Source organism: Gossypium arboreum, chromosome 10 (assembly GCF_025698485.1).
Source record: "Gossypium arboreum isolate Shixiya-1 chromosome 10, ASM2569848v2, whole genome shotgun sequence".
NCBI lineage: Eukaryota > Viridiplantae > Streptophyta > Magnoliopsida > Malvales > Malvaceae > Gossypium > Gossypium arboreum.
Genome location: NC_069079.1, coordinates 123327051 through 123399139, shown reverse-complemented (window position 1 = coordinate 123399139; position 72089 = coordinate 123327051). Strand labels below are relative to the sequence as shown.

The 72089-nt window shown below is 31.3% G+C and overlaps 7 protein-coding genes across 14 annotated transcripts in view; 4 read left to right on the top strand and 3 right to left on the bottom strand.

The window, feature by feature from the left end:
• Window positions 1-1938, top strand: part of LOC108481732 (uncharacterized) — a 2016-nt gene extending 78 nt beyond the window's left edge. The window contains exon 1 of the mRNA XM_017784822.1: window positions 1-1938. This exon is cut by the window's left edge and continues 78 nt beyond it. Within this exon, the coding sequence (XP_017640311.1) occupies window positions 1-1938 (1938 nt within the window).
• Window positions 1939-4875: 2937 nt separating this feature from the next.
• On the bottom strand, window positions 4876-15024 carry LOC108483003 (SAC3 family protein A). The gene is made up of 14 exons (XM_017786163.2): window positions 14662-15024; window positions 14411-14483; window positions 12604-13473; window positions 10879-11316; window positions 9753-9854; window positions 8990-9087; window positions 8666-8843; window positions 8009-8500; window positions 7755-7895; window positions 7567-7626; window positions 6286-6416; window positions 6036-6169; window positions 5705-5940; window positions 4876-5389 (listed from the first exon to the last, which is right to left on the bottom strand). The coding sequence occupies exons 2-14, from the start codon at window positions 14468-14470 to the stop codon at window positions 5288-5290; spliced, it is 3042 nt and encodes a 1013-aa protein (XP_017641652.1). The 5' UTR covers window positions 14471-14483; window positions 14662-15024; the 3' UTR covers window positions 4876-5287.
• Window positions 15025-32336: 17312 nt separating this feature from the next.
• LOC108480103 (serine/arginine-rich splicing factor RS2Z33-like) lies at window positions 32337-36141 on the top strand. 3 transcript variants are annotated; one of them, XM_017782964.2, is made up of 7 exons: window positions 32337-32481; window positions 33157-33285; window positions 33833-33872; window positions 34016-34111; window positions 34782-34978; window positions 35094-35168; window positions 35453-36141. In XM_017782964.2, exons 2-7 carry the CDS (start codon window positions 33176-33178, stop codon window positions 35847-35849), a joined length of 915 nt encoding a protein of 304 aa, XP_017638453.1. In that variant the 5' UTR covers window positions 32337-32481; window positions 33157-33175; the 3' UTR covers window positions 35850-36141. The 3 variants fall into 3 exon arrangements, with proteins under 3 accessions (XP_017638453.1, XP_017638454.1, XP_052875973.1); XM_017782965.2 differs by having other exon boundaries at window positions 32360-32481; window positions 33153-33285; XM_053020013.1 differs by having other exon boundaries at window positions 32380-32481; window positions 33166-33285.
• Window positions 36142-37605: 1464 nt separating this feature from the next.
• LOC108480598 (protein MAEA homolog) lies at window positions 37606-42315 on the bottom strand. The gene is made up of 7 exons (XM_017783648.2): window positions 41841-42315; window positions 40671-40865; window positions 39994-40116; window positions 39522-39707; window positions 38948-39081; window positions 38565-38751; window positions 37606-37997 (listed from the first exon to the last, which is right to left on the bottom strand). Exons 1-7 carry the CDS (start codon window positions 42180-42182, stop codon window positions 37896-37898), a joined length of 1269 nt encoding a protein of 422 aa, XP_017639137.1. The 5' UTR covers window positions 42183-42315; the 3' UTR covers window positions 37606-37895.
• Window positions 42316-49298: 6983 nt separating this feature from the next.
• LOC108483710 (MAR-binding filament-like protein 1-1) lies at window positions 49299-55571 on the top strand. 5 transcript variants are annotated; one of them, XM_017787264.2, is made up of 5 exons: window positions 49299-49691; window positions 51155-51624; window positions 51742-53665; window positions 53835-54041; window positions 54960-55571. In XM_017787264.2, exons 2-5 carry the CDS (start codon window positions 51263-51265, stop codon window positions 55278-55280), a joined length of 2814 nt encoding a protein of 937 aa, XP_017642753.1. In that variant the 5' UTR covers window positions 49299-49691; window positions 51155-51262; the 3' UTR covers window positions 55281-55571. The 5 variants fall into 5 exon arrangements, with proteins under 5 accessions (XP_017642753.1, XP_017642756.1, XP_052876098.1 ...); XM_017787267.2 differs by having other exon boundaries at window positions 49325-49691; window positions 51261-51624; XM_053020138.1 differs by having other exon boundaries at window positions 49691-49746.
• A 1750-nt stretch (window positions 55572-57321) lies between these two features.
• Window positions 57322-61173, bottom strand: LOC108480836 (deaminated glutathione amidase, chloroplastic/cytosolic). The gene is made up of 9 exons (XM_017783958.2): window positions 60923-61173; window positions 60421-60557; window positions 59707-59832; window positions 59276-59334; window positions 58885-58997; window positions 58708-58800; window positions 58498-58600; window positions 58089-58171; window positions 57322-57645 (listed from the first exon to the last, which is right to left on the bottom strand). The coding sequence occupies exons 1-9, from the start codon at window positions 61136-61138 to the stop codon at window positions 57604-57606; spliced, it is 972 nt and encodes a 323-aa protein (XP_017639447.1). The 5' UTR covers window positions 61139-61173; the 3' UTR covers window positions 57322-57603.
• Window positions 61174-68450: 7277 nt separating this feature from the next.
• LOC108480476 (probable protein phosphatase 2C 38) overlaps window positions 68451-72089 on the top strand; it is a 4249-nt gene continuing 610 nt past the window's right edge. Inside the window, exons 1-4 of one of the 2 annotated variants that reach the window (XM_017783493.2) lie at window positions 68451-68924; window positions 69459-69952; window positions 70523-70890; window positions 71518-71754. In XM_017783493.2, the coding sequence (XP_017638982.1) occupies window positions 69628-69952; window positions 70523-70890; window positions 71518-71754 (930 nt within the window). In that variant the 5' untranslated portion in view covers window positions 68451-68924; window positions 69459-69627. Of the gene's footprint in view, window positions 68925-69458; window positions 69953-70508; window positions 70891-71517; window positions 71755-72089 lie in introns of those variants that run through there. The other variant, XM_053020663.1, reaches the window with a different exon arrangement.

Below are 72089 nucleotides of genomic sequence, written 5' to 3'. Positions count from 1 at the left end.
TGCAGTGCCTGTGGAGAGCTAGTGTTAGGTCCAAGGTTTAGCTGCATGGAATGTGGGTTTCATCTCGACAAGAATTGCGCCGAGGCACCTGATGTGATGAATCATCCCTTTCATCGCAACCATAACCTTGAGCTTAAGGCAAGCTCTCCGTATGATGAAGGTAGCCCTCTCTGTGGTTTCTGCAATAATATATGTTGGAATTTTCTTTATCATTGTTCTTGTAATTTCGACTTTCACATCAAATGTGCTTTTCTTTCATACAAAGTTCTTAAAAATGACTTTAGAGAGCTTCAACACCTCGTCCCAATAATCTCTTCTGAAGGCCATTCACGAGAACTTGAAAAAGCTCAGTGTTTTGCATGTCAAAAGTCCTTACTAGATTCTGTTTACATCTCTCCTGATTATGGATTTCACCTACATAAGAAATGCCTTGAGTTACCCCGTGAAATCAATCACCCTTGCCACCGCCACCATTCTTTATTCTTACAATTTAACAGTGACCATCTCCCTTGCCAAATATGCCAAGAAACCCAACATGAAGGGCTGGTTTATTGCTGTTCAATTTGCAAGTTCGTCCTTCACACTGGATGTGTTTCACCACCATCCATTACTGAGGATCCAAGTACTCATGAACATCCATTCACAAGGTGTTTAAAAAACCAGTCATTCAACTGTGATGCATGTGGCACTTTAGGAAACTATGTTTCTTATAATTGCTTGACATGTAGTTTAATGGTCCATAAGAAATGCATTACATTGCCACGCTTCATCAAAAGCATATGGCATGACCATCCCATTTCTCATAATTTCTTTGTGGTAGACAATGAGTGTACAACACGTGATTGTGGATTTTGTCACGAGGATGTGAACATGGAGAGCGGGAGTTACTATTGTTCTAAGTGCAAGTTCATTATCCATGTGAACTGTGCACTACAGGATGCTCGATGGTACTACAAAATTGAGTCAAAAGATACGGTTAATGCAATGTCGGCCGTCGGTGCTTTAGATCCAAGCTTTTTCGTTACTAAAATGACTAAAATTGGAGAAGAAATTATAAATGCAGAGATAAAACATTTCAGTCATCAACATAATTTAGTACTTACTGATGAAGTTAAGGATCGTATGTATTGCGATGGCTGCAGTCAACTCATCCTGACTTCCTTTTATGGTTGTTTGGAATGTGACTTCTTTCTCCACAAATATTGTGCCAAGTTACCTAAAAAGAAGCAAGTTATTTCTCTCTACCACCAAGATCCCCTTAGCCTTATTCCACATTGCATTTTCAAATGTGCACTTTGTCGTTTCATGCGTAGTGGTTTTGCCTACAAATGTGAGGTTTATATGTGTAATGACCTTATATGTGTTAGGTGTGCTGAAATTCATTTGCCCTACAAAAGTCAAGGACATAAGCACCCTATTCACTTTTACCCCCAACTTAATGGGCTATCCTGTAATGCTTGTGGCGGTAGTACTGATGGTGTTTCAATTTATGGATGCAAGACTTGCAGTTTTGCGGTGCATTATCAATGTATTTTGGCACCACAAATAGCTTGGCACAAATGGGACAAACATTTTCTTACTCTTAGATACCATGAAAATAATGATTATTCAAAATATCATTATTGTGATACTTGTGAAGAAAAAAGAAGCCCCAATACTTGGTTTTATCATTGTGCAATTTGTGACAACTCGGCACACCTCCATTGTGTTCTTGGGGATTACCCATTTATCAAGCGTGGGAGAACCTTCATAACAAACGACCACCAGCACACTCTCATATCTGTGCAGAAGGCTCATCATCCTAAATGTTGCAAATGTGGTGAACCCTGCTTTGATTTAGCTCTTGAATGTTTGAAGGAAGAATGCAAATACATTAGCCATTGGATGTGCAACTCAAACTACAAGATCCTTTGGAAAGATTCGAAAAATCTTGTTTGACAGCCATTGGATAAAGAGATTGATGTTAGCAAACACAATTACAAATGTGGCTTGTTTAGAGTTCTTCTTTTCTTTTATTTTCATTGTAAATATATGTGCTTCTTGTATTGTCTATCATTTGTTAATGTCCAAAATGTTTGCATAAGAAAAGTCACTTTATAAAGCTTTGATGTAATCTTAATTATGTGATTAATAGGAATATATTTTATTTCTTTGAAAATGGAAGTAATTAATATGTTTTAGATTTGTTTCATCTAGACCTGTTAATGGGTCGAGTCACTTGAAAAGTGGAAGGATTTAGGTAAAAATATAGACCCAAAAAAATGAACTTAGATAAAAATAAGGTCTATTTTCTAAACAAACGGACCTCGAGTAAGCTTTTTTGCCCAGGCATGACCTGGCCCGAATTTGCCCAAAAAAAACTGTTGTTGTTTTGCCATTTCTCTATTATATTGCTATCAATTTGTTATTATTATTTGGATATTATATAACTCTTATTTTATTATTAATTTTGTTATTATTTTAAAGGTATTTGTTTGCTAAGTTACACACATATCTTTGTATTATTCAAGTATAAATATTTTTAAATTTATTTTTAATTTGTTGGGTTTAGTGTATTCGATGTATTATATTTATAAAATTTATTTTTATATAAAAATAATAATATATAAAATTTTAATACAAGCGAGTTGGGCTCGAATTTTAGCATTTTTCTCTTGTCAAGTTTAGACAAAATTTTAGGCCCATTTTTTGGGCAGGGTTCGAATCTAAAAGATGGGCCTAAAATTTTTACCTCGACCCGACTTATGAACAAAGCTAATTACATTTACGCAAAAGTGAATATAATCTTTTATTTTTTATACCAGAACACTAAGATAAATAAAACAATGACAGCTGTGATTTGATAACAAATTGATTAAGTTTTATCAACTAATTGAAATAAGCATAATTTTCTTTCTTGACAATCAAATAATTAAAAACTTAAGGGAAAAGAAAGGAAAAATTATATGCATAAAAATAAATGTGGATAGATAACTTAGTAATGGGGAAAATGATTAAATCATAAAAAAATAGAAAAATTAAAAATATAGATAAAAAAATTAAAGTAGAATAAGGAGAGGAATAAGAAAAGAATTTTTACTTTTTCCTCCTATAAATAAACTATTTAGATCTAACAATTAATTCCAAAGATTTCAAGAATATTAATCTTTCTTATGCTAATCATTATGAGTAAACTTGGGTAGGTCAGAAGGTCCACTCGAAAAGTGGAAGGGTTAGGAAAAAAATATAGACTCGAAAAATGAGCTTGGGCAAAAAAATAAGATCAGTTTAAAAAATGGATCGGGCATCAAGTAAGGCTTTTTTTGCCCGAATTCGGCCCGGGCTTGAATTAGCAAAAAGACAAAATAATATGTTGTTTTCTCTTGTTTTTCACTATTTTGCTAATATTTCACTATTATGTTACTTTTATTTTGTTGTTATTGTTTTGATATTATATAACTCTTGTTTTATTTTTTTGTTATTATTTTAGAGGCATTTGTTTATTAAGTTACACCTATCTCAGTGTTATTTAAGTATAAATATTTTTACTTATTTTCAATTTATTGGAAAATATTTCTTTTAATATTTTTAGTATTTTTGTATATTATATTTTAAAAATTTTATATAAAAATTAATTCAAATGGTCCGGCTTGAATCGTAACATTTTATTTGCATTAGACTTGAGCACAAATTTAAACCCATTTTTCAAGCCAAACTAAGTTCGAACTAAGAAACGAACCTAAAATTTTAGTAAAATCCAACTAGAAGAAAAAGTAAAAGAATATTTTTGTAGAAAATCTTAACTAAATTTTATATCGGAAAAGTTGTTTTTTTTTTAGATAATTTTCATAATGTTAGTAAGAAATTGAAAGTTTTTGTAGTTGACATGCTAATAGTGTGATTGATGGTATAATTTATCTTAAATATTTATATATATATATATATATATATATATATATATATTTCATATTATTATCTTTCATCTCAATTTTTTCACATTTTTAAATTTAAATTTTTATTTTCATGTAAAACGATTATTTCTTCACTTACCTCTATGCTTCTATCCAACTTAGAATAAAGAAGAAAAAGTATTTATACCTTCCAAAAATAATGGGTAGGAAAGATTAAATATCAAATTTACGTATGAAATTTAGTCTAATGCATAGTTTGATACATAATCATTAATTTAGGGCATATATATATATATATAAAACTTGAATTGTAATTCATACGTATATATGAAACTTTAATTTTAATTTAATTATACACATTTAAAGAAATGAATACATACATATTTGTGTATGCAATATACCAACATAAAATGGTACTAATTTGATAGTGTTGTTAGTAATTTATGAAAATTAAATCAAATTAAAAGGTTATGTATAAAATCACACAAAATCAAAACTTATATATAATAATACACATAATTTAGTTCAATTGGTTTATGTCATATTGATTTGCGGATCAATTTGTTGATTTTGATCTAATTGATAGGCAATTTTTATGAGCACACTCTCATTCTCAAAGTTTTCATGCCATTTTTTCCAGTAAAATTATTAGAAATGTGATTGTTAAAAATGTGATTATTAGGATGTAATATTATAGTACTTGGTATATTAAGAAAATACTAAAATTTAGAGAAATTATATTTTTGTTTAGTAAGAATTTTATTAGAAATGTGATGAGAAATTGTCCCCTCAAATAAAACTTTGATTTGACCATTTTTATCAAATTTCAATAATTTTATTATTAACAAGCAAGAAAACTATCTATTTATTTTAATAAGAACCAATCCAGTTTTTTTAAAAACTTTGAAAACAAATTTTACTATTTAAAATAAATATAAAATTTTCAGGCAAACCTGAACTTAACCCAATGTCCAAAGCATTCAAATATCAAACAGGGAGACTAATTTTCCTTATTATCATCTTCCTGAAATACATCTATGTTCGGTCTTTTCACCAACAAAGAATGAATCTATATATGTTTTCAGAAAACAAACCTCAATAAAAAGAAACTACATTGCTACTTGCCTAACTCAACCGACTCTCTCTCAATCTGCCACCTTACAACCCATTTCTGAGAGGATTTTGAGTTCTTTTAGAATTAGTTTTTCATGGTATACAAATGGGATCTTACTCTTTCTTAGGGTACAGGAAACGTCGTCAGATGTTGAGTCTTTCGGATTTTGCCACGCCTTCTACGAAATGTTCCCACTCTTTCTTTGATAGTGATTTGGCAAATGCTTAACACTTCATCGTCTTACTAATGCTTTCAAATACACTTTTAAAAAAGGAGAACAAGGCTACGATGATGTCCGTGTCAGAAAATCGTTAACTGCCAGACTGGAATCGCCATGGGCTACAGCATCTTCAGGGTCCGGCATGTAGAGAGTTGAAGATGATGCCTGCACATTAAGAACACTAGTCAGAGCAATGCATAACCAAACTTCCGGTATCTTGAGGAGACAGGGAAAAGGGGGAAACAAACGGGCAATGCAAATGGTGAACGCCCAAAGTTTGAAATTAGGAACAGTCGGACTGCTCCTGTGAAGATATTCTCTCATGACATCAAACTTTTGATGGCTTTATTTAGAGCTCAGATCATCAGGCTAATTAAACAACACAAGGATCTAATGAATGTACCAAGATAGGAATATTGCTAATTATCAAAAGCTTAATATGATTAGATATGTTTGTTATCCGGATGAGATTAACGATACCTTAGCATCAAGCTGCATCTCTCCATTACTATCCACAACAAGGCATGCACCGTGTGTCTTTAACCAGTCAACACAGTCCTCCAATCCATCCGACTCTTTCTCGTCACTTCCTTCATTTGTAAGCACACCACTGCTGAAGCCCAGCACCTGAGCAATGTACGAAACAGGTACTTGAGGACGATAAGAACGAGACATACAGCTTACAGCCTTATATCTCATTTTCTCAACATAAAGATCTGCGAAAGGAACAAATGCAAGAAAGACCTTAGCACTCCTTTGATATATGTAATTAGTTATTAGCATTGAGATAACCCAGTAGAATACACTTTACCCATAAGGCAGGAGTTCAAGTTAGGTGCCGTTTTGTATAATCTAAAGAACAAGACATAATTTCCTGAAGTCACTGCTGCGCGAACTGCAAGTGCATGCTGAACAGCTTGATCCTTCTTTGCTTCAGCAGATAACCTGGAAATCAGATATAATTGGATATTCTGCGTCAAAATTCATTGCCTGAATAATAACATAAATGATTCAAGCAATTAAGGAAAAATTAATGTACATCAAAAAGCAACAGAACTAACCGTGACATTGATGATAAAAGATCTCTGTTGTTATTTGAGTGCATTATAACACAAAGTAAATTATAAGCAGCAAACTCCATATGGCAACCCTCGATTCCTTCAGCATAAAGGATTTTCAGCTGTGATTGGCACTGGACCACATGGGAGGAAAAGGAAAGAAAAGCGAATATGATTACAAATGTAAGATAGTAACACAAGATCTTTATACATTTACATTTATTATCTCCAACTCAGTATCAAATATCAGTTGCCAAATCTTTCAAGATGGTGAATGCTAAGCACCAGCTGACTTAAAATGGCATTACGCCCCAAAAAGAGGAAAAAAAGAAAGATACTACTCAAATCCTTTGGCAACTCGTTCACAAATTTCTGAAAATAAGGATGAACGTATGGTGAACTAGCAATATTAAACATTACCTGACAATAATCTCACTGAAATAGAGAATATGACCGACTAGAAGAGTGTTGGCTACATAAAACATTACTCAACAATAATGCCACCAAAAGGGAAAAAACCTAGCAATATGGTACTGTTTCAAACAATAGTTATACACACTACTAACTAGTGTCCATATGTGTGTTTTAGGCTAAAATTCGTGAAAAGCCCTTGCACTTTTCAAAATTTTCTAGATAACCATACTCAATAACAACATATTATTTTTGTCTAATTGAGCCCTCAAAGTACAATTTTTATCTAATAAAGCTCTTAAATTATTATTTTTGTTAGTTAAACCCCTATGTGTAACAGCTTTTTAGTTTTTAGTTTTCATGCAAAAAGGGCTTGCTTAAACAAAAGTAATGGTTTTGGCCGGAAAAAAAAAAAGAACAAAAGTAACAGTTAAAGGGTGTAATTGGGCATATAGAAGGATAAGAGTTCTTTTAGTACTTTAGCCATGTGTTTTATCAGCATTTTTGTAAAAGCACAGTATGTTCATTTAACTTGGCAGACAAGGATAACTATAGTTTGGGGGCAAGCATTCGGCCACATCTGATAAACAAAAGGCTGAAAACATAACAATTATGAAAAGACAGAATTTAGTCCCATTAACAAACCACTATTATACATTACACATTTCAACAAAAGCTACTCCAAAAAAGAAATTATAATAAAATGAATTGAAGTCCAAACCTGATTATACTCTGATAAACAAAAGGCTGAAAACATAACAATTATGTAAAGACAGAATTTAGTCCCATTAACAAACCACTATTATACATTACACATTTCAACAAAAGCTACTCCAAAAAAGAAATTATAATAAAATGAATTGAAGTCCAAACCTGATTATACTCTGGCAGGTCCCCAACTTCCAAAGCAAATCGAGCATGAGCTTCATAAACCTGATTAGTAGTGAAATTATGCTTGAAAATCAGCACAATATCCAGGATTTATCAGTTTTAAAAAAGAAACCCTCATCAACATAAACACGTCTTATTCTCCCAAAGACGGGGTTATGCATCAGATATACCTTTACTGTTAGATGGTTACGAATTCTTTGGACAGTTAAGTCTTGGCGAATAGACTTCAACTGATCACACTTATAAAAGTAGTTCTTTTGGGAATTTTGAACCATAAGCAGAGCTTTTTCCAGAACTTCTTCTGGTCTTACCTGTAAATCAATAAGGAAGCTCAAATATGCAAATATCGCATCATTCTTTCTAAATAATTCAAAAGATGGAATGCAAAGATTACGACAACAAAACTATAAATATCGATGATTACAGTGGAGGGATCTGGAGCAGAAGTAAGACGCAAGTATCGTTTCTCTATTTCCTGGCATGTTCCTCTCACAGTTAGTGCATCCCAGTCAATGTCTTCAACAGCCCTGTTGCCACCATCTTCAAAACTCTTGCTAAGCACCAAAGCAGAAGTCCTTCTAGCATATAGATTTCCAGTGCCCGCATTTTTGGCCTTAAAGTGATTACTTTCTGCTCGATTTCCTTGCACTTTCTCAAAACGCTTAGAACGATTTTCACGTCTCTTTCTTTCCTCTGGGGTATTAGCTAGTGCAATAGCACCAGAATAATATGCTGTTAAATTTTGTTCCTTGTCACTATCACTAGATGCATCACCATTATCAGCAGCACTAGCATCAGCAAGACGCTGCCTCTTTGCTTGTCTTTGAACAGTTTTACTAGCAGATTTCTGCTCCATCTGTGGAAACCTAATCTTTTTCATAACATCAGTCTTCCCCTCAGAACTTGCTCCTATGGGCTGCACAATAATTCAACAAAGAGCTCGTTAAATTATTTGTAGCAGAAGTGCAATGCCTTAAGAACCAATGATAGCACTAAACACCTACCACCAAAAAACAAAAAAACCATCAACCCTAGCATAGAATTCCTACAAAAGAACAAATGCAATGGAATTAAATTTTACCTTTCTGTCCTTTTCATCAAGAGGAACTCGGCTACTATATTTTGCAGCATAATTGTTGAGAGAACCCAATTTGTCAACTGATTTCTCCTCTAAAGGCTCCCACCTGCTCTTGGTCCGTCTAGTTGGACTCTTCTTGTACTTTGAAAATAAAGAAACAGGGGTTGAATTCTGTGAATTGCTGTGAGAAGATAAAAAGAGAAAGGAAGAGAGGCATAAGGCTTGAGGCAGAACAAGTTATTTACTAGAACCTAAATGAATGCCATATATTTCCAAATAAAAGCAAAGACAAAAAATCAAGCTTAGATAGGGAACAAGAATAGATACTTCTTATCAGTCATATCTGTATTTGGTATTGGAAAGAGAGGCTCGGCATCCCAGTCTCTTGTATGAATTGTTCCATCACTAGTTGCCTTGGTAATTATCTGAAAGAGGACAGGAGGAGGTGAAGGACAAAGTTAAAACATAACATGCATCCAGCGTAAAATAAAGAAGTACAGATTTATGGCAAGTAGAACAATAAAAAGACAAAAATGAAGTCAAGTACACCAAAATATCCCAAAATATATAACATTTAACATGTAGGTATCAGCACCAATTAATCTCGATAACTTTAAAGCTAAATCCTACCACAGAAAAACCTTTTCCATAGCATCCCTTATAAAGAAAAATAATAGCATACACATAGGAAGTCAAAAAGTTGTCAAAAATCAGTCCATAAAGTTAGGAACATGAATCATTGTTTTCAATCTTCCTTTCTAGTGGACCCAGTACCCTCTTTTAAATGCAGACAATCAACATGACAAGGTCAGCTCAGTGGCTAAAGGCTATCCTAAGTTTCGAGCTAGCCTCCTTGCTCTGTCAATTTGTAAAGATGAAATTTCTGTAGTGAAACACTTATATTCTTCATTTAAACAACTTTTAGTTACAAGCATATTAAGAATTCATTAACCCAAACTCTTAATGAATGTTTGATGAACATGGCATGAATAGAACTTTTAAAAAAACAGAGAAATTAAAGAAAACAATTCATTATGCACATAATCCAGAATAACAGCTGCCAAAATTTTATTTAAAAGAAAGCCCGCACCTCCTTCATGATTTCCTGGCAAGCTGCCGATTGCTTTTCATCCTTACATAGAGCCAATGCCCTTTGAACATAACTCTTTAATGATTTTGGGAACACACCAGCCTGAAAGCAATAAAGCAGCCATCAATCGTTGTTCAAAAATCTGAAATATGTAAACCATGATAAATCTTTTTTTTTTTTTTTTTTCATAGGGAGGCAGGGGGCAGTTGAGGGCGCTTGTAACTAAACTATACAATCTAAATCTAAGAGAATAAAGGACTTAAGAACAATTTCCAAGAGTGATTTATGTCTAAATCATCATCTGCCACATTGCAAAGATGCATTTTAATTCAGCACTGAATAACCAAGCAAGTTTAGCCATCTGGTATTAGGAGCCAAAAATATAAAAAGGAAGATTGCCTCTCAAATGAATAAAAGGACTACCACAAAATAGGGGATGAGCAATTAACACACCAAGTGCAGCCGAACACTGACAAATATGCATGCATATAAACATTTTGAAACAACATTAATTCAACAAAGTTAGTTACGACTTGCAAACTACAAATTTAAGTTTGAATCTAATAATGCCCTTTCTATGAAGCAAGTATCTGGATTCTCATATCAGATGCTAGCATCTCAGATATATCTATAGACACAGCAAAGCTAAATAATCCTTATTATTCAAACAAACATATTAATCATGACAAAACAAATTCAGAACTCAGGAAAAAGTTTCTAGGCATCTATCACCAAATTTAGCATGTAGAACAGCCAGGCTGGCACATCATCATTGATTTGCAGACCAATGGTGTTCAAGTTTTTTCAATGTACATGGAAATACTTCTACCATGCTGTCTAAATCCTGTAACATTATAGCACTCAAGCACTTTCTAAGAGAGCAATAAATCATTACTCTCATAACGAACTATGCCAACAATGAGTGATCTAGTTCCATAGCTTCAGGCGACAAAGAAATTAAGATTAGACAAAGTATGTTTCAGGTACTACTATTCAGATGCTCAACTTGGGTGGCAGAAGGCAGCTTTCTTACTCACCTCATTTCCGTATAGAAAATCTTAGTAGGATAATTATATGGTGTTTATTTTGAAGAAAAAAAACTATCCAATTACATCAGAAAGCTTACCTTAAGTACAGTATCAGCTGCATCATTGGACAACACTTTTTCACTGGATTTTGGCAGGGAAACGCTTATATAAGCAGGTTTTGCTATTGCACTGTTGTTGGGGCCTTCTTTGTCCAATTTTGATAAACCTAATGGCAAATTAGAGGCAATTCTGGGATTTGTTTGAATCTGTAGTTTGCTTACCCTTTGTGTCTCTAATGATTGAACGGTTTGCATAGGTGGTTGGTAATTTTGAGGTGCCTGCTGAGCCACAGGATACTGTAAATTGGGAAGTTGAGGGCAAGCAGTTTTTTGTTGTTCCTGAAAGTTACCATATGAAGATTTGGATTCCAAAGGCTTCACAAAATGTGGCTGTACAGGACTAGGATGCTGATTTTGAAAACTTGGAGCCCCATGTGTGCGGTAACTATCATAAGCACCAGTGACAGTTGCACCAGGCTGACCAAAAAGTGCACAAAAAGATGAAAAAGAGATTAAGTAATAGGCATCCACAAAGATACTATTAACATAATATAGCAACAAGAAGCACATAATAAAATTCCTGATGCACTATAATATAATTACATAAATTTATCATTTTCCTTGTCCAACCATACTATGAAACCCACCTTACAATCTGGATGTACCATATAAGACACTCAAGGCTTCTGAATATAAATGCATTCTTATTCAGGAGTATTTCATGAAAAATAAAAAATAATTAAAATATTATAAAAAGAGAAGATATCAAAGGGAAGCATGCAATAGAATCAGGACTATTATCACAGCACGAACAACAAGCATTACTTTGATAACAGTTTATATACAAATCCATTCCTATCCCTCTACCCGCTTAAGCAAATCCTTTAGAAATGTTGTTATCAGTACATATATCACTCCATTCTTTGGTTAGAGAATGCAGCAGAAGTGGGATTCCACCAGTAGAGTATTGAAAAGAATGAGCAACGATTCTCCTTGCAAAAAAAAAAACTACCTTCCCATGGGCAGCGAGAACTGAAGAATTTGAACTAATCATACTCACATCATAACAACATGGCTAAACATATTGTGGTTCGATAGAACTCTAGGCCATAAAAACATCATCCAACTAAAAAATAAAATGTATATAAATAATAATTATGCCAATAGTGTATTGTTTTAAAGTCACAACAAAGGGTTAATTCCACAGGAAATTTTAGTTTCAAAAATAACAATGGTCTCGATTTTACCACAGATAGAGGAACGTCAGTCTAAGAAGCCAACTTCGTAACAAACTTGCCCCAATATGTCATGCATAGCATGCTCTAATTCATTTCAAAGAAAGGAAGTATATTTTATAAAGTTCCAAATCCCTTCCTCTTAGGAACAATGAAATCTTACCTGGTGGAAGCATCCAAAATTCATTATCAAAATATTGAGAAGAAGAAGAATATCCATGATATAAATATACATCCCATCAAACAGAAAGTTGATCAATAACAATCAAACAAAATACTGCACTTATCATACTACACCTCAAATCTAACAAAATAGAAACATAAGTAAAATATCTGCAAAAGCACACATCAAACAATCACCTTCAACCATAGTAATAGTATGTATAACTAATACAGCAAAAGACCCAAACACAAACAGAACAAAATAATGATAGAATGCACACTTTAAGATCAGCAGTTAGCTCAAACAAGTCGTCACTATGCATGAATTCAGCTAATCCTGGACCATGCATCCAACAAAAACTCAAACCTGCAACAATGGTGTTTGAGATGAACTGGACTCTGGCCTCCAAGGTGGAGCAAAAGTAGTGGGGGCTTGGCTGTTTGAAGTGGGATATCCACCACTAACACCAGGAACCTGAGACACCTGAGGCAGTTGAGTGGATGTACTAGCAACAGACAAATTTTCTGTTCCAGGGGCACAACTAACTTCCGTTTGATTGTAATAATCAGCCCATTGCTTGTAGTGCTGCTGATAATGCAAAGAATTTGCACCTGCATTACCAGCGGCATAAGCCCCACTTGAATCTTGAGTGTAGTTTGAATACTGCTGAGTAGTATAATTTGCATAATTGCTCCCATTCCATGTAGTAGTCTGATGAGTGTAACTGCTGCTTGGGTAACCTCCAGCTGTCTGATAATCACCAGGATTGTAGTAAGTGCTTGAATAACTTGTAGGCCCAGCATAAGACCCTGTATTCTGAAATGAGGAAATAGGCTGATATGGAGCACCTGTGTTTTGATATGCTCCTACTGGCTGAGAGTAAGAGGGGTTAGGTTGTTGCTGATAACCACTATAGTAACCTTGGTAACCTGCGCTCCCATGTGAATAAGTACCAGCAGAATTTGAGTATGAAGTATAGCCACCATAGTCTGGTTGTGTATTTGTTCCTCCTAAGCTCGATGAAGTGGCAAGAGATGTTGCATTAGACCCATCCTGAACGGTTCTCGAGGATGGCTCGCTGTGCTGCACATGGTGGTAAGTGGAATTTGAAAAACTTCCACTTTCTGCAGAGTGGTTTTCTACCCTATACATGTTCCATGATGCAGCTTCTGAACCAGTTGTTGAGGGAACATATAAAGACGTCTGCCCTTGATTTGCATTAACAACATACCGGTTCTGAGAAAAAAGAAACAAAAGTTAATGAATGACATATGAAGGCAACAACCAACCAAAATAACAGAATCAGATTCCAGTTATTATGATAGTAGATAACTTATCTAAGATAAGGTTCTTCAAAATTCAGAACCCTAAATCAGATTAATATATAACATGCAATTAACTTGGATGCAGTATACACAAATAAAACCGAAAAAAAACTTTTCCTTCTTCAAACAAAACATTGATGTAAACTCAAACCCAATTCACAACAAGAAAACTCCACTCCTAAAATGTCACTGTGAGGTATCTAAACAACATAGAAACTTCAAACACAATTCATTACTCATTAGAAACAAATCCTTTCAGTTTAAGATTTCAACACTTCTATAATCCAACTGTAAACCAATCTAGTTCAGAACAAGAAATTTCTGCCTGAAAAGAAAGCCTAAAAACCCAAAACCTAACTAAACAATTCATGAACTTCAAACCAAATTCATTGCAAGCAATAATACCATCTCTAATCTAAGATTATGAAGCCCTTTTAACTTTTAATTGAGTTCTATATTCAAACCGAATTCACAACACATAACATTCTTTGTTTCGAAAAAAGTTTTAAGGCAAATAACCCTAACATAACACTTCAACCCAATCTGCAAGCAATGTTACTACCTTCAATTTTCGATTTCAACATCTTTGTCATCCAATGCTAAAGTAACTACAGGAAGCTACACCATTCACCACCAAAATACCTAAACCGCTAAAATCTAACTAAATAAATCAAAAACTTCCATCACAAGCTCTGCTACAATCTTTTATTTTCAATTTTGAAATCCCAAAGCATATTCGTTAGAAATATTACTATTACCTTAGGTATTCAATCTCAATACTTTCTTAACCCAACCCATTACTTATATCAACTTCTTTAGCCATTTTAGCTATACAAAAAGGAAATTACCTCAACAGCGTTCGGGTCAACTGAAGCTAATGTTTGTGTATTGGCAGCTTGATTCATCATTTCATCATCATCCCTATATTTCACCAAAAACAAAAGAATATTAGCACCGTAAAAAAGTAATTACTAATTGTACCGAATCAAGAATGAAGTAACCCGGAATAAGTTAAAAGTTTTGCATTGAAATAATATTAGAAAATTTGGGGAACCACAAAACCCTAATTAAATCTAAAGAAATCAGACCAACTTCTTACCTTAAAAAACCCTCGGAATCGATGTGAGAGGACGTATTTAACAGCAAATAACAAAGTTTTGAGATCAAAGGACAAAACCCAGAAAGGAAAAAATAACAAAAAAAAAGGAAATTTTTATATGCCAAAAAATTGAATATAAGATTTCATCAACTAAAATGAATAAAACAACATAGAGCAGAGAATATAGAGAAAATTTGAATTAAAAAAAAAAGGAAAGAAAGGAAAGAAACCCCACGAGCGAGAAAAGAAGACAGACAAAGGAGAAAGAGAATCGGAGGAAATTTGTAATTGGAAAACGAAAAAATTAATAAGAAATAAATGAGAAAAAGGGATTTAATAAGAGGTTACTGTTTATAGATTTTAATGGGTTTGGGCCGATATGTCGAAATCTATAAAAAGAACCGGACCCGGTTGAGAAGATTTCACTATCAATACAAAAACCCTCCAACTTGATTTTGCCACAATAATTTTGCAATATCTTCTTAAAAGATCTAATTTATATCTCGTGCTTGTACTCTTCAGACATTTTTAATTTAGTCCTCCATTTATCTGAATCGATCAAAATATAGGTTAAAATATGCTACAAGTCCCTGTACTTTTTATAAATTTGGATTTTAGTCCCTATTTTTGTATTCTCAAGAATTTAGTTCTCTACCCTTTTATATTTTAAAATTTAAATTCAATTATTAACACAATTAAATTTATTTTGTTAAAATTTTTGGCGTAATATTTTGAAATAAAAAATACTCAGTTGGTAGCCATATAACTAAAAAATAGACATTGTAATAAACATGAAAAGTAAAGTGACTAAATTCTTAGAAATAAAAGTATTCAAATTAATTTTTAATTTATGAAAAGTAGAGGAACATATGGCAGCATATTTCAACCTAAAATTTAAAGTCCAATCAATAATATTATTATCAGACTTTTTTTTAATTTGATTTTGTGTTGCTACTTAAGTTGTAATTTTAAATTAAAACTTTGAATATTAAAATGTGATTTATTCAAATTTAATAAATATATATATATAGGTTAACAGTTGGATTTCAATTTCAAATCAAAGTAAAGAGACTAAATTTTAGAAATAAAAGAAAAATGATTAAATTTTAAAAGTATAGAAAGTATAAGGATCGAAGACAAAATAAATACTTCGTAATTAATATTTTTTCTTACTATTAAATTTAAATTAATTTTAAATAATTTAATTAAAATTAAATTAAATTAGAGAATATATTAGATATGGATTTAAATATAGATAATGTATTTATTATTTTTATACTATAACTGGAACTATCCATAGTCCATCCATAACTTTTAAATAAGATAATAATGCACTTTAGCTCACTCTAATTCACGACCTCCTGCATTAGTAATAATATCTATAGCAATCAAGTTAAAACTCATGATGGATTCCTGCAATTAATGTAAAAACAACAGTGGCAGTGAGTTAAAAATTTTTTGAGGATAATGATTTAAATTTTTCTTTCCTATTAAATTTTTAAGATAATAATTTTAGAATGGAATATATTCAACATCAATTATTGTTGTTAATAAATTGAAATATAGAGAGAGAAAAACAACCACTCTCATTCTAGTTCACCCAAACATATTAAAGCCTATGCTAGCCATTTGCACTTCACTCTCACCTAAGTAGGATCCTAATTCAATAGATCAATAATAGAGTAACAATTTGTTTTTATTTAAATTTAAATATATTTCAACTATAAATCCCATCCTTTATTGTAATATCAATAATCATTATAATAATTTGGATTGTTCAGATTAAAATTAAAATTATATAAAAAATAAATAATTTTTATATATTATAAAATAGAATGTAAAAATAATAAGTTAATTTAACTCGAATAATTTTCGATCATTCTCCTTAAACATAGAAGATTAAATACTCAAAAAGGAAAGGTGATATTATTAAAGATTGAACCTAAGTTTTTAAGTTATAATACAAATACTTTTGTCGCTAAGCTAAGAAATTATTGATAAGCAATTTACCTTTTTTAATGCTCTAATTTGAGAACTTTTGACTTTGCTAAACTCATTGAACAAATGAGTTCCTATTTTCATAATCAAAATTTGTTTGCTTACTCCATGCAATTGAGTGTATTTGAAAAGTTAAAAGCAATTCATATTTGTAAACAATTTAGTAATCATTATTATTAATGATCTCATTGAATTGAAGGTTATTTTTCAAAACACCCCAATTATTTACTTCAATTATTATATATGGGTTAAAAATAAAACCATCAATTAGTTCGATAAAGTTGTATATTAGTTATTTTTAAAAATATCTAGGCATAAACCCAAATACAATGCACTTAATTAGCCAATTTTATTATTTAAAATAATAATAATTTGTTACAAATATTTTTAATAAAAGAGCTTTCATAAAAAAGAATCGAAACTTAGACAAAAATCAAATAGAATGATGGTCAGGGTGTTTATCATTCTAGCTATGGCCTGAGTTCTAATCAAGTTGTTATTAGGTTTTGCCCCCCTCTTGTAATTCATAAAAAAAAAATCAAATAGAATAACCAAACTAATCATATGCTAACAAGCTTATCCCATACATGTTGGAGAAAATTCGGTTTGAAAATGGTTTTCTTGAACAGTGAAAAATTAAAATTTTGAAAACCGACCTGGTTTATGATATTTATAGCAATAAACCCTAACTGAATTCATACACGTGTTTTTGGCTTAGCGGACGTTCGTTGTTTTCGACTTTCAACCAAATTATTTTCTAATTTATTCTCATACCACAAACTATTTTAAGTGTGAGCTCGAACCAATTGAATCGAAACACATAACTAGAAAAAGTTCTCTTTTTTATTTGGGATGAAAACGAAAATTCTCTTTTTTAACAGAAACCTATAGAATTATTGTTTTAGAAAATATATTTAATAATTGATAATAAATTCATTTTATTTTTCAGCAAAGTAATAATTTCTCAATGTGATGTAAATAGCTTTATCGGTAGCATCTATTTATAAAGAGAGAAGTTAAAAGCCTTATTGAATTGTAGAAGTTTATTTCAAATATAAAAATAACCTTTGAGTCCAACTAGGAGAGGGAGAAGAGGTAATAAGGTGTGCTTCCCCTCATATGTATATAATGGGGATTCAAGCCTCTTATTGTATTGGGCCCAATTAAATGTGTTTTCTGAATTTTTATCCCAACACTTTATAATTTTATCCAACCTAATACATATTTTTCTATTTTTCAAAGTAAATATTAATTTTCCAATTAAATAATCTTCTTATCCCAAATTTACCCCCGATAAAATTTTGACGATTTTGCCATTGATAAAAATTTCGAGAAAATATGTTTAATATTTTACAACTTAACATGTTCGCTATGATCGAATGATTTATTTCATTTTTGAGCTTCAAAACAACTCAAAAACATAAACTTATTATTCCGATCATTTTTAAGTAACCCATATAGAATTGCAAATGAATAATTTCCTTTTTTTGAAACCTACAATTATTTCAAATGATTTCATTTCTCCATTTCAGAAAAAACCATGATAATTCCTGAATTTTTCTCTTTTCTCTTTTCCTATTGATTTCGTTCATTTCTATTCAAACACACAATTCATTTCTGGTTTCAACGAGCTAGCGGGGGGATCGACTGGACATATGTAATTAGGGCTCAAATGATTTATAATTAAGCTCCAACTTTTTGCCTATTAATTATAAACTCATTTAATCACAAAGTCATTCCACTATGGTATCGTGACTGAGCTCTCCTTAACGATATATCATTATGAAAGCAACTACTCGGTGTTCATCTAATGACCTTGTCATAAGTGTATTACTCTCATAGGATATCATTGATCTCTTTGTCATAATATTTACTTTCCTAATATGAACTTATTTTATTTCATGGTAACCATTCCAACTTTTTTCATGAAAAGTCAAATCACTATCAAAAAGTGATTAAGTCATCCATCACAAATACGAACAACCGGTGACCACATTTACTTTTCATCAATCATGTAATGCATATGAGAGGACATCATTTACCCATGTTTCAAGCTATGAATTCCACTGTTTTGAATGACACTACATACTACAAAAGTCGTACACCTAACGCACCAGCTTTCTGTTCATTATTTATTTGAACTCGGGCTTTTATTTACATCAAAGTGTACGAGTTACACATATAAATGTAACAACCCTCACCCATATTCAACACCAGAATAGGGTTACAGAGTATTACCAGACTTATAAAACAATTAAACATTCATTTCACATACAATTTTCAAATTTCATGCAATCATCATTCAAAATCAATCACATTGTCCCTAGTACGAGCCTACGAGACCTTAAATATGCTTTAAGTGTGATTCGGGACTAAACTGATAGCCCAAGAAATTTTTGGAACATTTAGAAAAATTTTTAAACTACAGGGGACACACGCCCGTGTGGCTCGATCGTGTGTCTCACACGGCCAAAGACACACTTGTGTCACAGGCCGTGTGGACATTCAAAATGGAAGCACATGGCTATGTTCCAGCTCGTGTCCTACCCCGTATAACTCCCTGACTTGGGTCACATGGCTAAGCACACGCCCATGTGACCAGCCCGTGTGCCCAATCAAAATGGCCTCACATGCCCGTATGCTAGGCCATGTGCTAGGCTGTGCCAAACCTGTAGGGTATACTGACTTAGGCCACACGACTAATCACACGCCCGTGTGCTGGGCCGTGTGGAGCACATTGACTTGATTTTTATTTCAACATCAGGGGACACACGACTGTGTACCTTGACCATGTGTCACACACGGCTAAGACACATGCCCGTGTCTCTATCCATGTGGATAAAATAAGGCTATTTACCAAGCCATTTTGCCATCCAAACTTGCTTACACCTACATCGACCCAATTAGCACCAAAACAAAGCATATATAGGCATTCAAACCAACTAAATCAAGCCTAATTCATGCTAATTCTATACTATCATCCACAATACACACAAGTCACAAAATAGATTATTCTATTTATTCCAAATTCACATACACAAATCAACTAATTAGACACTTTCAAACATGCACCATTATGCCCAACTCACAAGCATATAACTTTTCCAATATCAACCATTTGACACCCACAATATCTATAATCCACAAACATCATATATCCATCTATAAACTTACAACACAAGCTATATACACATATATATATACACAACCATACCAATCAAATTAAGTCAACTCTCATGGCTATATACAACCAAAAACATTTAACATTTACAAGTCATTTCAAATGACCAAAGTCATTAGCCAAACTCCTATACATGTCATATGCTTAAAACACTTAAGTTCAAAAGTACCCAAGAGATAGAAGGATAGTGTGGCTAAGTCTCCGACGATCCCCAAATCCGAGCTAGCTTTGATTTCACTATAAAACACAGAAAATTAAACAAAGTAAGCTATAAAGTTTAGTAAGTTCGTATAGTATTTAAATCAACTCATCATATATGTTCAAATCAAGCAAATAATACATAATATAACATATCTTATACTGAATCACCAACCTTCCTCATTTGCATTCATAAAGTTAGATGTAACTTTCATAATTTTCCTTATTTTAATGTATTGCTTGGTTCATGTTCGTACATGTACCATCCTGTATCAAACTCATACTCATCAACATCTTTGACATACCCGTTGAACCATTCGGAATACTATCGGATACTCAGGAATCTCGCACCCTAAGTGCCACATACATAGCTAAAGCTATCTCAATCTCGTATCACATATAATGCTCACACTAGAGCTATCAACAGGCCTGCTTACGCAAGCTGACAGTCATGATGAAGCTACATGGTGCTGCTCACACAAGCTGACAAGTATCCGCAACACATGCCAAATGACTCAGCCACTAGTAGGACGTACGGACCAGCACCCAAATCACATAACCCTTAATGACATGTCATTTGTACCCTAAACTATTCCTATGGTTCAACCAGGAGTTCATACTTGCCGAATTATCGTCGAACGTGTTCGTAAGGTCGTATTAACAATTTATGCAATATCAAAGCATTTAAAACACAATTATAACAATAATTATTACATACGGACTTACCTTGGATGCAAAAACGGCAAATTAAGTCAATTAATCCTAAACATTATTTTTTCCCCGATCTAAATCTGTATTTCGCCTTTCTTGATCTAATTGCAATCAAAATTAACTTATTTAATAATCTCCCTATTCAATTCAGTCTAAAATATACATTAAGGAAATTTTACACATTTCCCTTAATATTTCACATTTTTACAATTTAGTCATTATTTCATAAAATCACAAATTCATGCAATTCAACCAAAACCTATGCTAGCCAAATTTCAATTAGGTCCTTAGCAGTCCATATTTTTCATTTATTTCACAATTTAGCTACAAAATTTACACATTTCACAATTTAACCCCTAATTGACAATTTTATCAAAAATCACTTTACAAATATTGTTTATCTAACAACAAGCATACATTTTCTACCATTAAACATCAAAATACACCAACATTCATCAATAGAAAAACCCTAAACCTTTAACATTTTTGCAAATTAGTCTTTGGGCTAGCTAGATTAAGCTGCAACAATCTCAAAAACATAGAAATCATCAAAAATAGAACAAAAATCATACCTAATTGCAAGGATTTACAATTGTCGAATGTTGAACCCTAAAATAGCTTTTCTTATCTTCAAATTTTTAGCTAAGGAATATGAAGGCATTAAAAATTTTGTTTGTTTTTATTTAATTAACCTGAATATCCAAATTACCAATTTAACCTTAATGAAAAACCATTAATATCATCCATTTAATGTCCAAAAGTATCCACTAAGTAAATTAATGGATTATTCATCACATAAGGACCTTTACTATTTAATACCTTTAACTATTAAAACATCACTTTTGCACTTTACGCGATTTAGTCTATTTTATCAAATTGACCACTCAAACAATAAAATTTCTTAATGAAATTTTCACACTAACATAATATCATGCTGTAAACATTGAAATAATAATAAAATAATTATTTTAACCTCAGTCTTGTGGTCTCAAAATCACAGTTCTGATTTGACTAAAAACGAGCTATTACAACACATACATAGTCCGCCATCCACATAGGATTTAGATATGCCACACTATGAGCATCACAAGTGAATAAATCCATAAACAGATTCATGATCTATTCTACTTGGTTCCTATTCCATATACTGTCAATTCAGTCAATCACGTCTATGTCTCTATCTTCTGGAAGTATTCCGCTCCGATGCCCAAGATAAGGCATCTCCCCCAATTGGACTTGATAGACGACATATTATGTAACGCCCCTTACCCGAGACCGTTTCCGGAGTCGAGCACAAGGCACTACTAAACTTATTTGAGCACTTAACCAAATTTAGATAATTTATATAATACTTTTCAGACAAGCTGTCCAACTGTGTCATAGTTGCTAAATAATTCATATCTCGAGTTATAAAACTCGAAATCCAAATCCGTAAATTTTCTCTGAATTTATACTCATATATCTACTTACCAATTTTTTTCTATAATTTTTGGTCAAGCCAATTAGTACAGTTTATTATTTAAAATCTCCCCTGTTTCAGGGTTTGACTACTCTGACCTTTGTGTATTACGAATCAGATATCTCTCTGTACAGAGCTTCAATGACTATGCCGTTTGTCTCTAATAAAACTAGACTCAATAAGGAATCTGTACATATAAAGTATGACTTCTAATTATCTTTGTAAAATTTATGGTGAATTTCCAAAGTCAGAACAGGGGATCCAGAAATCGGTCTGGCCCTGTTTCACAAAAATTTAAACATCTCATAAAATATAGCTCATATACCTGTTTTGCTTCTTCCATATGAAAATAGACTCATCAAGATTCGATTCCATAATTTATTCATTATTTAATTCCATTTCTACTATTTTTAGTGATTTTCAAAGTCAAACTACTGCTACTTACCGAAAACTGTTTTAGTACAAATATTGTTAACTAGTTTATAACATCTTTACTTCAATTCATTCAAACTCTATACATGCCATATAAATCTTTAAACATAAAACAAAAACTACGGAATTGATCTGAATAGTGTGCCCTGTTGTGTTGATCCGATCTACCCACTTCACTTCAAGTCAATCTACATAAAATATTAAACACACACAAGTAAGCTTATTGAAGCTTAGTAAGCTCATAGGCATATAAACACAAATCATATCAAATATCGTACACAATCATATATCTATTAGTTTAACTATTTCATCCTCCAAATCACAATTTCATTAATAACTCATTGGAATAATTTCCATATGGCAACTCACAATTTAACTCCCTTAGGCCCATTTCTCATTTACTTCATTGTCAAATTAGGGAACAATAAGGAATTGAGTGCTTCATTATCACATTGCCATAGTAAACCATGGACTTTCACATTGATACGCATCACACACGAAGCCATAGCCTTGCCATGGTCTTACACGGTTCACATATCATACCGAAGCCATATCCTGCATACGGTCTTATACGGAATCACATTATCACATTATACCGATGCCATAGCCCGACTATGGTCTTATCTGAGTCACATTATCACATTGCACCGATGCCATAGCCCAGCTATGGTCTTAAACGGGCACACTTGTCACATATGTTTCATCAACTCATCGAGGTCGCAGAATAGAAGCACTCAAATCCATTGTTCCTACTAATTTGTACTTTTAGTTACACATTATTCATTAGTTAATGCAAATTGATAGTATTCATCAACAATAAAATACTTTAACAATCATAATATTTTCATATCAAAACATTGAACTTTGCCATATGAACTTACCGGACTAATTTGTAAAAGTCGTAGAAATTGAGGACTATTCTTGAATTTTCTCCTTTCCACGATTCGATTCGTTTTCTTGATCTATAATTATAAAATCATTCCTTCATTAGCATCCATTTCAATTCTATTTCACTTCACAATTTATGCTGTTCAAATTTCGAAATTGCACTTTTACCCCAAAATTTACAATTTTCACAATTTAGTCCTTCTCAATTCACCCATCAATTGAACTAATTTTTCTCAATTAACACTTTATTTTATCATTATAAACTATTTCAAAACCTTTTATATTCTTAATTTCAACAGAAACCTTCAATTCACAACTTTTTCACAATTAGGTCCTAAATATCATTTCCTATCAAAATCACTTAATAAAACCACCTTAATATAAAATTAGAACTTAAATTTCATAATAATTCATCATAAAATTCCTTATCCATCCAGGGTAACTTCCAATTTCACCCATAAAATCAAAAACTAATGAATTCTACAAGTGGACCTAATTGTAAAAGTCATAAAAACATAAAATTATCAAGAAAAGTAAGAATTAAACTCACATGATGTAAAATATGAAAACCAGCTTTCTCCAGACCTTCTATGGCGTTTTAGCTGAGAAAATATGAAGAAATGTCTAGATTTTTCAATTACATCATTATTTAACTATTAACTTTTATGCTATTTCCAATTTTGCCCTTGTTCACATTGTTTTCTTGCTTATTTCATACCCAAACCGTCCAGCCATTAACCTTTGGGTCTAATTGCTCTTTAAATCCATCTTTTAAATACTTAAGCTATTTACTCACAATTTAACAAATTTTGCGCTATTTTCAATTTAGTCCTTTTAATTAATTAGCCATCCAAACGTTAAAATTTTCTAACGAAACTTTAATACTAACTCAATGACACTCCATAAATATTTATAAAAATATTTATAGCTCGATTTTCAACTTTGAGGTCTCGATACCTCATTTTTGACCCGCTTGACCTAATAAATTCTTTTAATTCACTAATTTCACCATTTCACAAATTCTTCTAAATTCTTACTTGACTCATAAATATTAAATTACTATCTTGTTCAATCTTATATGTCGAATTTAGTGATCTCAAATCACCATTTCCGACACCACTGAAAATTAGGCCGTTACATATTAGTCTTTCAATCAATTTGTTCATTTCCGATTAAATTAATGACATGTTTAGGTTCGTCTACTAGAATAACCTGTCTTTTTGTATCACGATCCAACCACGCAATACTGCTTAGTATTAGTTAAACATTAGACAACTAGTGAGCAACATTTGCATCCATTTTGCTTTGCATGGAAAAACCATTTGAGGTCAATTTATACAAAGTATATCAATTTAAGTAATGAAATTTTTTTATTAACCAATTTGTTCGAAAAAATTACAAGTGTATATTGACGAAAATACTACACTTAAGACACCAAATCCAATAATATGCACATTCCTAATTTCTATCCTAATCCTAGCATTATCAATAAGAAGCTCAAGAAGGATAATATAATTCAAACAAGAAGGGGTGAGATCCCAAACAGTATGGCTTGCATAAAATAGGGCAACCCTCGCTAATGAATAAGTGGCTTTATTTGCACTCCGTTGAATCCATTGGAAGGATAAATTACGAAGCTGATATTTTAATTCAATGCAATCGTCTAAATCTAAACCAAACTCCGACAACACGGAATCTGCTTGGCCCAAAGCATTGAACACTTCCATGCAATCAAGTTCAATAACAACTTTGTCATGGTTCGACACCTTGATCCATTAAAGAGCCTCGTGGACAATTGATCGCGTGATTTGTAATAAGTAATAAATATTTATAATGAAGATCAAACCTAGACTAATTATTATCACAACGAAAAGGCAAGCGCACCTATCGAACAATAGTATAGTAATGGCAAGACTTGAATATCGTACCCAAGGGAACCAAAAGTACTAGTAATAACTATATTTTTATTATCTAGCCTAAGAATAAAAGGGTTTGTTTTAATTAACTCATTGTTTAAACTAATTAACTGATTTAATTAAAGCAAAGAGAAAATTTGGAAAAAGACTTGAAGAAAAGCAATTGATAAAGACCACACTCAAGGAGGAATCCACCTAGATTTCACTTGTTATCTGACTCTGAACCAAACGATTTATTCACTTGACTTGATCCGTGAGACTCCCTAACCTATATTATTATCCCTTTTGAGACTAATAACGTCTAACCCTCAGTTTGATTAGTCAAAAAATTTTTCTTAATTAAAACCCCTAGGGAAGCAATAAATCACTCAATGGACTCCTATATTAGGTTTCACCCTAATCCGGTAAAATCTCATAACCCTATTTTTAGGCGTTCGATCAGCTCCGCTTAATTATGCCAAATCTATTCTTAGGCATGGTCTATTCCTCCTCTACATAAGCACATCAAATCATGAATTAATACCCGGAATATTAACTCAAGCATTAAGAACACATAGTTAAGAACAAATCAAGTATTTATCATACAGTTCAGATAATAATAACAAGATCCGTCATAGGTTTTATCCCCCTTAGGTATCTAAGGGGTTTAGTTCATAATAAAATAAGAGTACATCTCAAGAGTATGAAAATAACAAAACATAAAAAAAACTCTAAAACCCCTGAAGAAATTCTGAGAGAGATCTTCAGTCTTAAAGTATGTAATACCCTAAAATTTTTTACAATAAAATATTATCCTTGATATAATAAAATAAGGAAATAAAGTGACAAAAAGGGAAATTTTGAGTTATGTCAATATTGAGAAGTATATTATGATATATTAATTCAAGAAAAGACTAAATTGTAAAAGTGAGAAAAGTTTTGTTGCACAAGAGTAAATATTCATAATTTGAGGGGTTAAAGTGTAAATATGAAAAAATTGAAGGACCAATAGTGTAAATAATTTAAGAGTGGAATGATCTAGAAACTAAGGAAAATGGATGAATTAGGACCAAATTGAATAGATGAAGAACTATGAGGGATTAAATTATAATTTTACCAAATTAAATGATGACTCAAGCATGGAATTTTAAAAGATAATAAAGGGCAAAATGGTCAATTAGAAGAGAGAGAAATCTAGAAAGTAATAATGATGCTAGAGATATTTTGATATTTTATAATTATTTAATTAGATAAATATTATTTTATTAATACTTTAATAAGATATTTTATTATTATTTTATTAGTATATAAAGAAAGAAAGATGAGAAATTCTCATCCATATTTCCCCATGCACTAACATGAGAGAAAGAGAGGAAGAAAGAAAGTTTTGCTTTCTTTACAATTTGGTCCTTTACTAAAATTCACCATTTTCACCCAAAAATCAAATGAATTTCCATAGCTACCAAGAGAAAAAATGTTAAGGAGAGCATGGGAGTTAGAATATCAAGTTGGATTCAAGAAATAGAAGCTGGAGGAGAGAGAAAATCAAGTTAAAGATTAGTATCAATAGAACAAGGTAAGTATATCAAGATTTCAATATGTTTTTAAGTTTGTTATTATTGACAAAGCATGGAAATAATGTTATAATAGAGTTTTCTTACATAAGGTCCTATGTTTTTGATATGTTAGTGAAGAGGAAATAAGAGAAAGTGATGAGAAATGGTGTAAAAAAAGAAAATAAGGGTGTTATAACATGGTAATTAATAGCTTGCACAAAAACAGTTTGTACAAAGAAGAGAGACTAACTTTGAAAAATCACCATAAATTGTAGAAATCAAATTAGAATATAAAAAAAAATATGGAATTAAATCTTATTGAGTATAGTTTCTCATAGAAGAAATAGTGTAAGCAATGGATTTGTAAATTTTGAGATATAATGAATTTTGTGAGACAAGGTCGAATGAATTGGTTCCCTGTTCGACTTTGAAAATCATAAAAATTGAATAAAAATAATTAGGGCTTGAATTTATATTTATAAAATCTTGAATGAGTCTATTTTAATAGAAACAAACAAGAACATCATTTGAATCCTGTATGAGGAGATAATTAATTTTTGGTGAAGAGGGGTCGAACTATCGACAGCAGAACAGGGGTAACTTTAAAGAATAAACTGTACTTATTGGCTAAACCAAAAATTCTGAAATTTTATGGTAAGAATATATATGAGTCTAGATTCAGGAAAATTATCGGATATTAATTTGGAGTTCTATAGATCTAGATATAAATAATTTAGTGACTATGATACAGATAGACGACTTGAATATTCATAAAAGTAAATAATAAAAATTATGGATAATGTTACTTACAAGTGTGTTATCTACATTAAGGATGTGGAATGGAGAGGAGGAGGAGGAAAAATATGTATGAATATTCATCTAGCATGGCTAATTTGCATATTTTAGGCTCAGAGACTAAATTGAATAAAAGTAAAACTTTATGGGCAATTTTGTAAACATGTCAGAAATGACCAAATTGCATGAAATGAATTATTTTATTATTTAAATTACAAAATTGAATGAAAATATTAATTTAGTTCAAGATCGGGGGAAAACATGTTTTAGGGATTAAATTGAAAAGTGTTGAAATTATGAAAAATTCTGATATTTTATAGAATTCATGGATTGTTATCAATATATATGAGAATAATAGCTGGAAATAAGGATTAAATTGCAAGAATTTTATTTTCCTGACCCTAAGGATGAAATCATCATTAATTAAAAGTTTAGGGGCAAAATGGTAATTTTACCTAGAGCATTAATTAAATGCATTAGAATATGAAATGAATGAAAATGATGATCAAATTTATTTATAAAGATCTAGACGACTCAAATATTAAACACAAACAAGCAATGAGGTAAGTTCGTGTAACTTAAATTATATTCTTAAATGCTTGAGATTGTATGTTATTTATGTGAGTATGATTTGAATGTTCATTGTATGAAAATTTATGAAACATTGATAAATTTGATAAAAGGAGAAGAAATTCCGGTTGAATGAAAGGAAAATTCGATGGATCTCTGAAAAGGAATTGACGGTAAAAAGGATCTAGCCCGGACGGGTGATCCTATCCTGATATAGCCCCCTGAAAAATATGTGTAAAACGAATTTAGCCTGGACGGGTAATCCGAATTAGGGTCTGAATTTAGCCTGGATGATAATTCAGATCCAAGCTCATTAGAGTAATTGTCGTTGCGAGGATTTAGCTCGGACCGGTAATCCCGACAATACTCTATGAGTTTATATTCTGAGGATTTAGCTCGACCGGTAATCCCACCGTAAGGATGAGGTTCGCGGGAGTGTGTTCTCTGATATGAAATGTGTAAGACCATGGTTGAAAGATACCATGGCAACCTGTGTGTAAGACCATAGTTGAAAGATACCATGGCAACCTGATATGAAATGTGTAAGACCGTGGTTGAAAGATACCATGGCAACCTGATATGAAATGTGTAAGACCATGGTTGGAAGATACCATGGCAACCTGATATGAGATGTGTAAGACCATGGTTGAAAGATACCGTGGCAACGTGACATGAAAAGAATAAGACCATGGCTGAAAGATATCATGGCAACATGACAGAAAATGAGTAAGACCATAGTTGAAAGACACTATGGCATCACGTCAAAGATAAATAAGACCGTGGATGGGAGACGCTATAACATCTGTTGAACAATTGATATTCAGGTAAAATGTATCAGATGACGAATGGTTATATGAAATGGTTGTGTGAAATGTTTACAATAACTGGTCATATGGAAATATATGTACAAAAGTGTTGTATGAAATAATTATGAAAATGGATAAACGAAATAAGTATAAGTACATGGAATATAATTTATGTTAAGTTTGATATAAGCTATTACCGAATAAATATACATAAAATATATGGAAATGATGAAGGATAAAATATTGATATAATGAAATGAATGATATATGCTTGTGAAGAAAGCGGTAAGAGCATGATATGTTTCATGACATGTACATATATGATTATCTTTGATATGTTGATACAAGGAAATTATGTAATTGAGACTATTATTAAACTCAAGTGCGACATGTCGAGAAAATAGATTTATCAATGTTGAATTTATATGAGATATGTGCAAGTATACTAACAATGTTGTTGTTTGATGCTTATACAAGTGCCAAACTGTTGATTGAATGGTAATATATTTATTTTATATGATGCATTGAATCGGTAAGCATTTTAATTTTTTTAAGTGATCTGCAAATGGTAGTAATGCTCCGAAACCTTGTTCTGGCAGCGGATACGGGTTAGGGGTGTTACAGAGTAGCTCCATCTTTTGAGATGGATCGTCTAGCTTTATTCAAGTAATTCCTGATGTGTGGTTCTGTATTCAGGAAAAGTTCTGGAAAGAGCGACCCCCCTCTAGGTCACACTTAGGGTGTTTATATAGGTTTTGGATTGGCTTTCTTCCTCCCTAAGTACCTTTTTCCGTGTAAAATATAACTCTTTGAAAAAAGGACACGCCTGTGTGCCACGGCCCTGTGACGTGATTACCAGGCCGTGTTCGATCCGTTGAATTACACACGGCCGTGTGGGCTCAATGGCCAGGCCGTGTGAATCGTAAAAACCTTAGTCGACACCCCTGAAGGACACGGGTGTGTGAGATGCCCGTGTGGCAAGCCTTAGGCCGTGTCATCTTCTCGATTTGGTCCGTTTTGTCCCTTTTTAGCTCGTTTTTGGCTTCTTTCGACTCTTGGTGCTCTCCTGAGTACAAAACATGAAATAACCGGATTAAGAGCACCAAAATCCACAAATATAGTAATAAACATCCATAAATATGCTAAGTATTTGGGGTATAGATATGTATAATTTGGCGTTTATCAACAACAATAGCTTTGGCACATGAGCCTTTATGACTCCTTGAAAATGCCCTGACAAAGCTTGGATAAAATTGCCCACATCATTTCTAATAACAATGGCAAAACTAGTTTGATTTTCAATGGAAAATATTTATATGTTTTTTACAATTAAATTTAAATAAAAACATGTTTGAAATTATTTAATTTAAATTTAGGGTTTAGTTAGAGAGGCTTGGAAACAAAAAAACTCAATTTATGTTGTGCCTAGCAAACCACATAATAGATGGATGAATCTAGTTGAGAATCGACAATATTACCTCGAATTCCCTGTAGTGACTTTTAATTTTTTTAAATCATGTAATTATAGTTTTTATTATAAAAAATGACATAAGAAATTAAGATGTAATTATAGTATACTAGCCAACCCAAACATGTCTCGGGAATTAAAGTAATTATACTTTATTGCAATTACTTTGATCGGTTCCGTACGAATTTTGGTCGTACCAGCAAATGTTTAGGTTCTAATAATAGATTAGGATAGTCAATTCTCTTTTTCACATCGGTGAAAATTTCAACCTATACTGATTATACTGGCTCGTCTTATCAAATTCTGGTTCGATCAATTAAAACATTGGACATCGACTAATGCATAAATAATGTTAAAAGAATATATATACTCTCTTAATAAATAATAAAAGTAAATAATTTATATAAAAAACTAAAGGAATAAAGAAAAATTATGTGCACACTTTTGTTTCTTTTCATTTTATATACTTTGTATTGGATGATTTTGTTGTGAAATATTTTAATATTGTTGTGGAGATTTTTTCCTTTTTATTTTACATTTGTCCAATGATTAAAAATTTATGTGTAAAGTTTGTTGATAAATATTTTATATAATTGATTAATATTTTATATTTGAAATTTATTTAATCCAATTCATTTGATATTTTTAAAATTTTAATATATATTAAATATTTTTAATTAACTAAGAAACTACTTAAACTTGCGAAAGTGAGCCTCAAGTGTGGGAATAGAATTTTAAAACCCACCTAAACATTCTTATTATAGGTTATGATTATATTTGCTCTATTTGACACAATGTCTAGAACTATATATAGCTCTTCCCCAACTCATAAATAGGAGGACAATGCGTTTCAAATGTCTCGAACCCACATCCTCCTTTATAGGCAATAATGTCTATACCAATCGAGTTAAGACTATCGATTTTAATTAAAATATTTTAAAAATTAGTAATTAGTTTTTCTTCATAAAAATAACAATGGTATAATTATCTTTTATTTAAAATTTACTGAGTAAATAGATTTTGATGGGATTTATAGTATTTTCTTAACATGAGAGGAGTAAGTGGATATTCTTAGAAAAATAGAAAGTGAATGCATTTTATACTAAACCTAAAAGGTAAAGTGCCTAAAAGGTAAAGTGCCTTTTATAGTAAATAGATTCAATTTTTCGTAAATACCGGATTCATTTTTTACAAATATATAGTTGATTCACGTAATATTCCGTTGCGAATTCAGAATAGATTTAAATAGATATCTCGAATATCTATTATTTTAAATTTGTCTCGCTTATTCTAATAGCATATGAATTTCCTAGTTATAGAATGATTGTAATTTTGGTTATATATAAATTAATTTAAATTACGATTTTTACGAAATCAAATATTTAACGGATAATTTTAGATTTAAATATAATATTAAAATAATTTAAGGACAATAAACAAATTCAAAGTTCAAGCATATTTGAATTTGGATAATTAAAAAATAAGGATATTTCCATGCTGTTTTTCATAACCTTTTTACTCTAAAATTTATGACACGTATTCCGAGTTTGTCCAATTACCGGTTTCTATAAATCCTCCATTTGGACCGGGCTTGGAAGTTAGAACATTGTCCGGTTCTACCCAGCTTTTACGTTTGAAACATTCCACTTTTTGGAAGCCCATTACTGTAATTTCATGAAACTATATGGGGGTTGTTTGGTAATTTTAACGATCTCTAATTTTTGAGTATTGACTGATTCTTATCCACGTGCCTATAAATAAAAAAAAAGAAAACGGAGCGTTTAAGTTCTCTCTCTTTTCCTTTTCGAAAAATCTAGGGTTTTCATCTTCTCCTCCTTCGCTTTCCTCTTCTGAGATTTCATTGTAAGTATTGTTTTTTAATTTCAAATTTTTTTATTTTTTTATTTCAATTTTGATTCTCATTCACTTATTATACATTCGATTTATTGGTTATTTTTTTATAGATCTGAAAGGCTGTTGAGCTTTCAAATTTGAATTTGGCCGCCTTTAATGCTAATTTTCCCCTTGCATATCGTTTATTTATTTGTTTGTTTGTTTTCGTTTCTATGATTTGTAATTTTGGCTGTTGGAAATTGAATTCTGAAAATTAAAATAATACTCAATGTGTTTTCTTTTTCTTTCATGTTTAATTTTATGTTTTCAGAAAAAAAATAGTATTTTTTTCCCGGTCTTGTGAGGTATAGTACAAGATAATTAGTGCATAGAAACAACGTTTTATTTAAGTATGTTTGGTTGTTCCTTTTATCATTTGATATTTGTGTGCAATTGGATTTAAAGTTTTTCGTTTGAAAATTAAAATGGTATTAGAATTTGCTTTGCATTTTAGCATGTTATGTTTGAAATGGATTACAATTTCCTGTTGTAGTAATATAAATATCTACTGGAGGGGAGCTTTAAGACATCTTTAACTTGAATTATAGATTTTCTGATTCTGTTACATATGAAAAAGAAATATTTCTTCTACGATGTGATATGTAAATATAAGTAATTTTGTGTTTTTGGTTCCTCTGGAGCTAGTTATTGCAGGTAAAGAAAAATGCCTAGGTATGATGACCGCCGCGGTAGTGGTACTCGCCTTTATGTTGGTCACTTATCGTCAAGGACAAGATCACGTGATCTCGAGGACATGTTTAGCAGATACGGGAGGTAAACTAGTCTTTTTTATGTTTTAAGAATTTGTGAACTTTGTAATTGACGAATTGTTATGTTTAGTTGTGTGGCTTGATAGTTTTGTTTTACAAAGTTTACTTGTTTAAAGTGTTCTGTTTTTCTCTATTTGGTGGGTGTTCATGGTTGTTTTATTCTTTTGTATTGATGGCCGTTAGGATAGCTTCAGGTGTAGTGATGATGAAGTGGGGAGAAATAGAGCACTTGCCAAGCCCTTGTGGTAGTGCTTGACATATGAACTTCCTTATAAAATATGAGTGAGAATGTTGCACCCCTCCACGTGTCTGTGTGGTTTAACTTTAATGATCTTGTTGAAGGTCTCTTGGCTTTTGCCTAACATGGAGGTCTATGGTGAGAGGGTGCCATGGTGGATTTGGCGAGTTTTTCTGTAGTGTTATTGCCTGTTTTTATCGAAATGGAACAATCTCAAAAGTGGTGTTTTTGGTTCAACTGTGAGGGGCGAACTATCAACCCTTCGATAATTGTGTCTTGATGGCCTTACTGTTTCTGGCACCCGTTTGCGCAGAATACGAGATGTGGATATGAAGCGCGACTATGCATTTGTTGTATGTATTCCTTAACTCTCTTAATTTAAACCAAAACAACTTCTCTTTTCTCTAAATTTCTTCAACATATGTTGTAAATATGATCTTTTTTGCTTGGATCTTTTTCTTCTCTGTTTGTGTGTTGCCTGCCTTCCGGATAATAGGAATTCAGTGACCCTAGAGATGCTGATGATGCAAGATATTCATTGAATGGTCGAGACTTAGATGGAAGCCGTATCATTGTTGAATTTGCCAAGGGAGTAAGTTTCTGTTTTCTTTCAGATATTAGTACCTTGATAATATTGAAAGGAACTATTATTACATTTAAGCCCTTGACTAATTTAATCTTATGATGTATTAACATCTTTAATGCCCTCAGATCTTTGGGTGATGTGAACCATAAAATCTGCGTGCTTAGTTCAGCCATACAGCATTGACTCGTTAACCTTCTTTTTTATTTGCATGTGTTCCCATTTCATGTTTATTTGACATGGCACATACGGACATGAATTTTACCTAGTATGTTATCCTGCTGTATGATAGTCTATCTGGCTTGCTAATAAAATTTCCACTTTTCAGTGAACTGGTTTGGAATATTAAACTTGTCACGCCTGAGATGAGAATGTAGGTTTAGTATGGTGAACTTTGGTTTCCCCAGTAAATTCTGAACAGATTTCAGTAGTTTCATTTCTTCTTTTTATTATTTTTTTAATAATATATATTTTAAAAAATAACTCGAGTTGAATTGAGTATATTAGACGTGGATGAGTGTATATAGCAAACACGTGTCTATATATAACCCTACTGCATTGGCGCTGCATCATTTTATTCTGTTGCCTCCCATTCCTTGTTCTGATTGTTGTCCTGGAATTCATCCTCAAGTTTGTCAATATTTCTTGATCGTTGAATCTGATTTGACTTACAATTTAGGTGCCCCGTGGCCCTGGTGGGTCTCGTGATTACCTTGGAAGAGGCCCTACTCCTGGGTCAGGACGCTGCTTCAATTGCGGAATTGATGGTCACTGGGCCCGTGATTGCAAAGCTGGGGATTGGAAGAACAAGTGTTATCGTTGTGGAGAACGAGGCCACATAGAAAGAAATTGTCAAAACAGTCCTAAGAAACTAAGGTCCTTTCTCTCTTTCTATTCTTATCCTTGTCAGTTTGGTCTGATTGGATGTGTTATAAAAAATTATCAGTCAAGTTCAATTTTGTTTACAAGCTAAACTACTATATTGGTACAGCCGTAGACCCCGCAGTTACTCACGCTCACCTAGTCCCCGCCGTGCCAGAAGCAGAAGCCGCAGTTACAGCCGCAGGTTTGTGTTTAACTTTCCTGAAACAGGATTCCGGTTCTGAAATGTAAATTGTCATTTACTTCTCTACTTTGTACTGTCCTTGAAATTATTGAGTCTTTATGTGAAATTTACTTTTTTGTATTACATTTTAAAACTAAAGTAAAGTGTACCCCCCCTCCTTTTCTGGTTGTGCAGTAATCCCTCTGTAAGTCAAAATAAGTGGGGAGGATTTAATGGATAGAAATGTTCTATTTTGTTATTTTTGGGGCTTAATGTTCTTTGTGCTTAATCTTGACCTTCTACAGTAGATCAAGATCACCTGTGAAGAGAGAAAGGAGTTTTGAGCGAGAAGATAAAAGATCAAGGAGCCCTAAGCGCCACAGGGGATCGCCATCACCATCTAGGGGGAGGAAGCGTAGTCCAGTGCCCGATGAAAGAAACCTTCAAGAGAAAGGTAGCCCTTCCCCAAGGGAAGGCAAAGGCAGGCTTAACAACGGTTCAGATTACAGTGCAAGTCCAAGGGGAAGAAACAGAAGCCCAGATCGTGAAGCTGATGCTGAAGACAGGGATTATAAGAACCCTGCAAAAGAGAAAGAGAATGGCCAGAGCCGCAGCCCTAGCCCACTCCCTAGGGAAGACCGGAGCCCTATTTATGATGATGATGATAATCACGCCTCTTCTAGGCGCAGTGAATCGAATTAACCGATGCTGGTTTGAATCGGTATGCGTTAGTGACAAATCTCAGTTTGCAACAACTTTTTAAGTTTTTTTTTTTTTATATTGGATTGATAACTTTTATTTCTTGAACATCAAGCGCTGTTAAGATTTATTAAACTCTGTTCCATAAATTCTCTCGTATTTTGTGATGGGTAAAATTTCGTTTTATGATTTCATAAAAGTCTGTATCAGTTACAGATGGTTCGGATACGTTTCGGATCTGAATCCGAATCCGACCAATTTACTAAGGGGAGGATCTTTTCTAGCTTTTATATAATTTTATCTTTATTTTTATGCAGTTTGTCAAGTTTTCTTTTACATGCCTTAAATGAAGAAACAAGTATCACAAAGTACCATTTATCTAAAAATTATTTTTAAGTTCTTTACAATATTAATAAAGTAAAAATAATATGTTCTTATTGCTGATTTGAATTGGTTTGATTTCAGAAAGTTTGTCCAAAGGCTTGTCTTGCAGCATCGGATAGTGATTTTCTCTACACATTTTTTCCTTTATTTCCCAAGCTTACAATGAGTTATCGTCCGAGTTCGAAAATGTTGAATTTTTTTATGATTTTAGTGTTGCTAAGAAAATGAAGTTAATTGGTTACTTTGCAAACCTAAGTTATTATTGGAGTCTTTTTATCTTTTAGGTGTAAAGCCTATTAAGAATAATATTAGATATTAAATCCTAAATAAATTGAGAATCGAATTAAATAGATTGTCAAATAGAGATAATTAGATTAAATTAAACCGAGGTGTTCAAATTTTTGTTAAAATCAAATTAACTGGCTGAATCAAACTATCGGTCGATTAACCGATCTAATTCGATTGGAAGTTGGTTAATGGTTCTTTGAAAGTTCAGTTATTGGTTAATTCGTTTTAAATTCGGATAATTAACCGAATTAATCAAACTTTTAAAAAGCTAATATTATATATTACTAATTCGATTAATTTCGATTAATTTTGATTAATTCGGTTAAATGAACATTAGCAATTTATTTTTGATATCTTCTATTCTTGTTTTTAAAAAATAAAAAGACAAATAAAAATTTTGATTTATTCAGTTAACTAACCGAATAAACTAAATTTCAGTTAACTAACCAAATAAACTAAATTTCAGTTAATTTATTTTGAAAAAAATTTATTCGATTAACAGTTAAGGGTTTAAAAAATTCGATTAATACTAATTCGGATCAATTAACCGATCAGTTAACTGATTAAATATCTCTACCTTCTACCCTTCAATCGAACAGATAAAATTGTAAATAATGTTACATAAAATCCCACACGGAATTGCTTTAGGCTCAAATGTATTTTCCAATCAGAAGCTTAGCTTCTAAAATAGAAAATGCTATTTAGCTGAAATCTAAAGTGCTTTTGCTTTTTACATTTTGGAATAAAATTACCAAATTCCATTTATTCATATTAACTATTTAAAAAATTCAGTTGTCTTTTTGATGTTTAGATAGGATAATAGGAAACCGTTGAGTGTTGTGATGAAATTGAAATTAGAAAAAGGTGATGTCCCAAACCCAATTTCTCTTTTACATATATCAGCACACATCTTTTCCTTGTGTTTTGAGCCAAAAGATTCAATTAATCCACAAATGTTATCAGAAATTTTCATTTCTGTTTATAATATTTATATTCAATGTTCATATTCATGTATTTAAACATGTGCGCATGATGCAATAATAATAAAACAAAATTAAAGATAAACATATGAATGCTAAACATATAATTATATCCAAATACCAGTAACATAAATACAATTAAATTTTTGCTAACCAAAACAAGCAACAATAAGCTAATAACAATTACCAGAAAATTAAATAGAAAAAAAAAAGGATGCATTATTTACATGAGGTGAACGAGTTAAAGGTGCAAGAAGATTACAATGAGAAGTTCCGAAAATTTCGAAAGCAAAAGAGAAAATATCTACAGATGATGCATAAATTTAGCACTAACATTAAGAGGCAACAGGCCAGGAAGAGTTTTCTTTTTTACCTTTGCAGTGTTGATAGTGTAGTTTTATGAGATATAGGCCTTAACCAGGTCAGAATAATTGCAGACCAGACCGGTTCTCGGACATGTAATTTTACCATTGTTTTTCTCAGCCATTTCTTTGAGAGCCTACAACACAAGACGAGGAGACAAAACAAGGTTAAAAAAACCGGCCTGACATTCGGAAACCGGGATCTTGTCTATCTTAATGTTTTCTGAGAAGCAAGGATCCAATTGGTTGGATCAAGCAGTTCTATCAGAACAGCTTTAAGCATATATAAAGTAATTTGAATGTTAAATAAGTAATAAATATAGTAGTTAATAATCGTCTCGTCTGAACCACAAGTGAAGTGGCAAAAGAATTGTATTCAAGTCTTTAGTTGATATCTGTCCCAAGTTTGGTTCCTAGACAGCCTCTAATTAACATGTGTTTTACTTAGTGGGGTATAGTCTTTAATATAAATGTCCAAATCTCATAGCTCAAAAAATGTTTTTTTTTTTTTGGCTAAACCTGTTTTCTACCAGTTCAAAAGAAAGCTTGGTTTTACATATAATGCCGGACAGAACAGGCCAACAGTTCCTGGGTTAACCAGTTTGACTGGCTTGTCTGCTCAGTTCTTTCAAGCACTAGACTGAGTCCAATGGAAAAATAAAAATCAGCAGTAGAAAAGTGAGTTTGTGAGGTAAAATACGAACCTTAGTGCTGTAGACATAGCCGTTAGGCAGGACTTGAGGTGGGTTCTCTGTATCCATTAACTCTTTGGTTATGTAGCAAACAAGCTTTGAATGATGCTGCTTCGAGTAGGGCAATGGCATCGCTAACTTCCGGAAGTTTTCCTGTGACAGTGGGTCTTCCTTGGTGCAGTCATCTTCAAAACAGTATCTAATTATGTCAAGGGAAAAATTGTAGTTGCAAAAATATCAAAACAATGAAAGCTTGTACGAAGAACTTGATCGTTATGCATGCCAGCATGTGTGTTAACACACATGCTTTGCTAACATCACTGAAGTCCCTGAATGGCAGATAAATATAGATAAACAAATAGGCAGTCACATAATGTTAGCTACTGTATGGATACGGAGTTTTCAATGCAGACAAGCCTGCTTGAAGATAAATATTCAGCAATGGCTCCAGGGTCATGCCGTGCAACTTGTAGAACTCCTGTTTAAACTGATCCACCAGGAAGTCCCACTGCTTAGGTTCAAACAAAACCTGGAAATGTATCAAAATAAGTTTTATGAGCATTGTTCAAATATAAAGCCTTAAAGTGAAGGCCAAAGGATGTAAAAGAAAGCATCATGATTGATCAGTGTTGGAACAAAAAAAGAAAGCATCATGATTGATCAGTGTTGGAACAAAATTTAGGCAAAAGTGAAGACGTAATGTTTTAACAATAATACAATTTTAGCTGATTTATACGAATATGAACATATTTGTGTCAAACACAAAACAAGATCATCTCTCTATATCAAAATTAATTTTAAAGTATGCTCCACATTTGCCTCATTAAATAAACTGAGACAGACAGCTTCTGGTTTTGCCTTTGCTCCCATTACTTATTCTTTCATCAACTAGTCATGCAACTGAGCATCCCAAGCATTTAAACTAACCTGAACCGGTAGTCAAATGAAAAGAGGGATAATATTATTCACCTTGTACTTTGTACATTCAGTATTACTTCTAAAGGCCAATGTTGTCATGACTAACTGCAATTCTTTCAAGTGAGTAGCTCCCCATGGTGCAAGGTACCTTCGAGCATACAAAATAGCACGCATGTAGTTTTCAGCTCGTACCAACTCAATGAACTCCTGAAGTCTCAACCGGAATTCAAATTTGCTCTGTAATAAAAAATGATTAAATCTGAGACACATTCCCAGATAGAATGTAAAATCACAGCTAAATCCAAGCTGGGACACCCACAAATTCTTGACAGAATACTAAAGAGAATAAAGAACATCTGAGTTTAATGAATGCAACTATGAGAGTAATTAAATAGCATCATGAAAGCTCAATTATATCTAACTCTAAGATAATTGTAGCTTTGAAAAAGAGCTCAAACATCATCGAGTGAAACTCAAAGACAGTAATGATCATGACAATTCAGAAAACACAATGAGTGCATACCTTGGACTTCTTCAACCGTGATTTGTTTTCTGCACACCATGCAAGAGCAGGACCCACCTCCTGATTTTTAAGGGCATCAACAACTTTCTTAGCTTCTTGGAAAACTTCAAGATCAACAAGTTCCTGGAACATAAAAATTCAATTAAATTATGGGGGGACTATTTGCAGGTAGATGATACTTTGCACAACTTAATTATTTATTCTTATGTAACCACCTGTTTACTTCAAACAACAGCAGAGACATTGTGAAATAAGGATCAAACCAGATTGGTTCCAAGAAGGGTGGCACATGATGCAGAATTCATGCAGTGCAGTGACTTCTAAATGTATGCTAATTGTTACAGTGCGCATGAAGTTCCTATTGGACCTCAACTGTTATTATGAGCACAACAATGTTTACAAGCATTTGAAGGGAAATAAAAAAGCCACTAGGAACACCGATGAACGGCGACATCTTCTAATCCAGAAAGTTCAAATGTGTGTACAGTGTATATTAGGACAGAAAAAGACAACAAGACAATGCTGATTCAAGGTAACACTAACATGGTAGTGCTTTCATATTCTCCAATAGCCAGAATAAGAAACAGCTAGAGAAAATTTTTTAAGTGGAAAACTTTATATTCAAAGAATGACAATTGTAACACCTACATATCAAACGAAACATGCATGTAATTTACCTCTATTTTGCTACTTTCAGCAAGCTTCCTTGCAGTGTCATAATATGACATACGCAACATGTAGTCCACAAGGATACGCTTGAATCGCACGTTATTCCATTCTGACAGGTTCTCAGCATCCACAGATTCTAAGTGATCAAGACGAGCACGACAGTTCTGCACCTGCAAGTTCTCTGTTCGACTCCCCTCTTCCAACTGAATGACAAAAAAGTATAGGCATCATCACTCACTAGCCACCAACTTAGAGGGGTTACTAACCACTTAGGATTTATGTTACCTAGAATCAGGATGAGCGTCCGATACAGCTATTATAACACATGTATGCTCAATTTTATTATAAGTTTTCCATATATTTGGAGGATCAGACCTCCAAACCTATGTCTGAATGTGAGTCAAACACAAGTGTTGGACACAAGTACTTTAGGATAACGCAACATGACTTTGGATAACAAATTTATTTTATCATTCTATTTTTTTAATTACTGAACACAAAATGACAGCAAAATTGCTGAGATAGGCAAAAGAATTTGAAAAAAAAAAGGAAAAAAAGAAAAGAAAAGATAGGCCAAAACAAAATTCTACCGATGAAACAAGCAAGAAATCATCAAAATGGTCATGTTTTTGAAGATGAAAATATATAGAAACCACTACCTACGAATGCATCAAGGTTACATATTAAATTGGATAACAAATAATTTTGAACTTCGAAAACATGTTAATTGATGAAACAAACATAAAAACACAGGTATACAATATATATATATATATATCATTTTACATTTAAACTTCATCTTTCTCCCAAATTAAATATGATGAGATTCAAAACTCCAAATTGTCAATAATTTCAACTTACATACAAATCAATGCGTTCTAAATTTATCCATGCTCTAATACTAATTTAATTCTACTTGGTCATAGTATCAAATTTTAGTAAAATCGTCAAGTTTTCAATTTTGATATTCCCTTTCATTTTATCTACACAGATTTGATCGTATAACATTTTAAACTTCAGCTATTTTCATTCAAAGTCATTCAAAATCTTACCTTTTAGGTCTCCAGGAAGTTGAAAAGAGTAAACTTTGCTAACTTCAGTCTATATCACACTCAATTAACTTAAAAAAAAAACTAATTAAAGACATATTTTTTTTTTAAAAAAATCTCTTCTTTTACCTTGCGCTTGAGGCCTTGCAAACGGGAAACAAGGGAAGTAAGACTCAAAACAGCGTCGTCTTTGGAGATTTCGTTACTATCAGCTACGTCAGCGACGCTTGAAATGACGGCGGAGACTTCTTTCTCGGCCGTCCGGTGATTCGCTCGGATCGTCTTCTTGTAATGTTCGAAGGGAACACGCAAGAATTGGTGCTCCAATTTCAACGATTCCGTCAGCTGGCTCAGCTTGGATGACGGCGTCGTGTTTGATACGGCGGTGGGTAAGGTTGCCGGGACGGTGGTTTCGGTGGTGGTTGTGGCGGCAGTGGAACCGGTGCCATTTGGAAGGGGATCGATTTCCATTAGGAAATTAAAACAAAAGGACTTTTTTTTAATTATTTTTGGTTAAAAATTTTCAATGGAAGACTGGAGAGGACAATAACGATTTCCAGATGTAGAAAGGAGACGAGGGTTGTGATTATGAATAGATGTGTTTATTAATTGGGTCGGGTCGGGTATGTAAGATTATTTTGGTTTAAATATGTTAAAGATCCCTGTTATCTTTTGAAATTTAAAATTTAGTCCTATACTTTAATTTTGAGATATTGACTCCCTGTATTTTTTTTATTTAAATATCTTGACCACTTCATCTAATTTTCATTAAAATTAGCGGTTTCAAAGGTAAAATAATTTTTTATCCTTCGACATTTATATATTTTATCAATTTGATCCTTACATTTAAAACCGCTTAAAAATTTTAAAAGTTAATCTTTTCATATATTAAATAAATAATAATAATTTAAAAATAAAATTGGGTCGTGTCGGGTATGTAATATTATTTTTAATACAATTCTTTAAAGAAAACTTATAAACCTCTTAACCATGATTATTTGAACTTGACCGGCTAATAAGAATAATTGGATTGAGAATCAACTAGGTTAACAATCCGAAAATAGATTTTAGACCGGTCGAGACACAAAACGGTACAAACCAATTGAAATAATTTTTAATAATTTTTATGATTTTTTATAGAATTAGTTAGACCGACAAACTGATAGCTTAATCAATTTGACCACAAGTCTAGTTTTAAAAAATCTTGCTCCTAACTCCAAAATAAAATATAGTACGCACTTAAGTGCATTTGAACTCATGACTTTCATATTGTTATAATATCAATGATAACAGTTAAACTAATATTGAATCAATTAATATTCATATAATATGTACTTAAATTTGGGTGAGCTACAAATATCATACAAATTTAATCTAGAACACCAATATTTATTGAGTTGAGTAGTGAAAAATGTGATGCTCTTTAACTAGGGTTTCAAGTTTGAATATTATGGATAAAAAATAGTATTGAGAGAATTTTATCTTCCGTTTAAAGATCTAATCTAACTTATCTCTAAATTTAATCAGGTTGAATTTGACTATGCTCTCAAAAAGAAAATTAAATTAAATTAGTATTTGAAGAATTCAAAGTTTTTTGAATTTACTTGTATTTGGGTTGAGTTCGAATTTCTTTTATTTGCACTGATTATTATTATTTTTAACTAATAATAATATGTTTAAAAATAAGTTGTTTATGTCAACTTGAATATAAATTAATACATTTTAACTATACATTTTAAAGGTAAATTACGTCAAAGGTCACTAAATTATTAGAAAGTTTATATTTTAGTTACTCAATTTTAATATGTTACAAAATAGTCATTAAACTATTCGAAAGTTTTCATTTAAGTCATTCAACTTTTCAAAAGTTTTTATTTAAGTCATTTGGGCTGTTAAGTTTATGTTGTTTTTTTTTTTTTTAAAGTTCAACTATCCAGATCCAAGCAACAATTCAAAGATCGATATGGTAGATTAGTACCTATCAACAAGTAAAAGAACATACCTTAAATCCAAGTCAATCTAACAGTTAGTGTTAGAGATTGGAGACAAAAGTTGTTTGGATTTTGATTCATAGATTCATAACGTTCAAAACTGTTTCATGAAAAAAATTGACCTGTAAAAGAAAAGGAGAATGAGAGCTTTCAATTGGTGTAGGTGCTGCAAACAAAGAATACCATACAAGAGCAATTTTAACAACTCAATGACTTAAATAAAAAACTTTTGAATAGTTTAGTGACCATGTTGTAACGTTTTCAAGTTGTGTGACCAAAACATTAACTTAGTAATAGTATAATGACCATGAGTGTAATTTACCATTCTTTTAAATGTTTGAAAAAGCAACAGCTTTTACTAAATAGTTGGGCTTTGACTCATTTTGGGACCTAAGCCCAAACTTTATATTGAAAAATGGGTAAAAACTAATAGGAATCAAACTTTAAAAATGGGCTGCGGAGAAATTATTAAATTTCATTTAGCGGAAGTGTGTAGTAAAATATATATAAGTCGATTGAATTTTAATTCGATTAATATTGATATTGTTGTCAGTGTAGAAAGACGTCGGTTCGACTAAGTTGAAGCGTATTATACTCTTATCTAAGGTTTAGAGAAGGACTACGAGAAATTCTAGATATTATATAAAAAGCAGATATAATAAAAAAATATTATCCCAAACTTTTGTTTTATATATTATATAGATTATTATAATTATATTTAATAAATAATTGAGATGCGATATTTTATATAAAAATTTAGAACCTAAGGTCCAAGGTACCTTCTCATATAGCCATGTGTCTCAACCATTCTCCTTTTTTGTTTTTCATTTTATAGAAATATGGTTAAATATCATTTTAGTCCTTTTACTATGCCTAAAATTAAATTTTAATCTTTAGACCTAAATTTATATAACAATTTAATCCTTGTTTTTTATAATGTTTACTTCAGATTATTACAAAAAATATATTTGTTTACTTCAGATTATTACAAAAAAATATATTTTGGCATAATGAGTTAGAATATATTCTTTCAAAAAATCAAATCAACTATCAAAATTATTAACACCGATAATTATTTAGATTAACTAATGATTTTAATTTTTATTTTTTACTCGTTATAAGATAATAGTAAAATTGTTGTTTCGATTTTTTCCACCATACTCACATTTGATATTTAGTCTTTATATTTTAATTTGGTCATCTACTTTCACAATAGTATTAGTTAGTCCAAATAATTTACATCTTTATATGCGATAGAGAGAGAGAGAGAGAGACTATCAACATGGCAAAGTGGCATGGACCGTATTTTTTCTATAGATTATATAACTATGGTCGAATTTCAAAATTGGTCACTGTACTACACTCAGAATTAAGATTAAATATTTAGATTTCAACTTTTTGACATAATTTGGTACTTCAATTTTTACAATGTGATTGATTAGCTCATATGCTTTATTGTGATTAAAATGATGATGGACTTTTTAAGAGTTGTTATAGCTATTAAAATTATCTATTAAATTCACTATCGTTACAATCTCTTGTTTTGTTACATGATTATCATGTGAGTTTTTTTATTATTATTTCAAAATATCACTCAAGCAAATTTATCAGTGGAATTTAATTGTGTTAACAATTTGACCTAATTTTAAAATTTGAAAATAAATGAACTAAATACTTAAAAATAAAAGCATGAAAACTAAATTCTAAATGTACAAAGAGTACAGAGGCTTGAAACATATTTTAACTTTCAAATTTTACTCTACGATTTTGTAAAAGAAAATTAATCTATCGCCACGGGTGATAGGATCCATCTAATATGCGAGATTTGAGATTTAATATTTATACTTTAATTTCCAACATAACTTAATCTCTATATTTTTATAATGCTATTAATTGGTCTAAAAAGACAATATCATTAAATTTTCAATAAAAATATTACGTGATTATATATAATTTGAATAACCTAAAAGTATTAGAGAGTGACACATTGATTCTCATTTCTTTTAGGCTTGCGTTGCTCTTCTCCTTTTTTTTTTTTTTTTTAACACTTTATAAGACAATGGTCAAATTTCAATTTTGGACCCTAAACTATGCTGAAACTTAAAATTTAATTTATATACTTTAATTTTTGACGTAACTTGGTCCCTTTACTTTTATAATATAGTTAGTCCAAATAGTTAATATTGTTAACCATTTCAATCAAAATACCGACGTTAAATGTTCTCAAGAACACTATTCCAACAAAAATAATTATTTTATCATGACATTTTCGAATGATTATTTTTAAGAAAAAAAAATCCCGATAAGTGTTTTCAATGTTATTTTTATTGTTACATCACTATCAATTGAATATTTTTAAAACTTTCAAAATTTCTCACCATAGAAGGATTTTAATGGTGGTAAGAATTGTACTTGAATTTTAAATCCAAAAATAAAGGATTAAATTCTAAATGTATGAAGTATATAAAGACTTAGAGCATATTTTAAACTTCAAATTTATACTTTATAATTTAACACAAACAAATAATTAACCCAACCCAAACGTAGGTGAGAACCATACTAATTAAAAATAAGGTTAATGTATTAATGAATTTTTTTATATTACAATTTTAGGAGGGATGTAATTAGAGATTCAACTTGGCTTTTGAAATGTCAATTAATAGCTTAAATAAGTTATAATATTTTAATCATTTTATATATTTTATATAAAAATAGAAATATAAATGCATATAATAAGATTTAAACTCAAACATTAAAAATTTTCAACATCTATATTTTATCATTTAACCGAAATCTCATTTGTTATTTATATTGAATGGTGAGCTATTCAAGATATTTTTTAGAATTTACAAATATAAATACAAAATAATTATAGGTATAATTATAACATATTTCCATAAATACAAAGTAGAATCAAATAAATGTAGAAACACAAACAAACAAAAAATTTAGATAAAACCTACTAACAACAATGACAAATTAAAGACCCACACAAACTTAGTGTTGAGGGTAGGGTCAATTTTGGTTTGGTATAATTATTGATTTTCTTTCTTCTATTTTTCAAACCTCTATGACAATTCACTCAATTCTCGATTTTCCCATTTTCTTTTTGTGATTTGGATGTTTAGACTTTATTTTAACTAAATTTACTTTATTTTATGACTTTTTGATATTGTTTAATAATCAATTAGTTTTTATTTCACAAATTTTTCTAATTTTTTAAGTAAATAAAAAAATCAATAATTTTATATATTTTTAAAGTAAATTTATATTATATTTTGAATTTATTTTCACCAATTTAAACATATAATATTTATTTTACATCATAATATTTTATGATATATATATTAAACATCAACAACTTTTCTTGTTTTCTTTCTTCTTTCTTCCTTCCTTTCTTTTTCTTCCTCTTTCCCTATTCCTTTCTCCTTTCACTCCACCCCTACAAAAATGCCACATGTCCTGTTTTCAGTGCCTAACATCTACATCACACAATGTATCCTACTTTAATTTGTAATAAGTGATTGATGTCAACAATTCTTCATTTATATATTTCTTTACCAATTTAAAAATAATCTCTACCCAAAAAAATAGGCATAATGATTTTTTGACCGTCAAACTTAAAAAAAAATCATTTTAGTCCTTTATTTATTTTTTATTTTTTGCCCTTTTTAGTTTTGAACTTGTATTTTTTAGCAAAACACTCCAAAATAGGTAAAAACTTTAACATTTATTAATTTTACTGACGTGACATACACGTCTAAAACGTTAATTAAATGCTTACATATCATTTATATAGCAATCCACATGTATACAATGCCAACAAAGTTAAAAAATACTAACTTTTTCATTCACTTCCGGGTGATTTGACAAAAAAATAAATTTAAAAACTAAAAAAATAAAAAATTAAATGAAAGACTAAAATGATTTTTTCTTTGTAAAATTAGAGGACTAAAAGGGTCATTATGCAAAAAAAAAAAGTTGGTACTTGGTCACATATTAGCTTTAACAAATTAATGTAGAAACTTGAGCAAGGCTATGCACTACCTTGCATTGTAAAATTTGTCATCTATATCTTGCATTCAAAGGTAAAAAGAGGAAAAATGGGTTGTAACTTGTAAGGGTTCTTACCCTTCACTATCCTCCAAATCTTTTATATATTTTACATTATAGTATTCAAAAAAAAATATTGTTTGTCCCCTAAAATGTATATTTGAATTTTTTATACAAATTATTAAAAAAAAATAAGGTTATGTATGTATATATATATTGCTTTGATTTGCCATGTATTGTTTTTATTAGCTTGCAAGAATTGGTCCTTGGAAGTACTCCTTTATAAGTTTGTGATTTTGTGATTTTTTTTCTTTCATGAAAAGATAAATAAAGGTTTAAAATTTAAATTAATTCCATAGATTTTGATTGAAATGTTATTTTAGTATTACTTGATTTTTCTTTAAGATTTTATGATGTAATTGACATCACTTTTTGACTAGTCTATAGAAAAATAAGAAGAAACACAAGTGATTATTATTATTTATTTAAATATTTTATTTTTTAAATAAGGAATTTTGTTATTAATTTTTATTTTTTATTTTAAATATGAATGTTGAAGTTTATGTGGATGCATTTGGGGCTAATCTCTTTGGGTTTTATTAGTATTGAGATAAGAATTTTATTTAAGAGATTCTTTCAAGAATTCGATTTTCAGTTTTGGAATATAATATGAAGTTACTTTTAATAAACTCGACAAATATTGTCGATTGAGTTTTAACTCAATTGATATAAGTAGTGTTGTCAATCTAGGAGGACGTGGGTTCGAGTGCACTGAAGCACATTATCCTCCTATTTATAGATTGAGTCTTAACATGCTACAGTGTCGTTACAATAGCTAATCTCACTGTTACCATTGTTTTCACATTGACCATAAATAAACACACCGCCATCCAAACGAGCCCTAATAAACTGGTTCAGTCTTAAAATAACATTGGAATTAGTCAGATAACTATATAAAAAAACGAATTAGATGCTCAAAATCTCAATACCATTGCTTTAGTGACATAACCAAAGCCTCAATGACACCAAATACTAATGATTTAAATAATCTAAACTAAATTTTGGATTATCATTTAGGTTAGTTAAATGAAGACATATTAGATCATTTGGTTATTTTTAATGAACCATCACATCTGTTAGAGAAAGATATCCGTTAAACAATGATGAAAAATGGTAGAAGACATTAAGTTTACTATTTTGTAAGTATGACCTAATTTATTTTTCATAAAAAATTCGGATTATCAAATATAATATTTTAAATTTAAAAATTTAAATCCAATTTGAAAATTAATAATTGGAAAAATATTTTTTTTCAAACATATTTTTTCCTCTAAATTAATTAGAAAAATCATCATAAATTGTTTTATATGATTAGTGAAAGCTTTTAGATTTAGACATAACGGTCAAAACCTGACCCCACCAATAACGCTCCAGCTTCATCCTCCCCCCGTGGGACCCACACGAAAATTTCTACACCCGGTTCCACCCAATCAAAACCTCGCCCCCCGCGCCCTTAACGAAACAGAATTCAAAAGATTCTCTCAAATGACGAAAATACCCTCAACCTTTTCCCATATTTTCCCCACCCAACGAAGAAAGGAAACGTTCCTTTTGCTCTTGCCATTGGCCGCCTCTCTCTCTTTCTCTCCTTCACTCACTCATTCTCATCATTTTGCTCTGAACGGCCGACATGTTCCGTCACCGTTAAATCCTGAATTTCCGTCCGTTCTTTAACGCCGTTGACTCCGCTACTTTTTGTCAATCTCTTGCTTTTGGCACACTTTCTCTCTTTTTTTTTTTTCACTTTGTCTTTGATAATCCTGTTTAAAACCCTTAAATTTCGGGGAGGTTTTGTATTTTCTTTTTCTTTTTTTTTTTAATTTTCGAATTTTGAATTTTCCTGAGAAAAATAATACCGTATATCACTCATTTAATGGTAAGTAATTTAAATGCAAAGATTTAATCTTTTATTATTTTCCTGATGTTTTAAGGTTAATTCTTTCTTTGCGTTGAATTCATGATTTTATTATCTTGGTTTTAGTTTAAATTTGGTATGTTTTGGGCGTTTTTTTTGACCGTTTGAAGAGAAAGCTGAGTTGGGGGAGGGGATTTTGTGAGTCTCTCTGTTTATTTTCTTTTTCACGTGGGTCTGTTTGGTTCCTGAGAAAGTTAAAGTGGAGTGGAAAATAATGTTTTCACTGATTATTTTCTCATGATCCGTTACAAAATTTATAATCTTTTTCTTCTGATTTTCTTGTAAGTCAATTTCCAACAGATTGATTTCATTTCTATTCTTTATCATTTTTTCACCCATAATTGAATTAAAATTTATTTGGTGATCTTCAGTCTTGATATTCTTCTATTTCATCAGAACTTTCTGAAATTATTTTCATTTTTTATTCCTTCTTAAAGGGGTTTTTGACAGGTTTTTCAGTAGTTGAAAATGGTGAATCAGGGTAATTTGGTCCTTTTGATAAATCTACCTTGAGGGGTTGGTGGTGATTTAGTTAATTTTAGATTGAATCTCAAGCTCAGCTCTGACAGATTATCTGTTTTATAAAAATAGTTTTGTTTGTTTAATGGGAAAAAAAAACCTTTTTGCAAGCTACTGAAAGTTTCAGAAATTATAAAAATAAAGCTTTGTAATAATTAATCAGTACATATCAGTGTATATATGTAGGTATATGTATATATTTTTGCATTTTCTAGTTTTATTAATATATAGGTAAACCTGATTCTTGTAGTTTGATTTCTACAATCCTAGCTCTTTTGCTATAGTTATTGTAACTGTTTGCAGGTTCTCCTTTTCTTTTTAAACCATCTTTTTCTTTTTGCTGTGAATCTTAATTACTAACTTTTGCTTTGTAATTTCTAATTTTAGTTCTTTTAAAATTGCATACCATTGTTCTACATACATATATGCTTTAATAGTTTCTTATATTTAGAGTATCATACCTCATCTAATGTCCGAAATGTGTTGGTTCAAATGTCGAACACATGTACTTCTATAAAAAAATGAAAAGTTCGGATAACATAACATCTATTGATTTTGCTGTCTTGCTTTGCTTTTCCAACTAAATGAATCATAAACCTCAGTTTCATATTCATTGCTTTTCCAGTCCATATTTCTATGTATCAGGTACCTTTTTGTTTCATGATTGGTATCTCAATGTTGCATATGCTTTCATTTTCTTCTATATGATATATAATTCTTATACTGTGAAGTTGATATGAGTTGTATTTTATGTATTTGTTTTCTTAACCAAGATTTATTTCCTTGGTACTTGCTTTATAGATTGTCCCCACTGTCTCTAGTGGTTTTGATGATGTTTTTGTGTGTTTGTTTGATCCCCTTTTTCCTTTTTGATTAACTTTAGGGTTTATGTATTATATCTCCAGGTTAATTGAGGCCCCATTCTTTGGAAGGTTGTGTTATAAAAGGATTTGGATTTTGTATCAGAAATTCTGTGAGATAAAACTGATTGTTCTTGTTGATGATATATAGAGATGAAGAAGCTGTTTTTCTTCAAATCTTCCTCTAGCAGTAGTAATAGCAATGCTGCTGTTCCTTCACCGTCAGCGGACAAGCAAGTTTTCCGGGAAAACACATTGGAAAGTGGGTTGAATGATCAACGCAGTGATAAGGCTGAATACGGTTTTCTTAGTCCTATACGTTTTTTTGGAAAATCTCAAAAGCAAATACCTGATAGCCCTAGCTTTTGTGACAGTCCAGTTCTTCGAAGGAGTCGTTCTTTGACATCAGCAGCCTTTCCTGTTGATGGTCTAGAACAACAAGATTTTCCTTCCTCAAATGATCAAAATAGGTCTCCTAATATTACTTCACACCAGCAGTATGATCAGTCATCACGGTAAGGAATTTGATGTGTTTGTTAATGTATGGAGTATAAAAACTGTTGATCATACCTTGTTCTTTTACCTGTATAAATCTAAAGGTATACCACTCGTGTTCTTGTGGTTTATTCCAGGAGAAGAGCTGTTACTCCTGAGAAAAAGTCTAAGGCTAAACGATGTGAAGTGGCTGCTATTGGTTCTTCGAGGATGCGCCATGATTCATCCGGAAGCTCTTCCTCTTGCTCTAGCAATGTGTCAAGTAAAGTTGTGGACCGCTATATTGATGGAGAACAGCTGCAGGAAAGTAGCAAGTCAAAGAACAGTTCAAAAAGAAATAATCTCGGAAATGGTGGCAGGAGGCTTCCTCCACGAGTTCAGTATACAGCTCCTTCGTCTCCAACAGATAGTGTCAAAGAGAAAAACAAGTTTCATTCATTTAGGGAAGCTAAAGGCACACGTCATCAGTTCTCGTCTAGAGATTGGGTGGAAAATGGATTCGGGCATGAGTCACCCCGGATGATTGCAAAGAATGTGGTTGAAAGGCTTTCTCAGACTCATATCCCGAGATCAAGTTCAAAAGAATTTGATCTTCATATTCCGATCACCACTGAAGATGTATATGGTGGACACTTGAATAGATGCCCCGAGTCCAAATTGGATATGTTGGCCCAAAAAGGTTGTGTAACAGACGAGCCTTATGAAAATGATATTGGATATCATGAGGATTTCTCTGGCTTGGAGAAGCAACATTGTTTCTTTGGGGGATGTTCTGATGGTTTGAACTCTTCCCAAACAGAAGAGGATATAGATATGGAGTTACAAAGAAGATCGAAAGAAGCAGAGGAGAGAGTTTTGCTTCTTTCCGAAGCTCTTGGGCAGGAAACCTTTCTTCGTGATGTTGGGTTTAATGTTTCGTCTCTCATTGAGACCATTAGACACCTATCAGAGGACAAATTAAACCTGGCACTTGAGGTTTCAGAACTTCTACAGTCTAGAATTGTGGAGAGAGTGCATTCTAGGGATGAACTGAGAATGGCAAGGGCAGAATTAGAGTCACAGACAAAAAAAATAGAGACAGAGAAACATGAGATACAATTGGGATTGGAAAAGGAGTTAGATAGAAGGTCAAGTGACTGGTCGTCTAAGCTTGAGAAGCACCGGTTAGAAGAGCAAAGGCTTCGCGAACGAGTTCGGGAGCTAGCGGAGCAAAATGTTTCACTTCAGAGAGAAGTGTCTTCCTTAAATGAAAAGGAAACAGAAAACAAAAGCATGATGACTTCTTCTGCCGAACAACTTAAAGAGTTGACTAGAAGGGTTGAAAAGCTGAATGATGAGAATGAAGTTCTAAGACAAAATCTCTCTCAGTCGCAAGAAAGGCATCAAGCTGCAATTGAAGATATTGATTGCATTAGAAGAAATTTTGAAGAGAAAGATAAGGAGTGCAAGGAGTTGCATAAGTCCATTGCCAAATTATTTCGAACCTGCAAAGAGCAAGAGAAAACAATTGAAGGGTTGCGAGAAGGATATAATCAGGAGATCGAGAAGAAGCATTCCATGGAAAAGAATGAAGTTTGGGTGAAAAATTTGCAAATGGAGCAAATGAGGTTGACTGGTGTAGAATTGGCATTAAGAAGGGAAGTGGAGTCTTGTAGGCATGAAGTTGATTCTCTTCGACATGAGAATATAGATTTACTGAATCGCTTAAAAGGTAATGGCAAAGACGTTGGAGTCTTAACCTTCAAGCTTGACAAGGAAATGCGGAATCGTGTATACTATTTGCAGGATCAAGGACTATCTATGCTTAATGAGAGCACTCATTTGTCTTCCAAGTTAATTGAGTTCATCAAAGGAAAAACCAGTCAGCTTCAAGAAACTCAGCAGGGTTTAGATAGTCAATTTATTGTTGAATCTGATGTAAAGGTGCAATGCTTTAAACGTGGAATTGAAAGCTTAACAAGGAGTTTGCAGACAATTTCCGCTTTGCTGCTGGAGAAATCCAATCCAATTGCCTCAGAGTCTGACTCGGAATCTACGAAACTCAATAACCAATCTTCAGAAGTAAGTTCCTGATAAAGCCAAGGGTTGAAATTAATATATATCGAATCAGAGGTTTCACTGCTCATCACCTGTTTAAGAATGTTTATTCATGAAACTTGGTTCTTATTTTCAAGCATGGTTATTTGTTCTCTTTTAAATTCATACTCACTGCTTTTGTTAAACTTTTTAGGAGATTCTAAGAACGGAGCTTAAATCAGAAACATTGCTGACAAATTTGTTGAGAGAAAAGCTATATTCTAAAGAGCTTGAAGTCGAACAGTTGCAAGCCGAGGTGGCAGCAGGTGTGAGAGGTAATGATATCCTTCGATGTGAATTACAGAATGCAATGGACAACATTTCCTGCCTCACCCACAGATTGAAGGATCTTGAACTGCAGGTAGCATTTGATCCTTATAAGTTTTCTGTATCTGTGCATGAAAATCTTCCTTTGTATATTGCATGTGAGTGAGTAGCAGGTATAAACCAGTAACTATCCAGCTATTCAGGCTTCTTTGGGTTTCTGATATTTAGTTTTTTGCATTTGCTTATGCCATATTTGCACATTTGCAAATCATTTAGGCTTTGCTTGGTTGGGTGGAAAAGTGGAGGGATGGGAGGAGGGAATGAAAAAGTAAAAAGCAAATAAATTTTGAGTGTGCTTGGTAGGGAAGAAAAGTTAGGAAAGATGATCATTTTCCATCCTAATGAGAAAGAGGAGAGAAATGAGAAAGAGGTGTATGTTCAAAATTATGCATTTTCAAATGTTTTCTTTCTTTCCTTTCCTTTTTCAACCCTTCCAAGCAATGGATGGAAAGAAAAAGTAATTTTTCTTTCCACTTTTCTATCTTTCCTACCAAGCACTCCTATGGAAAGACAAATTATGTTTTCCATTCAATTGTCTACCCTTCAATTTTCTTTCCACTCTACCAACCAAAGCTTGCTTATAATTGACAAAAACTAGGGTTGGTAGCTGAAATCTATTTTACTTGGACTTGGGTGCAAGTTTTGGGTATCCCTGTCCAACACGGTTATGTTTATTTTTCCCTAAGCTTCCCATGTATTTGGATAATCCTTGGAGGGCCTAACTCCATACTCATGTCCAAATTATGCCTCTGACACGGGTACTCCAAGAAAAATGAAGAGACTAAGAAACATAGGTTGGATATAAGGGCCTACATGTAGTTGCTTGATGTTTGTGCTACTCCAGTTTCTGTGTTTTCAATATTCTGAAGTTACCATTGAATTGCTGCCTTACCCTTCACAATAAGACACCCTTCTTCATATTTGTCTAATTATTTGGTTTCAATACGAACAGATACTAAAGAAAGATGACAACATAAGCCGTCTCCAGAACGATTTACAAGAATCAATGAAGGAACTATCTATTTTGAGGGGTATACTACCTAAGGTTTCCGAAGAAAGAGACTTGATGTGGGAAGAGGTGAAGCAATATAGTGAGAAGAACATGTTATTAAACTCAGAGATTGAGGTGTTAAAAAAGAAGATAGAAACTTTGGATGAGGATATACTTTTAAAAGAAGGCCAAATTACAATCTTGAAAGACACCTTAAGCAACAACAAAAGTTTTAACCTTCTTGGTAGTCCCGATTTGGCTCGAGAATTCCTCCTGGAATGATCGGCTAAAAAGGTTGGTTTTCAGTTTTATGGGTGGCTGAACATATTGTTCATAGATTTATATAGGTCTTTTTATACTTTTTTGAATTCGTGTTCTTTGAGGCTGTTTTTTTGTTCTTTTCTTTGTTTTTACATTGTTGAAGTTCTTAGGTGAGCAAAGAAGTGAAAAAAGGGGACACATTTTCTTTTGTTATAAAGGTCATACAAATTGTATGTAGTTGGTTTCCATCTCATAAAACCAGATGAAATTTCTATCTTTTTAGTATATGTTTGGAATTTGATTGTTGTGTCATCCTATATGTATAGGCAAATATAGATGCATTTCTTCGTTCAAGCAAAAGATCAAATTGTTAAGGCCTCTTATTAGATTACTGGTTGGACCGACCGGTTTAATTAAAATAATTTTTCATATCTTCGTTTTCTTTATTATAAAGTCATACTAGTTGGTAGTTCATATGGGTCATAAAACCAGAAGAAATTCTAATCAAGTTCATTTTAACTTTTTAATAGATTGTTGTAATATAGGTGCATTTCTCTTTCTTGAGTTCCAAGATGATTTTACCAATTGGTTCAATCTATCTTTATGTGATATTCTACAAAGGAGAAGAATTAAAAGTGTGTAATTTTTTATCTACCGAGGGTAATTCTCTCTCTAAGTTTATAATTTTCTATTTTCTTATAAATCTACGGATATGTTTACTTTTATGTTGTGCGTTGATAGTGGATTATTTTGTTTATATAATCGAGAAAATTTTTATTTAACTTTATGTAATTTGACTACAAAAAATTTAAGATTCTCCCTAAAATTAATGAAATATTTCATTGATTTATGCAATTTTTTATATCTATTTGGATTTAGGTTTGAACCGGTTGTCGAATAATTATAAAGCATGTAAAAAATAATATGCAAAGTATGAGAACTGATTCTTGTAAGGTTTTGAATCACAAAGATATACAAGTGGCTAAACGCCTAGCTATTGATTCCAACGAAAACAATACATGTGTTAAAGGTGTTTGCTATTGAAATGCTAACCCTAAGATCCTTGCATTTCATCTGGTCAAAGAAATTTCTCAATTGATACAATATCTTTGTCCTAAAACATTTGGGAAGATACTTCCTCTACATGATTATTTCTCGATCTGGGATACTCGTATGATGTATAGATTTGAAAAAAGTTTTAATGTTTGGGTATTGAATGATGATGATAATTGGACTAAGTTGTTGAGCATTGAATAGCTGAGGTATTAATAAAATCTAGCACACCTTTGCTCATGCTTCATTGTTATAAGTATAAACTAACAAAATATCATTTTTGTTTGCTTCAAGTTACATTTTAACTATTTATGTTTTAAGTATTACGTTTGTCACTTACCTTATCATTTTGTTACGAAATGATCACTTTATCGTTAAGATTTGTTACCTCCAAAATAGGAGTCTAATGTGACAATTAAAATAAGCTTTAAATACCAAAATGAATGTCCAACCAAGTAAATTAATTAATTTTTAATTAAATAAATTTAATTAATTAAAATTTTAAATTAATTAAAGAGAAATATTAATTTGATTTCCCGAAATAATCAAAATCAATCTAAACCTTATATGCATCAAATTAATCCTTGAACTGAAAAAAAAAAAAAAACCCTTAATCCCTTTTTTCTTTTAATTTCCGTTTTCATTTTGACTAAAAAAACTACCCATTTTTATAACCATCTTTGTTAAATCGAAACAGTAAAAATCAAATCGAGTGCTCCATTAATCGGTTGGATTTTTTATTTAAAATGGAAGAACAAAAGATCAATTTAATGGAAGATCCAAGCATGAATTACAGTCAAAATTGAGTGCAAAAATAACGCAACAAAAGCGACCATTTCGTAACAAAATGATAACATAAGTAACTACTAAAACGTAATATTTTAAATATAAATAACTAAAATATAACCCGAGGCAAACAAAAGTGACTATTTTATTAGTTTACCCTTGCTGCGTTAAATTTTGAAGTATATTTTTCATGTTAAAGAATAATAAAATTTAAAGTTGCAAATTATAAAATGATTAATCATTTTATTTACGATTTTCTACCTTAAATTATATACATTACAAGATAATAGCATGATGAAAAATAGACTTGCAAGACTAGATATTGACAAGGTTTTCATGCATGTTTATTACATAACAGAATCCAAATGATACAGTGACGCGAGAGAGCTGTAAGAACAATCCTTATTAATCAACTAACATGCCTTCCTTTGAGTGTGCATTAGGGAATCAAAGTGGCTTTGACTTACACATATGAATGAAGGTAACAGGCCATCATCTTCGAGAACTATAAGGATGCAGGTCTCCAGAAGTCAAATGGTTTCCGTTGCTGGATGATTAATTATAACAGTATAATGAGATTAACAGGAATTGATCGTTTTTAGGGGAAAAGAACCGACAAACCTTCAAGGTTTTGTCTAGGGATGCCTCTGGAAGCCTCTCTAGTGCAGAGACCACTCCACTGAAGAATTGATGCATGGTGGAAACCCATGGTGTTGAAGAGGGCAAGGCATGGATTGAACCACAGACCTATAGGATGTAGAGGTCAGGGGTTCGATTTCCACCATGGTTGATTCTTCAATGGTATGATTCATGCTTTACAGCAGCTTCAAGAGGCATCCCTGGGCTCTCTTTACAGCCGGAGGACAAAACCTTAAGTGTCCATCGGTTTTTCGACGACACCCAAAAAGGACAATACTAGATCTATTTTATGTTTCAGATAAACAACATGCGATGTCTAAGGTAGCCTTGAAGAAATAGTTAGGAATTAACCTCTGCAATTGGCATCTTTTTCCTCACTGAATCTATCAATGACAAATCGATATCAGCTACGGTGATACCAGTTGATAATAGATCTGAAACAGGAAAAATAAATGAGGATTCTAATGTCACTTAAATTGCCATATGAGCACCGAAGTAATGGAAAGAAATTCAATTAATTACTAAGTTAACATTCTGTTCCTGCAGGAGGAAAGGGACTACTTGTTCCAAATTCAACATATTTTCCAATATGGGTATGAAGATATAACCCTCCAAGACTCCAAATACATGAAGAAACTAAGAACAATTGAATATACCCATATCGGACACATAACCATTTCTGATAATCATACCTGATTTCGTGTAACAAAAGAAATAACCACACAAGAGTTTAATTACCAAAAGGGAAACTCCATCTAACCTGGTAATCGGCCAACTACTGTGCCCCATGGATCAATTATTAGTGTGTCACCGTAGCTTTCTCTTTTCTCGTTGTGCTTTCCAGCTTGAGCGGAAGCAATGACCTAATAATGAATTCTTGGCAGATTGGCTCATCAATGAACTAAATTTATCAATATAGAGAAACAGATTTAAGAAAAAGTACGGTGGAAAAAGGAAATGGATTCCATACGTAACACTGAGTCTCAATTGCGCGAGCACGAAGAAGAATCTCCCAATGTGCCTGACCAGTAACCGGGGTAAAAGCTGAAGGTACCAATATGACCTATAAAACATATTCCATGGAGAAATTTTAATGACATGGAAAACAACCATACTGGAAGGTGAACAATGTGAGGTCTGAACCCACCTGTGCATCATGATTGAACCGCAACTGCTGGTAAATTTCTGGGAATCTCAAATCATAGCAGATCGTCAATCCCAAACGTCCAATAGGACTGTCTACTGCAGCAATATCCTTCCCTAGAAACACGGAAATTTAAGATTAATTAGATATAGCTTAAGAAAGAGCCTTCTCTTGCAAATGCAAATGGCTTGTTCTACTTGCATTGCATGCATTCGTAGTGCAGGAACATGCTATTGTCGTATTTTAAGCAAAATTATTTGTACACCCTTTTGGCTGTTTTACAAGACATCACAAGACAAATCGATTGAATCAGTTATACACTCAAGCCGTAGCAAGAATTACAGAATAAAAAATCAGACCAGATCAATAGTGTAAAACAATGTGAGACGATCACCTGGTTCAGTAAAGCTGCTTTCCCTGTATGTTGATCCTCCAGGAACATCCACATCAAACCTTCCAATGTATCGAAAGGATTACGTCAATAAACCCGGATTAACAAGATAACAGGAGAAATATTTCATATCAAATTAAAGAAAGCCTACTTAATAAGATATGCATGCAGACTACATCACTCTGAAACAATGTCAAACACGTTAGTTACATTTCAATAGCCAACAGGAGAAATATTTCATATCCAATTAAAGAAAGCCTACTTAATAAGATATGCATGCAGACCACGTCAGTCTGAAACAATGTCAAACACGTTATTTTCATTTCAATAGCCAATGAATCACGGAAGCCTTTTCTAACTCGGTAAATTTTCTAAGTCAACCAGTTTAAAATAAAGAAAAATAACATTATAACTCAGAAATTTAAGCATCTTACAAGTGTATCTTACTGTAAGTGCTTCTAATGTTGCCAGCATCATCAACTATAACATGCGTGTTTCGCAAGTGTGCATCATGTCCTTTCTCTTGGAAACCTCCAAGGGACAACCAAATGCTATATTCTCTGCATTCATAAAATCCATCTAAAGGTCAATCTCAATAACTCAAACATGTTCATTACATGCAGATACCGATACCATAACCCAATCAAAGTCATTAGATGAAATTAAAAGAAGTGAAGAGGGATCCCATTGGCAACAACGATTCATTGATTCTTTTTTTTTTCATACTCTCAAGAAGCAATAACATTAATCTAAACTGTAATCAGTAAGCAAACAGTGACAAACTGCTAAACACTATGAACTGTTACTCAAACTCGGGTAATAGTGTTGTATACAAGAATATGTCTTAATTCCTATATAGCTCTAGTACTTCAAGAAAAATAAAGAACGAGCAACATAACTAACATTACTTGGACTTTTCATTATTCGAAAAGTTCATGTGTTCTACACATATCCAAACATAAGTACAAAGGTGTGATTCTCCATGTATATATATATTGTTTTCAGAAAAATGAGTAAACTTATATTGGTCATATACCCGTATCCAAACCTCACCCGAATCCGAGTAACATAAGCTAAAAAAATAAAATAAAATAACGGTATATACAATGAAACAAACCAAGGAAAATAAGAACAATCAAAATTAGCACCTTGCTAAAGAGCAGTATTTTTGCATAATTGGTCCATCTAAAGCTTCCGCAACCAAAAGACTATCCTCAGACTTGGGACCCAAAAAGGAGAAACTTTCAGGGAAACAAATCATTTTTGCCCCAGCTGAAGCTGCTTCCTTCAAAATTAAACAAACCCAACAATATTATATATTTAAACATCAATACCTATACTAATTTACATATTTTGCTTCTTTAAAGGTGAATATAAACTATAAAGTAAAATGTAATTATCAATAACTAAATTAATGCTTTTGATAAAAATGAGCAAATTAATACTAATTTCTTTAAAATTTTAATTAAATCCCTAATTTCTTAAAATGGGCGAATAACTATTCAACCGTGATTATCAAATGTCCTTTTTTTCAAAAAATTCTTGAATTCAACTCCCTTTCTTTTTCGGGGTTGATCAACGAAGAAAATTATAAATTTTCATCATCAAATTCAAATTAAATAATGCTAAAAACGAAGGTATTGTTTTTACTTTGACGAGGCGAGAACAAGTGGAGAAATTGGAGGAGAGATCGTTGACGGAGGTCATCTGAACCGCGGCTACTCGGATTGAGTTGAGTGCTGCCATGGCCGAGTCGGCGCTTGACCGGACCGTTGAAAAGTTAGAGTACGAGTTGACGTGGCTTGATCTGAGCGCACGAGGAAGACGAGCGCCGTTGAGACAGAAATGGAAACAGCAATTTAACATAGAACTTTTTTTTGTGGATACGATAATTATTATCAAAACTTAAAAAGGTTTTGTCAATAGTAAAAGTTGCGGTTGGAGCTGTTCATGCCGGGTCGGATCGGGTCGGGCCGATCCATCTACCCACATTAAGTATTATTGTTTAAAAATAAATAAAATATTAAATATGTATTTTTATATTAGTATTTTAAATATTTTATACTTAAATTTAAATTAAAAATTATTTTTTATTATTTAAATTGAATTCGAATTGAGTTGAGACATAAAAATATTTATCCAAGCTAGACTTAAGTTAAGTCGAGTTTATCGAGCCAGACGGGTTACCCAACTCATGAACAGGTCTAGTTGTGGTTTTAGTCTTTATGTTAAATTATGTGTAAGTTGTGAAGTTACTCTCTATATTTTAATTTGATCGTTTTCAATTTTTGTACTTTTCAAATTTTAATATTTTCGTTCTGGTCAAATGGTAGTTATTAAATTCATTAAGTTAAGTCATGCTATTTTCAAATTTTGATACGGCAAACATATTATTCATATGTAATATTATGTCAGCTTGCTATTTCCACGTATTACTTTAAAATATTGTCAATCGGTTCAACTATTGTCGTTTGTAGTAATACTAAAATTTTGAAATCTGAAAAATACAAGAACTAAAAATGATCCAATTGAAAAACATTGATTAAATCTACAACTTTATGCATATTAACATCTTAAAATTTTAATTATTACACTATAATATTATAGATTAATATAAATTTTATGTTTTATAAATTAAATAATATATAAAAATATTATGATATAATATAGGATAATTATTTCATACATTATTTGTGGAGTTTTTAGACTCAACAAATAGATTGAGCATGTAACCAATGTCACGTTTATTTATATATTTATTTATTTATTTTACTATACCCCTACAATACGTTTATTATATAATTTCTTATAAAATATTATAAATATAAAAATAAGCGGGTAAAATAAAGCTTAAGCTTTAAAATTTCAAGCCTAGACTTATTTTTAAACTTAATGTTTTGTCTAAACCAATAAGATAAAACCAAATAGGGTAAGTTAAAAGTATTCCATGTTTGATTAAAGGTTAAAATATATTATTAGCCCTCATACTTCCTATAAATTAAGGATTTAGTTCTTATACTTTATTTTTAATAATTTAGTTTCTCTATTTTTAGATTTCAAAATTCAAGTCCTATTATTAATCTTGTAAAATTTATTGGTGTGACATTTTAGAATTAAAAAAGTTAATATTCACTTAGTAGCAATGTAACTAAAAATAATATTGTAATGAATTTGAATTAAAAAAAAATCTCAGTGTTAACAGTTTAACTTGAACTTTGAGATTTGAAAAGTTGAAGGACTAAATTTTATATATAAAAGTATTGAAACTAAATTCCAAATATATGAAGAGTATAAAGACTTATGACATAGTTTAACCATTGATTAAATCATTAATATTCAAAGTTAAGGAGGGTTAGTTACTGTTTTTGATAAAAATATTGATTATAAAATTGACTATAAAAAACAAATAATAATTAGGAACAAAATGATGAAAACCAGTAAATAAGAGCTTTTCAAAAGAAAGTGGAAAGATGATTGAGGATAAAAGGGCAAAGGATTTAGTACTTATTATCATTAATCACTAAGTGATAGAAGATACATTAATAAGGTAATTAGATATTAGTGATTTTGGTGATAAATGGTTTTAATGATAAGATTTGCTAATTGTATGGTAATTTGAGTATAAAATTGTAAGGCAACAAAATATATATAGTAATTTGGTAAAGTAATTTAGTCCTATTCATGGGTTGGATTATTTGTCAAAGTTTAAAGGTTCGCTTGAAATTTAGGAAGGTTTGAGTAAAAATAGTAAGCCCAAAAAATAGACTTGGGCAAAAAAATTAGACTCGTTTAAAATCGGGCTCGGGCTTAAACATTCAAACCTCGAGCCCAGCCTAACTTGTTTTTAAGTTTATAATACTTTATATTATATTATTTTTATATATTATGTAATTTAGAACATATTTAAAAAATAAACCTATACTAAATATATAATACTACTCTAATGTAAACATTAAAATAATGTTAAGATGATTATATAAAAAAATTCAATAAATAAAAAAATATATAATTGTTAAATATTAAAATTATATAATATAAATATTTAAAAAAATTAAAAAATAATATGGGTGAGCCTAAAATGGGCTTGGATAAATCTTTTGTAAATATAGGCGAGTTTGGGCAAAATTCTAAGCCCATATTTCAGCCTGAGTCGAGCTTAGGTAAGTATAAAGTATTTAAGTACCATGCTTAGGCCTGTCTCGGCCCATAAGCACCTCTAAAGTAAATATAATAATTTGATAATTGGTCTAGGTGATAATAGATGTACTCATGGGTCGGGTTAGGCCGGACCTAAGCATGATATTAACATATTTTATATTTGTCTAAGTTCGATCCATATTTTAAATGGGCCTAATTTTTTTGTCCTAACTCATTGGGCCTAATATTTTTACCCAAATCCTCTTAAATTTCAGACAAACCTTCGAACTTAAATAAGTAACCTAATCCATAAACAAGTCTAAGTGGTATTGAAGGTAAAAAAATTAAACAACTTTTAACATTATATATAATTTGATTCATTAAAGTTAGCAAATACAAGTTGGGTATTAAGTTCCAAAATGTCATAATGAGGTTAGGTGATTTAGGATAAACTAATATGATTAAAAGTGAATTCTCCATAATTATTAATCCCTTCACTATGTGCTTTTAAAATGATAATTGGATAATTGTTTCATTGGTGAAATAAAATTAGAGCAAAATGCAATATTAATTACCTAGTTATTAGTAATATTTTTTGTCACTAGTTGATTAATGACCACAGCTTTTAAAATTCACATTTCAACTCTCAACATTTATAAATTATATTAAATTAGTCTTTATTCTAAAAAATACACATTGTGTAATTTGGTCATTTTTATAGATTTTTTTTGTGATATCGAGGGTTAAATTTTAAAAGAATGAAAAAAATGAAAATTGTTATCTTAGATTTTTGGGTGTTTCTATTTATATACATATATTTCAATCAAATTTAGCTAATAAATCTGTTTTTTAGATGAAATGGTCACAAATAAAGCAAAACAAGAGAAAAGATCAAATTACATAACATGTAAATGTAAATGATTAGATTTTTAAAATTAATACTAAATTAATACAATGTATAAATATTGAGGGTTAAAGTTGCTATTATATCAATTTTAAAAGTTATTAGCGTTAGCAAGCTAGTGGCCATAAAAGGCAAGATTGAATAATTAAGTCCTCTAATTTTATAAGAAAAGTTATTTTAGCTTTCTATTTAAATTTTCATCGCTTTTATCTCTTAAACTTGTATGTTTGTCAAATCATCTAAATATGAATGAAAAAAATTAAGGTTTGTTAACTTTATTGACCACATGAGCAAATATTTTCAAATTTTTAAAATACTTTTTTATACCTTTTAATAAATTTTAGTTTTAAATTTTTAAATATTTTTTGAATTTTAAATTTTAAATAATTAAGTAATTGTTGGTTTGGCATCCACATGGTCATTCACGTCAAGCAAAATTAACAAATGTTAATGTTTTCATTTATTTTGGAGTAATTTGACAAACAACATAAATTTAAGAGCTAAAATGACTTTTTATAAAGTTTAAGGGCCAAATGTTAATACTTTGAAAGGCTAAAATGGACCTAAAATTTTTCAAACCTGACTTGGATAAAAAAGCTAAAACCGAGCACGCCCATCCAGTATTAAATTTTTATATAAATTATATATATATATATATATATATATATATATATATATATAATACATCAAATACACTAAAAACATTAAAATAAATGTTTTTCAACAATTTGAAAATAAATTTAAAAAGTAATTATACTTAAATAAAATTAAGATAGGCTAACTTAACAAGCAAATGCCTCTAAAATAATAACAAAATTAACAATAAAATAAGAATTACACAATATGTAAACAATAACAACAAAATAGTAATAATATAATAGTGAAGTTGCAACAAAACAGTGGAAAAACAATAACAAATTTTTCTTTTTACAAATTTGGGCTGGACCTAGGCAAAAAAAAGCTTACTTGAAGCTCGACCCGATTAACAAATGGGTCTTATTTTTGCCAAAGCCCATTTTTTGGATTTATATTTTTGTCCAAAACCTCTCACTTATCAGATAAATCTTTGTGGTTTAGCCCATTATCAGGTTTAGTCATAATATTCTCTTGTGTCCCATTTATTTGATATATATTTATTTTTCTTAATTTTTCACTATATATATATTTCTTATATACGTTTGTGATCACTTCAACCCTACTTGTGAAATTTGTAAATTTCATTCGTAATGTATCAAATATTTTCAAAATAAAAATACCTAAAATTAAAAGAAAAAGAGATAAAATGTAAAAATAATCACTCAAGTAGGTAAATTTCCATTGATCTAATGTTTTTTTTGGTTAAATTCTACTATTTATCCCTATACTTTATGAAAGTTGTGATTAAGTCTCTATACTTTAATTTGATCAAATTTAATCTTTATACGTTTTGAATTGCTTAATTTTAATTATTGTACTTTCCAAAATTTAAAATTTTATTACTGATCAAATTAGCAGTAATTAAATCCTCTAGTTAAATTTAATTATTAATCTTATAATATATATACAATTATAAATTTAGCTCATATTCTCTAATAACATTATTTTAAGTGCTTGTAATTTTCGAATTACAAATAAAAAATTGCTTAAGATAAGATGATGGCAGAAGTTACTTGTGAATCCATGACGATTGTTTGAAGTTGCTTCTCAAATGAAATGATTGCACTGAAATCTGTTTTTTGATATAAAAAAAAAACCCAAACTCAATTCAACTTAATCCCCCATTTGTCAAAAGTGGTATACACTCAATAATTTATGCACTCCTTTTCTTCTTTTAGGTTAACCCATGAAGTTCTTATATTTGCAGAACACACAACAATGGGATTACGAAACCTTAAAAAAGGAAAAGAAGAAGAAAATCCTCGAATTAGCTGAGTTCTTTATTTGTGTATATATATATATATATATATATATGATGTTTTTCTGATTGAGTCTTAACTCGATTGATATAGGTATTGCTGTTAATACAATAGGACGAGGGTTGGAATCCGCTATTTATAAGTTGGGGAGGGATTTGTATAGTTTTAAGCATTGTGTGAAAAAAAATAAATATAATCAGAACCTATAATAAAATTGTTCAAATATATATATAAATTTTTAATTTTTGATTATTTTATCGACTTATACATAGAAATACTTCAAATTGCATGTTATTGTACTTAAAAGAAAAATCTATGTTTTATGTATTTTAGAATATTTAAACAGTTTTAGTATTTTTTAATAATTTTATAATTATGCAAAAAAAGAAGAAGTAGGTATCAAATTGACATAAGTTCTGATAATTTTACCAAAATAAAACCATAGTTTTTATTCTTTTGGTTAGTTGAGGTTACATTTTAGTCACTTATATTTTAAATATTACGTTTTAGTTATTTATGTTATCGTGTTATAATAGTTTAGTCATTGAGCTGTTAATTACCATTAACGTTATAACGGTAAGTTGACGTGACACATTAAATCATCATTTCAAACATAAATTTTAGGTTAATTTATACAATCAGTCCCCATATTTTTTCATTTTACGCAATTAATTTTTTTCTTTTATGTTCTTTTAATTTTCTTTTTTTTTCCTTTTTATTTTCAATTCTCTTTTGCTTCTCCCTCTATTTTCCTCCTTTCACCATTTCTTTTAACGTAGTTTTCCTACGTTTGCCATTTGTTAAAACTAGTCCCTATACTTTTATATATTTTTTGAACAGTTTAATTTTTCGAGTGAGGCAAGCTTGTGGATTAGTTTTAATAAACAAAAAATATAGAAAAACTACATTAAAAAAATGGAGAAGGAGGAAAACAAAGGGAGAAGCAAAAGAAAATGGAAAATAAAGAAAAAAAGAAAGTTAAAAGAACATAAAAAAAAAAATTTAAATTGTTCAAAATGAAAAAATTATAGGACTAATTGTAGAATTTAACCTAAAATTTTATTTGAAATGATGATTTAATATGTCATGTCAACTTATCGTTATATCGTTAATAGTAATTAACGGCTCAATGACTAAAATATTATAATACGATAATATAAGTGACTAAAATATAATATTTTAAATATAAATAATTAAAATGTAACCCAAGCAAATAAAAGTGATTTGACATTCTTTTAATTATAGAGTAACTAAAAAAGGCAGCTAAAATTCTAAAGTTGGAAAATGTTAGTTGATAGGTTAAATCAAGAGTCTTAGCTTTTCTATTTATTAGGGAAAAATGACTATTTTGCAATCAAAATTTGATGATATTAAAATTTGTACAATATGTTTATAGGTGTTGAGTACGATGATAAAATATATCGCACTTTTAAGGAAAGGATATATGTTTAAATTTTGGAGACGATATTGATGGGAGAAGTAGTTATAAATCCAAATAAGGATAATTATCAGAATTGGATTGGATTGATCAGTTAAATAAAAAAACGTTCGTTTAAATTATGGTATATAACTGACAATAGAACAAATCACTGTGAACCGATAAAAATACAAACAGTGATAAAAATAAATCAACAATTTAATTGGTTAATACTTTTTATTTAATTATGATTGAATTAACGATTCAACCTGTTAAATTGAAAGTCGATGGTCTGACCCATTCATCCACCGATCTAATTTTTACAACATTGTGAACCATAAATGTAACAATAAAAGACTTACATTTAAGTTTTCAATTGATATTCTTTATCCATAATTAAAATATATATATATAAATATACGATAAAAGAAGGGCTTAAAATATGCCATAAGTCTTTATATTTTTAAAATTTTACTTTTTAAATTTCGAATTAAGGTCCAACTGCTAACATTTAATAAATTTTAATTAAATTCAAGTTTATTACAATGTCAAAATTTTGAATTACATTGCTACCAAGTACCAAGTGAGTATTTTTTAATTTCAAAATGTTAAACCAATAAATTTAACAAAATTTTTAACAAGATTAATAATTAGACATGAATTTTGAAAATTAAAAAAAATTAAATTATTGAAAATAAAAATACAAGGACCAAATTCTAAAATTTTAAAAAGTAGAAATGCTTATGGGATACTTTAACCTAAAATAAAAAGGAAACAAAAAAAGACATATGGGATGCACCAAATCATGAAGAAAAATTAGAAATAATACTGGAAAAAAGCAAGGCAAGGCAAAAGGGAGAGAGTTGATATAAATTGCAGTTGTTTGCTAAAAACAGGAGAAAGAGAGATGAGTAAAACTTGCCTAAATTGTTGGTTTGTTCATTGTTGAAGCGAAACAGGTCAAAAGTCAAAACCCCCTTCAACCAATGGATTATTATAAAATTAAAATTGAAAAATAAAAAAGAATCCAACCAAAAACCATAACCCAAAAACCCACAGAAAAGAGAGAGAGAGAGAGAGAGAGAGAGGAAAAAAAAGCCACCTTATTATGGTGGTTTCCAAAACACAAGCTTTGTTTTGTTAAATTTTTTTCTTCTTCTTATTATTCTTTTGTCAAAATCTCTCTCTAAGTCTCTACCTTTCTTTCAAACTTATTTTTTATTGTTTTGTCTTAAAAACAAAATGATGGGTCTTTTTGAATCTTCTTAAATATGCAAAATTTCTTCATTGTTTCATAAGGTATGTAAGAAGAATATCTTTGTTTCTTTTTTGATGTTTTTAAGGTGATGGGTGTTTATCTATTTTCTTTTTTTGTAATTTCTATTTGAATGCTTGTAAAAGATTCACAATGTGGAATTTGTCATTTTTTTTAATGCTTTAATGTTACAGATTGATTGGTGTCTGAAAGTTTCTAATTTTGTTCCAAATATATATATATATATAAATATAAACAGGTGACAATATGGGATTTAAATCTCAGTTTAAAGCCCATAGATGTTGTAAAATGAATTGTTTTTCCATTTTAATGCATGTAGAGATTGGTAGTATGGAGTTTTTGTCATGACTTTCAAGTTCATGTTTTTTTTTTTTTTAAGACATAGATTGATGATTGTCTGAAAAAAGTTTTATTGTCTGAATTTAATTATGTAGATAATCCCCAAAAGCATAAACAGGTTGATGGATTTATCTGAATAATGCCTGTTTTAAGATTTATGTAGAATTTATCATGTTAAAATGAAGGTTTTATAATGTCTTTTTATTGAAATTATGCAGATTAATGTTGTCTGCATTGATCTATGCGTGATTGAAATCCAAATCTTCGATTGTGGATTTGGAAATCGAGCAGAAACCGGGGGTGAATTCTTAGGGTGAATAGAGTTTTTAGATATTGATTTTATGAAAAACTTGGTTGTTGGGTCATTTGGGGTAGAATATGTAAGTTATGGTATCGGGATCATTAATGCGAATGATGCCGCCTTGCTGGAGACCTTCGGTCGAGGGTGAAGATTCGAGTAGAGGTGACGATGCTAATGGTAGGGTTGATGGACTATTGTGGTACAAAGATTTAGGAGACCATGTTACAGGTGAGTTTTCGATGGCGGTAATTCAAGCAAACAATCTATTGGAAGACCATAGCCAACTCGAATCAGGTCCATTGAGCTTATATGAATCGGGGCCTCACGGGACATTTGTTGGAATTTACGATGGTCATGGTGGTCCGGCTACTGCTAGGTTTATAAATGAACACCTTTTCGGCTATATCAAGAGTATGTTATTCTTTCTTCACTATGCTGAATTCGGAAACTTTGTATTTGATAGTCATATATATAAAAAAGCCGGAACTTCGTAATTTAGTAATATTTTTATTGTGGTCTTTAAAAGTCTTGACTTGGAATCAGGTTTTGTTACCATTGATGACATACATGGAGATGATATTGCACATTGTAGAACATGTTGGGAGTAATCTTCGAAAAAAAGTGTGCTACTTTATTCTTTCCGCATAAAGGATGATAATTTAGTTTTCGTGTGGATTCAGGAACTTAGAACTCGGATTTCCGAACTTTATGTTCCTGAAGTTTGTGCTGTAGTCTTGAGTCTTACCACCTCACTGCAAAGCTCTTTAGAGTTCCAAAAGTCAAGGCATCCATATGTTTTCTTGAGTTTGTTCTGTAGTCTCAAGTCATTCCTTGGAAGGTCATATCCCTATACCTCGTATTTGAAAATGTCGAACTCAGATACTTCAAGAAAAATGATTATTTCCCGCTCAACTGGTTAAAGTTTCCAATTTCTGATAGCTAATGCATATGTTTACTGACTTGACAGCTATTATGGTGCAGAGTTTACAACTGAGAATGGTGGAATGTCAGCAGATGTAATCAACAAAGCATTTTTGGCAACTGAGGAGGATTTTCTTGCTCTTGTGAGGAAGCAATGGCTAAATGACCCGCATATGGCTTCTGTCGGTTCGTGCTGTTTGGTAGGAATAGTTTGTAGCGGAATGCTATATATTGCAAATGCAGGAGATTCTCGAGTGGTCTTAGGAAGATTGGATAATACGTATAAAGAGGTCAAGGCAGTTCCATTATCATCAGAGCACAATGCAAGTGTTGAATCTGTACGGGAAGAGTTACGATCATTACATCCTGATGATCCACAAATTGTGGTCCTCAAGCACACAGTATGGCGTGTGAAGGGTATTATACAGGTAGTTTTTTTTCATTTTCATTTATGTTGCTCTGACTCATCATTCTACTTGAAGTATCCGTGTACGACATATAGTTGGACAAGGTTATCAGGATATGATCCTCCAAGGACCCTCCAAATACGTGGAAAAACTTAGAAAAAAATTTGAACATACCTGTGTCCAACTGTCACATCCAAGTTCGAGTAACAAAGGTTTACTTCTATAAACGATTGTTTTCTTGAGTTGAAGTAACTACTTAAAATTGATGAAAATTGGTCGATTACCTTCTTGTTCCAAATCTTATGACTTTTGAATATGAAGTTTCGAAGAATACCAATACAAGTGTTAGTCATTTTCATTTCTAGGTTCCGGAATTTGGAAGTTTCCATAGGAGCATTAGTACCCAAGTTGTTATCCATTTGTATGCATATTTTCATAAAAATAAAATAAAAAACCATCATAGAAGCCTGAATTGTCCCCATGCTTATTTTATGCGTTGAATAGTTCCACCTGGAGAACCAGCTTTAGGAACTTTTCGGGGTAATTGCCGTTTGAGTTACTATCAATCCGACAAAGAGAATTAGCACAATCTACTCAACAGGCACGTGCAAACTTATAGTCTGTTAACCAAAGTTCGCTATGTGACAGATTTCGAGATCCATTGGTGATGCTTATCTAAAGAGTGCAGAGTTCAACAGAGATCCTCTATTGCCGAAGTTTAGAGTTCCCGAACCATTCGATAAGCCAATCCTTAGTGCTGAGCCAGAAACATTAGTACAGAAACTTGACCCTGAAGATCAGTTTCTTATATTTGCATCAGATGGTCTATGGGAACACCTTAGCAGTCAAGAGGCAGTCGATATCGTCAACACCTGTCCACGAAATGTAAGATTTCTTTTCGTGATTCTCTTTTTGTCAAACTAGAACTATATTGCTCCGACTTTTCATTTTTCTTGAAGTTCTGGTGCCCGAAATTGATATCTGATGCATATCCAGACCATTGGGATATGATCCTCCAAGGACCATCCAGATACGTGAAAATCTTGGAAAAATATGAACATACCCTAGTAAGACCGTACCCTTTTGAACACTCAAATCTGAGTCCAAGTAAAATCGACATTATTTAGTTAATGTAATTGTTAACATTTTACTAAAACATAACATTTTTAAAGCTTTGCCTTTTTTAGTCTTTTTAGAGTTCCATGTTGAATTTTCTTGTA

Coding starts and splice junctions, on each gene's coding strand:
- LOC108480836 (XM_017783958.2), bottom strand. CDS start 61,138: ATGTTAAATTGCTGTTTCCATTTCTGTCTCAACGGCGCTCGTCTTCCT. Junction 59,335..59,706: donor ACTTACAGTAAGATACACTT/GTAAGATGCTTA, acceptor ATACATTGGAAG/GTTTGATGTGGATGTTCCTG. Junction 58,172..58,497: donor AGTAGTTGGCCGATTACCAG/GTTAGATGGAGT, acceptor TTCCTGTTTCAG/ATCTATTATCAACTGGTATC.
- LOC108483710 (XM_017787264.2), top strand. CDS start 51,263: ATGAAGAAGCTGTTTTTCTTCAAATCTTCCTCTAGCAGTAGTAATAGC. Junction 51,625..51,741: donor CAGTATGATCAGTCATCACG/GTAAGGAATTTG, acceptor GGTTTATTCCAG/GAGAAGAGCTGTTACTCCTG. Junction 53,666..53,834: donor TCAATAACCAATCTTCAGAA/GTAAGTTCCTGA, acceptor TAAACTTTTTAG/GAGATTCTAAGAACGGAGCT.
- LOC108483003 (XM_017786163.2), bottom strand. CDS start 14,470: ATGATGAATCAAGCTGCCAATACACAAACATTAGCTTCAGTTGACCCG. Junction 8,844..8,989: donor ACAGATATGACTGATAAGAA/GTATCTATTCTT, acceptor ATCTTCTCACAG/CAATTCACAGAATTCAACCC. Junction 7,896..8,008: donor CTGCTCCAGATCCCTCCACT/GTAATCATCGAT, acceptor ATTGATTTACAG/GTAAGACCAGAAGAAGTTCT.
- LOC108480598 (XM_017783648.2), bottom strand. CDS start 42,182: ATGGAAATCGATCCCCTTCCAAATGGCACCGGTTCCACTGCCGCCACA. Junction 40,117..40,670: donor CTGAAAGTAGCAAAATAGAG/GTAAATTACATG, acceptor TTTATGTTCCAG/GAACTTGTTGATCTTGAAGT. Junction 39,082..39,521: donor CTGAATGTACAAAGTACAAG/GTGAATAATATT, acceptor ATACATTTCCAG/GTTTTGTTTGAACCTAAGCA.
- LOC108480103 (XM_017782964.2), top strand. CDS start 33,176: ATGCCTAGGTATGATGACCGCCGCGGTAGTGGTACTCGCCTTTATGTT. Junction 33,286..33,832: donor ATGTTTAGCAGATACGGGAG/GTAAACTAGTCT, acceptor CCGTTTGCGCAG/AATACGAGATGTGGATATGA. Junction 34,112..34,781: donor TTGTTGAATTTGCCAAGGGA/GTAAGTTTCTGT, acceptor CTTACAATTTAG/GTGCCCCGTGGCCCTGGTGG.